General features: G+C 34.9%; 1 non-coding gene and 1 pseudogene across 1 annotated transcript; both read right to left on the reverse strand.

Annotated features, from left to right (window-relative positions):
* Window positions 1-12,737: 12,737 nt before the first annotated feature.
* On the reverse strand, window positions 12,738-37,374 carry LOC123793153 (large ribosomal subunit protein eL18 pseudogene; annotated as a pseudogene).
* A 12,753-nt stretch (window positions 37,375-50,127) lies between these two features.
* On the reverse strand, window positions 50,128-50,235 carry LOC123793411 (U6 spliceosomal RNA). Its single transcript, XR_006779947.1, has one exon. It is a non-coding gene; the product is annotated as a U6 spliceosomal RNA (small nuclear RNA).
* Between the last annotated feature and the right edge of the window lie 21,854 nt (window positions 50,236-72,089).

Here is a 72,089-nt window from a genome sequence, read left to right on the forward strand (position 1 = left end):
GAACTATGCGCAAAGGAACTTGTTTTTGCCAAGCACCACGGTTGAGCAATTTTCCATATCGTGCTCTGGTAAACACGTATTTTGCCTTTGCTTTCCCCACTATATTTAATAAGTGTTATGATGTCTCAGATTTTCTCTCTTAATTTTGAAAAGTTAATTAAAAGTGGAAGAATGGGATGGAGAGTTTCTAACAACAAGTCAAATCCATTTGAACAGTAAAAATAATTGCTGTGTGAAATTAAGGTGCAAGCACATGCCTGCTGTAATTGGTGCATACTTATTAGGAGCTCTTCGTTTGCAACCTCTCTCGGTGTTTGGGGCCCACGATAACGTGGATACTTAAGGGAAAAGTATGATTAGAGATGGTGTAGTTCATTCAGTAAACATTTCTTAGTATTTGATGTGACTGAACGGAGCGTCACATATGATTTTACACTTTTATCCTTTCAGACAACTGACAGGTCTCTAATCTCCATCTTAGAACCTTCACTCAGCTTGAACTTTGGCTCAGAAAGGTCATTTTTGAACCACTTGGGACAAAGAGCCGCGTCCATGAAATCCCACAGAGTCGATAGATACGATAATAGCTTTAGGCACATTTTCTTAAGACCCAAGGGGAAAGACAATTTCAATAAATGTAAAACTATGCCATCTACAATCCACACAGTATCTTAGAAAATCTCATAGGAATAAATCTTCTCTTTTCCTTCAGGCAAGAACCTCCTTAACAATAACAATGCAAGACACTATTAAGGGCATAGGTACTAACTATGGGGAAAAAAATCATACACACAATCTATTAGAGAGACTCAAACACAGAAAGAACATTCATCCATTTGATATACCTCCCTCGCCTCACAACTGTTTGTGAAGCATCTTCTGAATATTTAGACCTTAAATTGTCAAAGAGACTATGAATTCTATGAACCAAGTTAATAATGTGAAAATGACTTAGGTATATCATTCGATTATGGAATGCTTTGAATGTAGTTCCTCTTTTATTTTCTTTTTACCTTTTAGTCTCCGGCTCATAAAAAAAAAATCCTCACAGGTTAGATATGTCAGGATAATTAACAGAAGTTTCCTTAGCAGCAGATGTCTGAGATAAGTAGTAAAGGGCATTGTCTTCCCTTGACATGCCATCAAAGGAAAAAACAATGAATATTTAAATGAAAGAAGTGAAAACTATGTGGGTGCATGTCTTAATATCTGAATAATTAACAGATTTTTAAATCATGACTTGAGCTGTAGCAAAATTAAGAGATCTCATGACCATGTTAATATTAATTTTTTCTTGCCTGCCACAAATTATAGCATTGTCTTTGATTTTTTTTCCCTCCCTCCATATATTTCATGATGCAAAGGAATGCTTCTTGAAAGTAAAGAATCCCCTCCAGCGAAATATTTCACTCGATTTGCCTCAGAGAATTCCACTGGCAGGGAAAAAAAAAAAAGCTTCAGAAAAACTTAAAATTCAACAGCTTAAAAGTATTTTTTTACTGATCTTTCAAATAAAATTGTTCAATAAGTCAAAATAAGTGAATTCCGAAATTCAAATTTTTATTTTAATAATAAACTTTATCTTAGTATTCTATATTTTGTGCCTTTCTTCTCTTTTGCATTTATTTTAAATAGTAATATGAGTGCAATCAACCACAAATCCCATCCTCCGAAATAATCTCCATGGAGATTATATTAGGAAGGGTTTTCTTGTTTACTTTTAAAAGGTCTCCTGAATATAGCTGGTGCCAACAGAGCAATTCTTCTAAAGGTAGTATAGGGATTTTAATCTGCCCCTTACCAGGAAGTGATGGAGGCCAATGCAAATAGCACTCATCTGATGCTGTAAAACTCATAATAAGAAATAATGAAGCATCTGGTCGACAGCAAAAGGTCAAGGAAGAAACATTTTGAAATGGAAAGTGTATCAGTCCCTCTGGCAAAGACTTAGATGTTGGCAAAGACGGTTGTTGCTTCAGGAAGCTTCTGTCTCTCATATTCAGACTAAGAATGTATATTCCTCCGTGCGTTCGGTGTTGCTTCAGAGCAGAATTAGTTGTTACTACCAGTAACAGAGCATTTTCCCTACCTTTTTCCCTCAGTAGTTTAGGGCAGGGATTCTCAAACTTCGCTGCTTCTTAGAATCACCAGGAGAGCTATTAAAACTTGCCATGCTAATGAAATCAAAGACTCTGGGCACCAGTTGTGGCTAAGGTTCTGCGGGTGCAGGCAACGGGCAGCCACATTTGAGAACCAATGATTCAGAGCTTTTAGAAGGCACGAGTGGATGCAAATGTGTGTGGACCTGCCAATATAAGGCACCCATATTCCCATATTGGCTTTAAAATGGGCCTACGGAATGATGTAGAACCAGTAGCAAACCCTTGAGTAAGAACGGGGTGACAGGGAACTTATTCAGATAAACACTGGAATTAGATGTGCGAAAGGGTTTCTCATTCAGAGTATATGGCTTAATTCCTTATGAGAGGGATTTGGATATAAATGAGATTCATGTAATTGAAGTTTCCTGAATACTCACTTTTTGGGGAGATTATCTCCATTTTGGCAAGTGACAAGGTTTCTAGATCCTGGAAAGAGCAAACTTAAATGATATAGAATCTGATTTCGCAACATGCTGCCGCTGATTCGGTGGTTGTAACTTCAGGAAGAATACCACCTGAAAACTGACAAGAATATCACTGGTAAGTCCAGCATTTTAAAACCAGCCTGCCCAATCGTGTGTTCATGTATATCAGCTTTATTTTATCTTTTTTTTCTGGAAGTTTTCAACTACTAGTACTTTGGTCATGTAAACACTCTCACACCCTTATCAGACAGGAGCTTCACAGGAATGACTCATTGGCTGGCTTTTACAAGTAGTCTTAAAATCTACAGGAAACCAATTTTAGAGTTCATTAGTCATATCTAATTTATACAAAAGAATGGTAGGGTGATGGTGTTGATAATAGTTGGCATGCTGCCCTTCATGGCTGATATTACGATACATTCAATCCAAACTACTCACTTTATTGATTTTCTTAAAAAGCAGAAAATTTGGTATTAGCTTAGTCTGGATCTATATTCTGATGCTGTCTTATATATCGGAAATAAATTAATGTTATAGGTGTTTTTTTCCTCCTTAAAAATTATATTCTATCTTAAATCACATTAGAATATTCTAAGACATTTTCAAAATGTTCTGAAGTTATATCGTGGTAATAATTACACTCTATAAGTATACCAAAAATCATTGAGCTGTACACTGAAAACAAGTAAATTTCATTAAATGTCAATTACACCTCATTAAAACTGTTAATGAAAACAAAGAAGAAACAAAAACAATTTCTCTAGTATAGTGAGAATTCATTTAAATAATAAAATTCTTCCAGTTGTACCCTGTATCTAGCCATATCATTTGATAAACACGGACAGCACTTTTCCCTTGGGCCTTGATCCCATCATGAAAAATGTTTATCTGCCACCATTCCACCTTTTGAAATCCTGTCCATTCTTAAAGGACCACCTAATGTCTCACTGTTTAACAAAAATTTTTAATTTCCATAAAAGAAAAGAAGCTTGTTTTTTGATGATCAGTGATCCTCAAGGAACAGAGGATGAAGGAGTAGGAGACAATGAATACATGATATGTTTCTATGTGGAACATATTTTCTTGTTTAGCAAGTAACATACCAAATTTGATATAGAATTTGTATGTTGTCCAAAAAATAATGAATTAAAGCATTTATGAAACACTGCCCAATAATATGTGAATAAACATACATAAAATGAATAAACATATATCATAGTAGTATCTCATTTGATATCATTGGGAATGAATTTTCTAGATGCCTGAAATTGGTCTCTAACTGTAGTGTCATTATAAAAATGAGTATTAATGGAAAACACACAGAATTTGTTTAGTTTCCCTTAGAAACATTCAGTTTTGTTCTTTAGTGACTATGAAGTGAACAGCAGATACTGTCATATTAAAACAAAAGTGGATAAAAACAAATATAGGAACAAAAGAAATAGGAGTAATGATTGAGGGAAAAAAAAGAAAGAAGGGATGGACACAAGTTTGAATTTTCTGAATGTATCACTCCAAACATTGATTCCATTCCCAGTATTATTCAGGACTGGTGTGTTGTATGTATAATTTGTATAACAGTCTGAAAGTCCATAATAATCCAGGCCTATATCACGTCAAGGGAAAATATTCTTCACATATTAATACCATCTTAGAGCATTGTGAATCCCAGGATACTGCAATGAAAATACTAAAGAGAGCATTGAAAATTGCAAAGTGCCATGCAAATTATATGGGGCTGGGTGTGATTTTGATGATGAGAATATTTATCAGAGTTCATTTCATTTTGAAAAATATAGTTTATTAAAACCATAAAATATATACTATATTTTAGAAATATTTCCACTAAAAAGAATTACCATTTTAACTAAAAGTATCTGTGCTTGGATATGAATCTGTGATTTTGAACCACTTTTTTTCTTGGACAACTTTTCCCTAAGAAGTCACATAAATGAAGTTTGGTATAGACAAAGAATCAGCAGTCGTTCAGAAGCCATACACTAAGCTAGCGTTTTCTATTTTTCCCTTCTACTTAAAAAGTAGAGAAGGACCCACAGGACTATTAGAATGGGAAGGGATAGGACTAGCCATTAAATTCAACACAACTTCTCATGAAGTGACAAAAGCATCTCGTCAAATATTTTGGGGGCACAGTATGCCTGAACTAAATCTAGTAGGTAAATGGCAGTCTTCGTGTTTCCCATAAGTGAGAGAGAGTGGATCGTGACAATGGTAAGTAGACCGACATAATATTTTAGAAAAATTACCTGAAATTTTTAATGATCTATCCTCTCCTTTAGTGGCTAATTCATAGCTGGACATTTGGAGGAAACAAATGGAGTTAGATGTCAGATAAGTAACATTTTACTTTTATATATTTTTTAAAGACTTTTTAAAATTTATTTGAGAGGGAGAAAGAGAGGGAGAGAAAAAGAGAGAGGGAAAGCACAGAGGGAGAGTGAGAGGGAGAAGCAGACTCCCAGCTGAGCAGAGAGCCCAAGGTGGGGCTGGATCCCAGGACCCTGAGATCATGACCTGAGCCTTAGGCAGACGCTTAACAGACTGAGCCACCCAGGCGCCCCTTAGATCCGTATCTACCACAATTTAGTTTTATCATGGTTAAGTCACTTAATAAAAGATACTATTCATGCACCAAAAATATTTGTTTAATGTGGGACAATACATAAGGTAGAAGCTCCTGAAAATATAAATTTCTAAAATCAAGATTAAAAATGATAAGGAATATAAAGAGTATATAACCAAATAAATGCATTTTTTTCTCAAGATTTTGCTCCTTAAGTTATTTGAGGTTCATTAGAACTTAAATGATCTGAAATGGAAGAGGATGTTGAAAATTAGGCATAAGTGGAAGGTCAAAAAAACATTCATTTATTCAGACTAGGCAAGAGATTCAAGATGGTCATTCATTTTTTCATTCAGCCTTGATTATTGATTATTGACTATTGAATAGAAACTCTGCTCTAGGCACTGTATTAGGTCTTGGGATTAACTAGTGAGTCAAAATAGTTCTAATCCCTGTTCTTAGGTTGTGTACATTCTAGTGGGAGCCATGAACATTCATCAAACACACACAAATGTAAAATTGCAACAGGGAGAGTACTTTTAAAAATAGGGTGATATTATATCAGATGGGGATTTAATCTTATCAGAGAAGCCAAGAAAGCTTTTTCTTAAGAAAGGGACACTTGATTTGACATCTGAAGGTTAAATAGGACTTAGCTAGGTAAGAGGGGAGGAAATAGTATATCAGTCTGAGAGAATAGTACAGATAAAAACACTTGATGGACCCAACCATGGCACATATACACAGTAACAAGCAAAAGTCTAATATGACAGGAACAGGGAGAAGGATGGTAACGGTTCAAGATAAGACTGGAATAGAACAGCAATCCAGACCACATAAGTCCTTATAGATCATTCTCAGTTAGTCCTACCTATAAGCAATGGGAAATTTCTGGGGAATTTTAAGCAGGAAGATGATAGAAGTTGATTTGCTTCTAGAATAGATTGCTCTGGTTATTTGTGGAGAATGGGTGGGCAGGCTACCAAAACAGACGGAAATAGACAAATTAGTATAGATAAACAAATTAGTAGGATATAACAGGACAGGCAAGAGATGATGACAACTTGGCCTAAGAAGGTGGTAGGGGAACCAAGGACATGGAAAGATTCAAGAAATACTAAGTAGGTAAAATTGACAGAGTGTATCATTAATGGATTGTTTATGATGTTGATGCAGATCTCAGAAATGAGTCCTAGTTTTTTAGCTGGTATAACTAGATGGATCATGAGGTCATTCATGGATTAGAGGAAGGAAGCAATGGAAAGGTCATGAATCTAGTCTTGGTAATGTTGAATTTGTGGTGCCTTTGAGATAGTCAAGAAACATTAAATAGTTAGAAATATGAGTCAGAAGCTCAGAGGAGATGTCTGACCTGGAGTTAAATTTTATGGATCATCTCTATATAGCTGAATTAGACCATCTGGGGGAAAAGTGTAGAATGCGAGGTAGAGATGGATTAGATTTTAGGCTCAAGGAATTTAACATGCAATAGACAAGCAGAGGAGGATGGTTCCAGCAAGGAGAAGAATAGCCAGATAGGTAAAAAAAAAAAAAAAAACATGAATTATACAGGTATCCGCTTTTCAAAAGCTCACATTAGGCCGCTTTGCTTTTATGAAAGACTTACATTAGTACCATTTTTTTTTCTAACTGAAAGAAATCAAAAGAGGATTTTCACTTTTATCAAAAAAGGTGGAAAGCAAAAATAGCATTCAGCATTTGTGTTGCAGCAGGATATTACTGAGGCAGCACACACCCCAAGCAGCGAGGGTCTCCCCACCAAACTCCTTCCCTGGGAACTACACTCAGCATCATGCCACCATAGCTTTGAGCTGTGTCTGTGAGCATCTGGGCTTTATCGCAATTTATTTTGTGCATTCATTAGCAAGATGTGTCCTCAGGTAGCAGAAAAACCTAGGAGAGGTTGTTTACTGGGTGTGGGAGTGCTAAAAAATTTTCCACGTACACAGAACTGTTGAATCACTATGTTGTACACCTGAAACTAATATAACACTGTATGTTAACTGTACCGGAATTAAAATAAAAAACATAATTAAAAAATTTCCATATAAATTAATGGTAATTGCTTCTTCGCTTTACGCCATTTCCACTTACAAAAGGTTTCAGGGGAATGCTCTACGTTCAGATAGAAGGGGAAATCTGTATCTCAAAAGCCAAAGGAATAGCAGATTTTAAGGAGGACATGGTCAACCATGTGGAATACTGCTGCTGAAGTGTGATGAAGACTGAAAAGAATATACACGGCACTTTATATCTTTTATAAAATGGTTGGAAGCCAGAGTGAAGTAGGCTTAGAATGGAAATGTAGGTTAAAAACTAGAAATAGTGAGTAGAGCTAACTCTTTCTAGAAAGAGTAAAAGGGTTAAGACTATGAGAAAGAACATGTATGTGGACAAAAAGAAAAGAAAAACAATTTTTTTTAAATTTCTAGAAGGATTGATGTAAACATTCAGGTTCCTCCTGAGGGTTTCCTGGGAAATGTTTACAATCAGTGGGGAAGGAAAAGGAGTGAAGGTTTCAAAGGTGCATAATACCATTGGGAACTGTTCACAATTATTAAGATTATTTTAGTTTAAAAAGTAAACCCATCTTATATTTAGCATGACCAAGTTTACTGGATAACTGATGATTAACACCTTTAAGCTGAATCCTTCAAAAAGACAGGATTCATTTTCATAGAAATATATTTAAAACGTATACTCCTCTGAATTGTTAAATGTAATGTACTGCTTGTAATTTTCACTCTATTACATGACTTGAAATTACTACCACCTCTAATCATCCAATGTGTTTATAGAAGGATATTTTTCTTAGGGTTTATCACAAATTTCTGTCCTCTATGTTACGTCTCTCCATTTACTTTTTTATTTTAACCGTGTCGATCTTCCTTTAAAGTTTGCCTTTCTCCTATTGCTGTGAAGAATCACTTTTCACTATAATAAGCAGCAAGTGATTCTTTTAATTTCTTTTCTATTAGACATTAGGGCTTTCTGGAGGTTAAAATGATATGTAACATAGAGGTAAATAAGGTCAGAGAGAGAGAGAGACTGAGTCTTTTGTTAATGAGTAATATTCATGCGTGTTGGTTCTTGAGATAAATATTTTTACTTACTTCTACTTACTTTAGAGGCCTTTATTGCTTTCTGGTACCTCATGTGTTCTGCTTGAAAACATGGGCATGTGTTTTGCTTTATTTGTGACTTCCAGTGATGATTACGCTATATGACACGTTCAAGGTGTTACTTGTTATTGTTAATTTGTTGTTGTGTTTGTTTTGGTTAAGTAAGGTACTCATTGTGTTCCCGTATCTATATACCTAAGGAACAAACCTTATTTGTTTTCACTGTAAAACTGTGCCAGTCACATTTAAGTAGGTAACATCAGGAGATTTCTTGGCTCATACATCAGAGTGCACAGTTGCACAAGCTTCAGGAGAATGAGAGAATGTAAACTTCATGAGGGCAGGCAGTTTTGTTTTTGTGGGCTTTATTTATTTTTGTTGTTGCTGCCGTTGTTTTATAGTGTATTTTGACCAGTTGTCCTTTTTTTGCTACAGACTTGATGGGGAATGGAATGAGTATTGGAGAGGCGATAAGAATGCTCATTTACTTTCTTCTTAAGGTTGTTGTGAAGATGGAAGGTAATGATGCAAATGGAATGCCGAGTGCTTACCTTAGTGAACACTGCACGAATGTTGAGTTTCGTTTCTATTATCATCATCAAATCTATACTTGTATCATTTTCTAAATGTATTTGACAAAACCAAACATTGTGGATGAAAGGAGCAAATTTGGACCAGTTACATGATTCCAACTTTGTTATTTTATTTTTGTTTTATATGTACAAAGGAGTTTAGTCAAGGGAATTGAGGAAAGGGAGTCATCTTGAAGACCTTGGTATCACAAATGAAGAGAAAAAAGATAAAACACAAATGGTGGGTGTGTTAGTGGTACAGGAAGGAGAGTTTTGGATTTATGGAACTCTGATTTTTCTAAACAGATGTCCTCATCATGGAAGTTATTGTAGTCTCCACTTAACCAGATGGGATACCAAACTCCCTGTTGTGTTCAGAACTGGCAGGGCTCATTAAGTTGGCTTTAAATTGGGTATTAAGGGAGGATCTTTTGCTTAGCCCAAATAATCTCAACATGCACAATGAAGAGAATAGGGAGTTCTACAAGCTAAGATGAAATATAAGATAAGTGATAAGTAATATTAACATACTGGACTTAATTGTCTATAAGTAACTACAAAGTAAATGGGAAATTAAAAAGATTAACTGGAAATGTTTCTAAATGATGGAGAATATGACCTGTTGAGCATAATAAAAATGGAAATATAACATTTCCTTAATGGGAATATCAAAACTGGTAGGTGAAATATACTCTATAAAGAAGTCTGAGAGGAAATTGAACTTGAGGAAGAAACATTATATATGAGATCCAAAAAATAGAAGAAAGGGAAAAAAGGTGGCCTGTTATTTAATAATGGTAATATTGGGGAAAATCTTTTGATTTAAAGATACAAAAGAAGAAAATAAAAGATAGTAGTAGGTATATGCTAAAACATAGGTGGTGACAATTTCAACTCTTTAGTCATTAAAAATTCTGGACCAGGGACTATTTCGGACTCTTTAAAATAAAAAAATCACCATATATCGAGATAGCAAATGAGTAATATTTATTTATATTCATGTAATGTAATATTCAACAAACATGAGCTGACAGGCCTAGAGCAATGAAATGCTAATGGAGGTGGTATTGGTAATAATAAAAATAATTTTATGATTTGAAAATAATAGAACCCACAAAAATACTGAACTTATAGTACAAAATAAAATTTATTTTACTTTACTGAACTTATTTTACTAAACAAGTTTGCAAGGGTGTATATGGATAGTTAATAAATTTAGTGGAAAAAAAAAACAATGGGTGATTGGGTATTACCTACATGATAAATAAGCTAAATTGATTAGACAAGTTTAACCTTTAGAGACTGTGAGAGGCAGCAGATCCATTAATATTTATGATTGATACAGAATATCAAATATTAATAATAGTTGCTTTAATATATTAGTTTTGAGCAGAGGTCTTAAATCTCTTTATTTACAGTTATGTAACCTTGAGCAGATTATTAATTCCTCTATACCTCAATTTTCTATTCTATACAATGAGAATATTACATATCTGAATTTTTTGGTAGATAAGATAATGCTTTTATAACTTTTACTTAGTGTTCAGCACATAATGGGAACTAAATAAATGACAGCTAAAAAAATAAAGATTAATTTTCAATTACCAAAATTAACCAAGCCAAATTTTATTCCAGAAATGTGAAATCAGGAAAAAAAAATAAAACAATAATAATTTGGATCTTCACATACTATTAATCTTTGCCAATATTAACTTTGGCAAGTAAATTAATTAATTAATTAATAGTATTAAATAATAAAGCTAGTCTTTGGGAAAGCAGAGATCACTTCTACCAAAGAAAAAAGGGAAATAAAACTCAGGAAAGTTAAAGCACTTGCCCCAAATCACAGAATGAGTGAAAATTGTTCTGAAAAAATGTGTGGAAATTTCCAAAGTATTAGTTTTGTTCATTTCTATGCCACTCGTGGGTCTTGATAAGTAGTTTAAAAAAAATATATCTAATAGTTGAGTACAGAGGAATTATACCCTTAAAGGAGTGGGAAATATATTTTAAACATTTAAAAAGTATGTTTCTTAAACTCATAACTTTGGAATGAAGGATTTTAATTTACTTTAGCTTTAAGACAAGGTTCTTAATTTGTGATAGTTATGGTTATAATAGTTGTAATAGTTATGTATATACAAAGCATCTTCTTCATTTAATTGTGGGGGAGGGATGCCCTAGGAGTATGATCAGTAGAGATTCAGTTCACAGCCAAAGTAATAATATCCTAGCTTCAAGCTATGATCAAAGATAAGCCCCAACAATTTATTTCTAAACTCTTTTCTATATTCATGCTGTAATTTACTGAGTGCCTATTATTAACTAGGTACCATGCTAGCTTTTGGATTCATAATAAAGATCACGCCTTCCTGGTTTATAGATAACTCCCACTTCTGGACTGTTCTAAAATTACCCTCCCAAACATGGCCTTCTCACAATTCCTTCCTCCTTTCCTTTCTAAGAGTCTTTGTATCCCTACTCATGTCCCCTATATAGACACAAATAGAAGTGTCTTTGTAAAATCCTAGCCATGTAATAGTCCAATTTTATCATTTCTGCAAATGTTCTTAAATTATCCTAACTCCTTAGCTTGACACACCAGTTTTTTTTCTCATAAACTTGTCTATTCCCTCTATAAACTAATACTCTTCTCTTCCCTACATGCTTCCTGTGTTCTCATTACACTGAGTTTTCACAACGCTATTGATGTGATGTAAATGACCCATGCCTTTATGCTTTTACCCATATTTCCTCTGTCTGGAGAGATCATCCTCTTCTTTTTAAAATGACATTCTCATACTCATGATTAAATCATCTTTAACTCTTCACAATATGGCAAGTATTTTCCTACTGTCCGTGACACATTTCTAAAATATCTATAAAACACCACATTTGCAGAGTAGGCTTCAATTTGAGATTAAAGGTCAACTTCTCTGTCAATCTTAATAATTTCCAAATTTGCCTTAATTACAATAATTTTATGAGAATTACCATCTTATCACTAATGCCTTCCTGTCACTTTCATTTTTTTCTTTTTAAATATTTTTTTCTTTTTTAAACATTTTTGTAAGACAGTAAAAACAGTTTACAATTAAAGAGGCAAATAATTAATCAAACTGTTGAACAGAGAAAAATGATAACACTACACAAATGGAATTGTTGATTGGCTTGCTATGCCACAGATAGTCTTGGCAGGAGTGGTTCATTTGGATATTTAAAAGGCCATTTGGGGTTGTCAGAGTAAAATAAGCTAAGAGTTTATTGCAAAAATGAATGAAAATTGAGGACAGTCTTCATTGCTAAAAATAGCTTTCACGTATATCATGTAATAATTTTGCTAAGGCTTTGTACTGTCTACAGAGTCCATCCAACAATCCTGTGAGGTACTCAGTAAAGATCTACTTTACAGAGGAGTAAGGTGGTAGTGTCTTCAGACACACAGCTATTTCATGGTACAGCTAAAATACAAGTCCTGATCGTTTTGGTTCCAAGACCATTTATAATTATTCTCTTCCTAGGTGGTGATGATTATTCCCTCTTCTGTGCTTAGTCTGCCCACTATCTTCATTACCATCTTCTCTTCTGTTCTTCTTCTCTTCTCTTCTCTTCTCTTCTCTTCTCTTCTCTTCTCTTCTCTTCTCTTCTCTTCTCTTCTCTTCTCTTCCCTTCCCTTCCCTTCCCTCCTCTCCTCTCTTCTTCTTTTCTTTTCTTTTCTTTTCTTTCTTCTTTTCTTTTCTTTTCTTTTCTTTTCTTTTCTTTTCTTTTCTTTTCTTTCTTCTTTTCTTAATTTTCTTTCTTTCTTTCTTTCTTTCTTTCTTTCTTTCTTTCTTTCTTCATTCAAAATCTTGTTAATAACAAGACAGGATCTGGGGTTGGTTTTTACAGCCCCACTTAGCCCTGCAGCCCCTGGCACCCTCGAACTTTTGCTCCTTAGATCACGTGTAGGGTTAGATGTGGCTGTGAGCGGTTACTGGGGCCTTACCAAAATGCCTATACCTCTCGGCCCATGCGTGGACCAGAGAGCAAGATGGTGCCACAGCCCCGGGGAGTCCAGGGCCAACTTGTCAAAGGTGAGGATCTTGCCTCCAGCTTTGAGGATTCAGCTGCTCATGCACAGGACTCACACCTTTAGTTTGAGCACCTCCTGGACACTCACATCATTGGTTATACTTCCTACAACCACAGTTGTTTTGTTTTCCTGGCCAGGCAGCTTCATCTTCCAGATCATCCAGGAAAGGGACAGAGGCAGCAGGTTGGTGGGACTCAGGAACAACCTCTTCAACACAGCTTGGTTAAAGGTAGAATTGGTTTGTCTGGCCAGAAACCTGTGTGTACAGCTTGACTAACAGTCTCAGGTAGATGTCCTGGCTCTTGGGCTCCTTGCACGAAACCTCTTGGTCCTCGTGTGGACGTCATCTCCCGTGATGGCACCTTCTGCTCAGCCAGGTCTGGAAAGAGAGAATCCATATTGTTTCATTTTTCGTTGGCAGAAGACACATTGGACTGTAGACTTCTTCCAGAGTAGTCCTGAATCTAAAGGTATTTGATAAACCCAAAACCTTGCCAAATTTATATACCTGGAACTCCACAGCGATTGCTGAATAGATAATTGAACAGGCAAATGAATTAAAGAAATAGGAACATGTATGATAAGAATTATTGTGTATATAATCACAGGGTCATTTTTTTCATCAATTTATAGAGCTAATTTGGAATACCATTCTATTATCCCTCTGTAGGAAGTATAAACCCAGTTCTTCAGTTTAAATTGGGATTTAAATAAGGCAGCATATCCTATCTCGTTCCATCAAAAGCAGTAACTTACAGAAATTAATGGGACAATGAGGGGACATGCTTAGATCGTCACACTAAATATGCCTCTTATCTTGGTGTTTTCTCTCTTGCTGAAGGTCACAGGGAATATTTGGAGGAAAGCAAAGATTTAATCCTCCCAATTGTTGGTTTCAAAGGGCTTGAAATAGCATTTTCATACTCCACTGCCAAACTACTCTGCACATCTCACTATTGAATTTTTAAGGCCCTGTTAGAACCTGTCTATTTAGCATCTGTAATCTCATCATGAAATATCAAGTTCTGTGTATTTACCTCTCAATATGTAATGTAGTTGTATTAGTATCACGATAACTCCTTTCAAGGCTAAAGGATTTCCTCCTTTCCTGCCATTCAGGAATATATTACCCAACTTAGTTTTTTATTCTTTTTATACTCTCCATGGGTTTAAAACCATAAGTGAAATTTATAATTAAATGTATGGAAGTATCTTTAATTTTAATCATTTTAATTACCTTTTCTTACTCCCTCTGCCTTTCTTAGGAATTAGTAGCAAAAGATTCATGCATTATAATAGACCACTGGTTTTTAAAATGTTAACTATGTTCATTCTGAGGCATGAAGATATCTATCCATACTATGACTTTTTGGTTTTGCCCTATAAATCACAATAAATCTGTGGTATGAAAAATACAAACTAAGCGTATGTTTTTTGTTTTATTTTGTTTTTATAATGAAGTTTCAACCATGTATAGTACTTTTGATGTTTCTTATTGTAGCAACTTTGTATGGTGACAGACAGTAGCTAGGTTTATCGTGATGATCACTTAGTAATGTATATAAATGTCAAACTACTATGTTGTATGCCTGAAACTAATATAACATTGTATGTCAACTGTACTTCAATAAAAGACTGTAGAAGACCCACAGGAAACCTTTCTTACTTGTCTACTATTGGTAATATGGTAACTTGTCTCTCATGGTCACATTGCTGCCATAAAGTTGTGCTGGAAGAAGCAGGGCTTTGGATTCTCTTTCCTTCTTGTGTGGGTCAGTCATCTGAGTCTTCTAATCAGTTTTGGAAGCTTTGGTCAGGCACAATACAAGGATTGACATTATTATCAATTTTATTAACATTCTGTTTAAGTTCCAGCCAATGCTAAATACAATTCTATCTATCCCCTTCAAACAGTAGATAGTATTTTATGTAGTGCTCTTGTCACAGGTAAAAACACACAGATCAAAAGAATAAAAAGGAAGTCCAGAAATAGATATAAAAATACATACAATTTTAGAAGGAGATGAAGATAGCATCTCAAAATATTGAAAAGCTTTATTAACCATTCAATAAGTGATATTGAAACAACAGGCTCACTATTACTTAAAAACAAAGTTATAGCCATAATTCAAATAAAATGCCAAAGGTAATATTAACTGGATTAAGATTTAAATGCATAGAATGAAACCATAAAATATAGGAAGAAAATATACTTTCTCCATTACCTTGGAGGAAGTATCTCTATGTATGACATTAGCCATAAAGGAAAAACATTAATTAATTTGCTTAAATAAAATGTATCTGTTAATTTTAGAGACAGAGAAATACCATGAACTATGAATAATAACACATATAATAAAAAAGGGTTAATATTCTTAGTTCTTAGGGTGCTTTTACAAAATTAATGAATATTTTAGAAAAATAAGCAAAAAAATTCCAAAGAGGAATATCATAAAGAAAAAAATATATAAGCAGAAAATTTAAGAAGTTAAACTATATTAGTATTCAAAGAAATGCAAATAGAAGTATCACCAAGACATCATTTTTATGTATTAAATTAGGAATAGGATATTCATAAGAAAAAACCCTTAATCTCCAATTAAATTTTTGTATGTGTTAGGTAGAGATCAAGGTTTTCTTTTTTTTTTTCTTATGAATATCCTATTGCTTCAGTGTGACTTATTGAAAAAAAATCCTTTCTCTTTGAATGGTGTTGATGCCTTTGCCATAAATCAAGTGAATACATACAGGCTAGTCTACAGTTTGGTTCTTTGTTCTATTATCTTTGGTCTATTTATCTACCTTTATGCTAATATCACACTCCTGTAGTTACTATGGATCTATCAAAATTATTGAAATTTTATACTTTGTTTTAAAGATTGTCTTGTCTGTTCTAAGTCTTTAGTACTTCCAAATAGATTTTTAAATTAACTTACCTATTTTAACAAAAATTCCTGCTGTGATTCCATTTTATTGACCCTAAATCAATAAATCTACATCAGTTATGGAAAATCAGTACACTGATACTGGATCTGGGTATTCGATCCACTAACGATACTGGATATTCTAAATCTCCATTTATTTAAATTATCTTTAGTATCACCATTTTTTTTTTTTTTTGGTTTTTAGTATGAAGGCTTCCACATTCTTCTTTAGATTTATTTCTAGATACTTGGTGTTCTTTTTTAACTTTTGTTTACTTTTGTAATTGGCATTGCCTTTTAGATTTCAATTTCAAATTCTTTATTTTGTTTACAGAAATCTTATTGATTTTTTCTATATTGACCTGATAACTAGAGATCTTACTAAGAGCCATATATTACTTTAATATGTTTATAAATTTTTCAAATATTCTTGCTATCTATACATATAATTTTCATTGAAATTAATAACTTATGCCATTTAAAGATATCACTTAAAAAATGGACAGTCAAGCCACAAACTGGAAAAAGATACATAAAATATATAGAGAAAGAGAGAGTCAGATATGTATACTCCTGACAAAAGCATATTTGTGGTGTTAAATAACTTTTATAAGTCAATAAGAAAAAACAATCTAATTAAAGTGGGCAAAGATTGAATAAGTAATTTATAAAAAGATTACAAAATAGCTAAAAAACATATTTTAAAGTGTTTAATACCATTACTCATCAGAGAAATGTAAATTAAAACCACAGTGAGATAACATACCCATCAAAACAGCTAAAGTTAAAAAGGCTGATGATATCAATTGTCCACGATGATGTGGAACAGCTAAAATTCTCGAATCTTGCTAAAGAGAGTACAAATTGTTCTACGCATTTTGGAGGACTGCTACTATGTACCAAAGCCAAATTTAGGTCCACCCTCATAAAAAAGCCATGCCACTCGTAGATGAATTTTTTTTTTTTAATGAGGGCATAGGTCCACCAAATGAGATGTACATGACTGCTGACAACAGCTTTATTCATAATATCCCAAACTGGAAACAATCTGAATGTCCAAACCTTTGAAAATGTATGAACACATTGAGGTATGTTTATAGAGTGGAATAATATATTACAATAAAAAAGAAGCAACTGCTCTTACACAGCAGGATGAATCCCAAAAACACGTGTTGAGCAAAAGATGGCACATACACACACACACACACACACACACATGCACACTACATATTGTGTGATTCCATTTATTTTAAGTTCGAGAAGATGCCAACAAAACAAAATGACTTTTATAGTTTTAGAAGTCAAAATAGAACTCACCTCTATGTTGGGAAGGTTTTAACTGGAAAGAGGTAAGAGGAATCCTGGTGTGTTGGAGGTTTTCTGTGTATTATTTGGGGTCGTGGTTACACAGGTGTATCCATACGTAAAACCCACAAAGCTGTACAGTTAAGATCTTGCATTTTACATTGTATAGATTACACCTCAATTTAGAAAATTGACAATATGGAAATGGGAATCTTATATGATGCTGGTAGAAATGGAATAGTTACGATCTCTCTGAGAGCAATTTCGAAGATGATACAAAGTTTGATTTTTTTAATGCTTATGCTTTCTGACCCAGGAAGTCTTGCTTCTAATACCTATTTCTAGGGAAAGAATCTGACAAATGGCAAAAAAAAAAAAGCCTATATAAGGTGACTCAAAATCCCTAAACTGTAACTTCCCTTCATACTTAACACAAGGGGTTCATCTCCCTGCTTGTAAAATAAAATGCTGGGCCATCTACAGCATTTTCTATGATAGTGATGAAAGCAAGACAGGAAAACCCTAAATATCTAAAGTTTGGGGACTGGACTGGTTAATTAATGTTCTAGCCACAAAATGGACTACTATACAGGCATTTAAGATTACTGTAGAGATAAAATTAAAAAAAAAACTAATACTGTTTTTTTGAAGAGCTTAAATGTCTTGCAGTTGGACTATGTGTTGAGTATGGATTATTCCAACTGATGGGTAAGGATGATTAAAATCTTTTTTTTTTTTTCAGATGCAAAAATAGAGACTTAGTAACTTGCTCAGGGATACACAGCTCATGTCAGAGTTAACAATTGACCCCAGATTTGTCTGACTCCAGAGCTGCAGATTTGAATTGGTTTGCTACAGTTTGGCCATGGAATGATGCTCATTATCTATTGTTAAATGAAGAAGCGAGTAGCCAAACTGTATGAGTCATAGCGTGATTTCGTATGCACAAAAATGCAAACACATATACACCCACGTGTCTGCGTCAAATAAAACCCTGTGATAAAGCCCCTGTGACTGGCAGTTAGTTGGTCACCAGATCCTTTGCTCTCCTGTTCGGATATCTAGCTGTGCAGGCTCACCCTAGTCTTTTTGTTAATCTCGCAAGAAAATCTATCCATATTTTATATAATGCAAATTTTACACCCCATTTATATGACAGAGTTTTACTGTATACTCATCACATACAAAGAAACCTGTTTGGTGAAGCCGATGCCTAGCTGCTGACTCTGCTGCTTTCTTGGTGTTGAGATTATGGGTGATTTCAAAATAAATATATATTTTGTTGATTTGAATTTTCTATCTTGTCTACACTGGATGTACAAAATTGACGCAATTAGCTACAAGATGACAAAAAGCCTCACAGGAGAGGTGATGATTGTGTTTTAATAAAAAGAAAGGAATAGAGAAAGGGGTGTAATCAGAAGAGGGAATGAAGCATGAGAGACTATGGACTCTGAGAAACAAACTGAGGGCCTCAGAGGGGAGGGGGGTGGGGGAATGGGATAGACCGGTGATGGGTAGTAAGGAGGGCACATATTGCATGGTGCACTGGGTGTTATACGCAACTAATGAATCATCGAGCTTTACATCGGAAACCGGGGATGTACTGTATGGTGACTAACATAATATAATAAAAAGATATTATTATAAAAAAAAAAGAGTAGCCTATATTTCAACTGATGCCCTAACCTCACCTAACTGAATGACGTCTGGCTTTTCAGTTAACAGTAAACACTGAAGTTTATTGAGAGTGTAATTTGTGCCCAGTGCCTAATAAATGTCTCTTATGAATGTGTTAGCCCAGTTAAATCTGCACAACGGCCACCTGAAGTAAGTACTATTATTATCCCTAGTTTGTGTGTGAGAAGACTGAAGCACAGAGAGGTTAAATAAATTGCCCCAAACTACTCGGTGTGAGTCCAGCTCAAACTGTCTAGCTCCAGGGACTTTCCCCAAACCCCTGAACTGTACGTGCCCTCCCGGCTTAACACGAGGGGCTCATCTCCTCAACTGTAAAATACAGGCTCACTCATACATTTTATTATGCTGGGACCTTTAATGCAAGGTTTGCCAAAAAATCTACATTTTGTATAATCAGTCGATCAATACATTTATTCAGTGCCTACTATGTGCCGAACTCGGTAGTATCTTTTTTTTCTTTCTTTTTCTTGATTCTGATTTCATAAACCATTTAAACTGAATGACACGTTTGCCTTGGCCATGAGATTGAGGGCCTATTAATCTGTACATATGCTGGGATTGAACCCAAACAAAACATTTTGATCATTTAACAAATTCTACTTTGAAAAGAGGGGCTGACAGTTATTTTTGAACCTTCGCTAACACATATTCTAATTTTTAAGTCCGTGATTTACTATAATTTTCTTTAGTTGCTAGCTTGATTCAGAATAGGAGTCAAGCATAAAATCACACAAAGGTTTTGTTTTGCAAAGCTCTTTCACAAATCACCCTGGTTTCATGCCCTAATTAATCAGTGTTCATGGGGGAATGAGAGGTTATTTGCTTTTCAGCTTCTGGAGATAATAGCATAGCAGGAGAATTCTGAAATAACATGGGGTATTTTTCATATTTGAAGCAGTTTCCCATGGATTCTTATATAATTATCTAGAAAATGTGAACCATTGTTTCTATTGGAATTTTATTTCATGCTGACAGGAACTCCCAAGATTAGAAAAATCTACCCATTACTAGGTCTTTTGAGCATACTATTATTCCAATATGTTAAATTGAACATATCATTATATTTAGAAACCCCTACCAAAGTCTCTGACCCTTATAACCACAGAAAAATGTAAGCATTTGTTTTTCTCAATTAAATCATTTTTCAAAACATGTAATAAAGCATTTATCATTGACTGAAATAAAAATCGTGTACGATTTTCCAATTTAGTAGAATAAGTTAACAAGATATTGGCATCCAGGAAGGTTTAGCTAAAGATCAAGTCTAAAGAGAAACATTACTTGATTTCTTTATATGTTATCATTAGCCCCGTAAAATTGGTTTATAGAGCAGAATCTCAAATCCAAATTTCCCACCGTCCCTTCCAACCCATTGCATGCTAGGGCCTTTCACGCTTATAGGATATTTTCATACTTTCATTCATTATCCAGAACTTAAAAAAAAAAAAAAAAAAGAAGGAGAGGAAGGGATTGTAGGCTGTGGGGATTGTGACCATTTTTGGACTGAGGCTGTTGTTTTCTCTACTAGAAGGCAAATTTTGTTGCAACAGGTTCCCTGGGTCAAAATAACGGCCATGGTTATGAAATTGCCTTAGAACAGAAAATCTAGGCCAGACATGATAAAGTAAATATGACCCATAGATTTTCATATTTTAGGATTCTGGTTTTTGCTTCTAGTTTTTGAGAACAATTCTGTTTATAAATGTAAAATTATTTACATAATTACAGATCAAACCAGTTACTACCTTGTCAAGCGAAAGGTCATGTCTAGCATAAGCAAGTAGCTCAGATGCCGCGGCTGCTAATACCTGTTCGCTCTAGGGCTGCCGCCCTATTCCCAGGGCTGATTGCCCTCTGTCCTGTGGCTTCAAGTAATGTAAATTGTATCTTGTCCCTGGGTAATCGAGATCAGTGTTGTCTTGTCTGTCCACTCCCTGCCGATGCCCTCTCTGTGCTGCGATAATGGTTTTGGTGGGCAATCAAGGAGGAGGCCTTCTTGACTCATCTCTCATAATAGATTGTCCTCCTCAGGCAAAATTGAATAACCCCCGACATGGCCTGGAGGCAAGCAATGAGAATTCAATAAGTCTGCAGGGTCAATGTCCTGTCATTTTTGGCAAGCAAGTAATTATTCTGCACTAACATTCGGTAATAGGAGGAGGAAACTGCCGTGGACACCTTCATCCCGATGCCCAGAAAAGTCACCTTAACAGGATTTTTCCTCTTATCAGCAATAATTCCTTCTCCTCTTCTGATGTGATTTGGTCCACTTTTTCATGTGAGTTGCATGTGCGGATTTTCTAGACTTTCTTTTTTTTTTTTTTTTCCCCACCAAACCTGCAGTGTCTGTGGGAAAGTTTAACAACTTCACTGCCTGTTGTTTAATATTTTCCACTTTTATGGGTTGCAGTTGTGCTGTCTATTTGCTTTTACTGATTTGTGAAAGATTTATTATAAACCAAATACAGCTGTTCTCCTCTTTCATAAAGTCAAACTATTTTGGCAAACCTGTTTTCCACTATGAAAATACATTGAGAATTATTTCCCTTACCATCTTTCCTACCATAAGCATTCAGTTATGCTTAGTAGCTCAGGGTAGGTGCCAAGGCGGTTGTGGACCCACTTAAGGGAAAAAGAATGCATCTGCTTCGAAAATAAACAGGCAGAAGACGAGAAATGACTTTTTTTTCCCTTGGACCTTCTGGTGGGATTCAATGTTATTATGTACAGATCCCAAGAGAACAGAATTTTAATATCCCCAAAAAAGGGCATCTGTAAATTCAAGCCACTTGAGCGTTCTGCTTTTGCATTTACATTTACGAATCGTACACATTTTATTTAACTATGTAACCTTTACCCAAAACTAATATTATGATTAACCTTTTAATATTCTTAAGATATTGCTGCCATGTACCATCACTCCATTCCCCACATATACACATAGAGAAATATTCTTATGTATATATTTAAAGAGAACATATTCACTTCAATTAATCAGCTCCCACTGTGCAGATTTAGATCTCTGACTTATGACATTTATTTAAGGAAATGATGAATTACCGGTTTTGAAGAAGGCAAATTTTAGCACCCTTTTAGTGATTTCTATTGCCGCTTTTTTAAAAAGTTACCTTTTTAAATGGGGAAAAAAAGAATTAGAGAACAAAAGTGATTTCTAAACACCATCTAGGTTGCTTTTCTCTCCATTTCTTTCTGAGCAGAAACTATTGCTTTATTCATTGAAAGGGACCTTTATCTTCTCTCTCCTGAGATCAGTGCACAGCCAGTAATGAAGAGGCTTGTACAAGAGCAGAATAAGCACTTTCCATGACTGATTGACGATTGATTATTGCCAGGATGTTTCCCCACGGTCACTCATCACTATGCTTTTTTGACAACCAAGCTCTATTCCTGACATGAAAAAGGTGTTTTGATCTGCATCAATCTGGCTTGTTAACCGTGACAAAACTCAAACTGATACTGATCATGCTCAGTTGTCGATGCTGATTTGGATCCTGGATGTAGAAAAGGTTCATAACAACCTGTACTCTAGTCTCTACTTAAGGTTCCCTAATACTGGCATATTTAATGACTACTCTTCTTGAAATCCTTTTTATTATCCTCATGTGTTTAGTATTTTGCTCACTGTAATAAGCTTTTGACACTATTTTATCTTGTCGTTGCTCCTTTCGATGTATTTTTAATTCTGCTTGCGAATTTCTGGCCATCTTTTCTATAACCATAATCAAACTTTTCACCATTAACATTGGAAACTAGGGATACTTTTCATGCACCCTACGGAAAATAAGTTTTATTTAGAAATATTATTTTCACTGAGCCGAGTATGTATGTTATAGAAGTAATGCATAGCAAAGAGACTTAATTGTAGAGATTATATCAAGGAAAACAACGGGTCAATCCCCATTCTCTTCTCTCTCCGTGAAGTACTTTGGGTTAAAAGAATGAAATGCATGGTGCACTGGGTGTTATACGCAAGTAAGGAATCATGGAACTTTACATCAAAATTTAGGGATGTACTGTATGGTGACTAACATAATATAATAAAAATATTATTATTAAAAAAGAATGAAATATGTTCTTGGCAATTAATTACATTCAAGAAATTCTAAAGCCAAGATTTATTTAAAACTAACAGAAACATTGTCATAATACTTACTGTGAGATAATGATTGCCATTAGGAAGCTCCAAATGACGTGTATTTTTATATATTTAACTTTGTTGTTTTTGCTTTGTTTTCTACTGAGAAATTACAGCTAAGACTTAACGAAAATTTTATTTTCAAATCAAATTCTGTTTCAAACTCAAAATTGAAGTAATAATCCTTCTTTTTGTATCCCCTTCACCCCTTTCCTCCTATAATTTTTTTTTAAGATTTTATTTATTTATTTGACAGAGATAGAGACAGCCAGCGAGAGAGGGAACACAGGCAGGGGGAGTGGGAGAGGAAGAAGCAGGCTCCCAGTGGAGGAGCCTGATGTGGGGCTCGATCCCATCGCGCCGGGATCACGCCCTGAGCCGAAGGCAGACACTTAACCTCTGTGCCACCCAGGCGCCCCCCTCCTAGAATTTTTAAGACCTGTATTTACCCACACATCACAAAGAAAGTACAAAAATTCCAGTGAGCAGTTTTAATTGTGTTTCGTGATGCAGTCCTTGAAAATGGCCATGAGAATTTAGCGACTCTTTAATTCAAGTCAGAATGAAGTTGTCTAGTGAGAACCATGGCATATCATTGTGGGACATGCGTCCTTAACTCTCCTCGCCCCTTCCACATAACTGTTACATTCAGTTTCTTAAGTCAAATGATCACCCATTGTGTTGCATTTGCTAAATTATATTTAATTTATTTTTCTTTAGTTTGTTGGATTGGTGCTACTGCACGAATCACTATCTTAACCCAAATGATTACACAAAACTCTTTTCTGATGTCTTGACTGCTTTATCCTTGAGTTTATGAGGTACTAAAATTTATAAATTAAAACTAGTATCTAAATATCTCTCTATCATTCAAGAAAAAAAAAACTGGATGAAAGTAGATTTTTCTCTAGTGTCTGAGAAGTTGCCTAATTAAGAAGTCTCCTCACTCTTATCTTTTTACAAGTGCTGTGTGCCTGGGTCAGTGAAACCTGTGAGCTGAATGCTGTTCTGAATTCATCACTGGGGTGAGTATCAGGAAGTGACTACACACGACTGTTTCCAGGTTTTGAGATGATTTGTCCCGCTCGTGAGCTTCTGCCTGGCTTGTCTTTTTGCACTGTCCTGCTACACAGCGCCCACAGTGCCGTGGGATGTGCGTGCAGCGCTTTGGGATCCTGGCTGCCTGCGGGCGAAGGCCCTGGTAGCGGCTGCCTGCCTGGCTCCAGCCCCACCACTCACCTTTGGCTCCGAAGTCTCTGTGAACTGCAAGGAAAAGGAAAAAGACAGGAAGACTTGTTATGGGAAAAGAGGAATCAGAGACTATGAAGATGTAAAAAAAAAATGACTTACACTTTTGGTTTCCTCAATTTGCCTTGTCCTTCCTCAAAAATACTTTTCAATAAGAGCATGCTGACTGGACAGTGAGGTAGCTTACAGTCATGCTATGATGCTTCTGAGTCTTTTTTTCTCTTAAGCGTCTGTTTGTTTGTCTTGGGGTGTTTTGTCTGATTGTTTTTTACATCATTGCATCTCACTCTTCAAGCTGACTTTATAGAAAGTCTCAAAAGGAATGGCAGAGCTGTTCATGAGAAACAACGCTCCAGAGGCAAGAGAGGTCCAGAAACCTCAAAGGCCCATTAGGACATGGATGTCGTCACTGCACAGTGGAATAAAAGAAAGAGAGGTTGAGAACTCAGAATCTGGAGCCAGATTCCTTGGGATCAAATCCTGGCTCTGTCACTTATTTTCTATGTTTTCAATAGGTGCTTTCTATAACGTCTCTGTTCCTCAATGTACTCATCTGTAAAATGGGGATATATAGATGCCCCCATTAGATGGGGGACATGTCACCTTGTAAAGCTGTTGTGAGTATTAAATAAGTTAAAATAGTTGACACCGGTTAGGGTGGTGTCAGCTGCCTAAATTATAAAGTCTTACATATATTATTATTTATGAAGAAGTTGACATATTACGAAGTGTTTTTTCAAATATTATCATTTGAATCTTATAACAAGTCAATAATCCCATTTAAGATGAAGAAACTAAGAAAGTAAGTGATGACCGAAGGCACACAATAAGCAAATTCTGAAAGACTTGATCCAGGTCTTTCATTTCTAAGTCCAAGTGTTTTGTTTTTCCTTGAACTATCTTTGTCTATCTTTGAAGACTGATTACCATTATTTGCTATGATAGCGTGAAATGTGAAAGAAATGAAAAGCTATATTTAGAGTGGTGAATACTAAAGAAGGAGAAAGAGCATGTAAATGTAACTAACACTTAGGTGTTGATAAAAGAAAAATGTGAGCTCTACAGCTTCAGAATATACTTATTTATTCTTTCATTTATTGAGGAAACATTTATTAAGCACTTATTGTTGTTAGGCATTGTAGATACAACAAGAGATAATATGCTATAAATTAAATTCAAGGATTTCAGTGCAGGAGGGACACAAGTAAAATAATTATTGCAGCCTAGCAGAGTGGAAGTATACCTGAATATTGTAAAAGTACAAAATAGGGGCACTTGACTCAGACTGGAGGATGTGAGAAAATCAGGGAAGATCATCTGGAGGATTTGGAGCAAAGGAGCTAATAATCTAACGCATAGTTTAAAAAGATCATTATGATTGTTGTATTAAAACTGTATCACAGGGAGCAAGACTGGAAGCAGAGAGACCAAGTTGGAAGCTACTGTGATAGTTCAGGCAAGATATGTAATGATGGCTGGTAGAAAATTGAATTTTCTTTCCCAAGATGTGGAAGCTTGACTTTGTTTATGGCTGGAAGAGAAGATCTAGTAAAGAAAGAAGGATTGATTTAAAATGCAATTGAGACAATGAGATGAAGGAAAAGCCGATAATAAGGGAGCAAGCATCTTCTCAAGTTTGTACAAATTACAAATTTAGTCATGGAAACAAGTTCTCTGAAATGAGAGGGAAGGAAAAGGTGAGTGAAACCACTGAGAAAACTGAGAGAAAAATGATCTCATCGACCCATGTTTTGCTAACTCATAAAACCTAAACATGGGGGTCAAGTCTTGAACTCATGATGGTCAATCAGGATATTACATTTGCAAACATTAAGGTTCATGGATGACAACAACAGCTCTTCTATAATGTTTGGGTAGTGGTAACAGGCAACTTTGGCAAACAGTGACTCACAGCAACTAAAACCATTTGGATGACTAACACTGACATGGGGCAGCCTAAAATGGAAAAGTCATAGAGCAACAGGCTACCAGATACTTGAGGGGACAAAAACAAACAAACAGAAACAACATTTGAAATCTGAATTAGACAACTACATGGGTTATTTCTTTATATTTTAAAGTCTAATGATATCCATTACATGTACATATAATATATGTGAAAGACACACAAGCAGCTAGTCCAGATATGGTCCTAACTGGGGAGAAGGCCGGAAAATATATGAGTTTACCATGGCTACTCTATCATTAAAGCAGTATCTTTGGGAAAAAGAAATAATTATTTAATAATATAATTTTCTGATTGGTTGAGATGTTTCTCTTATTTTCAGGAAAAAAAAATTAAAAATGTTTCTGCTCAAGGTTCTAATTTTTTTTTTATGATTAACACTGACTTAAAATCTGGATTTTTATTGGTCTGGCTTTCATTAATGCTCTATCTATCTATCATCTATCTATCTATCTATCTATCTATCTATCTATCTATCTATCTATCATCATTATCTCTTTCCTTAAATAGAAAAAAATCTATATGTTTTGATGAATATAAAATTGGAGACATATTTAATTTGGAAAAAGAAGTCAGAACTTTAGGAGTTACAGGGAAGTCATTCATGGGCGTAATTTGAGAGAGTTTTGGGTAGAATTATCAGCACTGAGAGATAAAAATCTGATTATTTATAGATTTCCAATATATGACTGACTAGAATTCTTCACCATAAAATTTACTCAGGGGATGGTGGTTATTCTCTTGTTTTCTTCTCGCTAAGCTTTGGAAGTTAGGGCCATCACTGCATCCATGTTTTTGGCTAACAGGCATTGACCGACTTTTGTTAATGTTGCTTTGAACGTAAAGCATGTAGCATTTCTTCGTTTGGTGCTCAGAGTTAGCTTTATATAGAAGGTAGTGGCATCAGACCCTTCATCCTTTCTCTGTGTAGTAAACCTTGTTTGCTGCGTGGTGTAAGAGTAAGAGCCAGAAAGAGCCAGAGACTAAGGTAGGCTATATTTTCTATCACATCATTTCTGGCTCTCTGTGTGAAATAATAGAGCTACTTATACTCTATAAAGGGACATGTATGACTAATTTTTTGAATGCCAGAGAACAGTATAAGGTGGCCATATCATTTTCTTGTTTACTTGGTATAAGTTTCAATAACAGATTCCTGGATAGATAACTAACAGAAAGAATGTTTTCCCATCCCACGCTCAAAAAGGACAGTCTAACTCTGAGAAAATTTGTGAAGATGGTGTACAGTTTATCATGGAAGCATACAATCAAGATTGTTGAAAAAATATACATTTATTTTTGCATCTCTGGCAAAGGTGATAAGTTAAATGTACATATGGTTAATTAAGATTCTTCATTCCATGGTAGAATGAATACCTCTGAACATACTAGATTTCAAGCAACAGAAACAAAGCTATTTTAATGATATCAGCTTTCTTTATGAAGACAACATATTGTTATATTTCAAGAAATGTGCCGGATCTATAGTGTCTTGCCTCTAACACTTCTCACTTTTATTTTCTACAAAGACAGGTAGGAAGCTGGCTTCTTCAAATGAACTGTAGAAGAAAGTAAGGAAGAAAGAATTGTGGAGGCAACAATACATTCCAGTGTCTAGGGCTGTATTCCCCCTTGTACATGCATTGTAATTATATACTGACCTTTGAGATCAGTGGCTGGTTACTTATGGGATAATATGATTAAAGTATATGTAACAAGTATGTTAAACTATTTTTAATGCAATTCTAGTGGAGGAGATCTGTGTAATTGTTAATTCCATTTCGTTCTAGAGGCATCTGAGATAATGTCCCTTGGGTCCAAGCTTATAAACTAGACTAAGGCTCTATCTACACTGAGGCCACTTTGAATTTTGTTGGTTTTGCTTTCCCGATGACTGGTTTGCATGAAGAAAGAAACTTGTGGCTAGTTAGAAAATGCAAAAGAAACACATGCATTGTTGTACAAGGGATAATTTGTGGCTTACATATAATTCTTAAATAAAATGTTATTTATTGTCATGTTGGAGTAAACCTTGCTCTTCCACTTGTCTCCCCAAAACACAAATATTAGAGCATATGAATCACTTTTTTAGGTAGTGTGACTTACCTTGTTATTTTTGTTTTGAAAGTGGATGGGGGCAATTCTAAATGCCTTAGAAGTATTTCTAGGAGGCCAAATTTTTGTGGCTGATGATCGTTTGAAGGAGCATAGATCTTTATCTGCTGATAGAGATAGAGTACACTGAGTTGAGGGGAGGCTGTTGATGATGGTAGCTTGAATTTCAGGGGCATACCTCCGAAGGGATTGGAAGACTGATGGGGTGGAGAGAAAAAAAAAATGTTTACCTCAGAGGTGGTGGTATAAATGCAAGAAAAATAATGCTGGAGATACAGACAGTGGGGATTGAAGCAGTAGCTGCTGTCTTGTGGGGGTTCGGTACAATGGCAGGGAGAGATAATCAGCAGAAGGTATGCTTATGATACTACACAAGTCTTAATGAGTCCCTCAAACCAAGATATATTCTTACTTCCCAATGTTATAAGAATGTGTAAACTTTGATACAGTAAGGTGAAATTGACTTCTGTATACCTGAAGTATACTATTAATAATAAATGATGATGATGAGTATATTTATTATTGACAGACTTATGTTTCATCCACCACTCAGTTATTTTCACAGATTGCCATTATAAGTTGAAAATGCAATGTATTTTCATTTCCCTTCGGGTCTAGTGTTGACTTAAAATTGTTGTCAAGTATCTATACAATTTTTTGGTCTTTAGTTTTCTTCAATCATTTGATCACCATGATGTTCTGGAAGCTTGTTCCCCTTGTTTTCAGTTCTAACTTTCTTCTGTAATTGTTTGGGCAGGTGTCAGTAATCTACTAAAGGCCTCCTTGGTAAAGAAATTGGCCTTTTATCCAAAATTTCACACATTTTCTTAAAGAAAGAAGCCAGAGAGCTCTACATGGAGACTCTGATGCTCTTAGATGAGACAAAATAAATAATTTGCTTTCACATCCATTCTCAAATACATTAGGAGCAATGTAGAATGCTGTTTAAAGTGAGTACTCTGTTGGCTGACTAGTTTGGTTCCCGGCTCTGACATATACAAGCTATGCAATCTTTGCAATAGCTTTCCTTATCAAAGCTCAGTTTCCTCATCTCTAACATGGGAGTAATGTCAGGACCTACCCCAAAGAGTTGAAGGATTCCATCAGATACTTGACATAAAGCACTCTGTTTAGCATCTACTCTTGCTGTCAAAGATCACATCTAATATATTCTGTGAAAGCAGACTTTTTTGTTTAGCTCTTCATTGGATCTTCATTGGATCTTCAGCACCTAGAACAGTGATCAGCAGATGGTAGGCAGCTGGTATTCACTTGCCAAGTAAATAGATAAATTTGAAAAGGCAATGCTCCGCATTTGCTGATTTTAGAGTATTGAAGCTGGAAAAGACTGTACGTATTATTAGGCTCCAGTCTCTCACAGGAGCTTAAGATTAATCCCTTGATCCCCAGCGACGAGAAAGATTGTTAATTTGGGCAAATTCAAGAAAATGACTCAGCCAAGAACGAGGAATGGGAATATTTAGTGGGACAATAAAATGGGCAAAAGTTTTTGTTTCTGTGTTGAGTGTTCTAGTGCTATTTTCTCTTCTGATTATCTTCCTTTCGAGAATTTCTTTTTCTAGAGCATTTGTGGAAGCCTTGCTTAGTATTGCTTCTCTCTTTTTAAAATTATCTTCCATGTAGCAAGGGCAGGAAAAGGGATCATGGATTTGTACTAAAGGAAGTATCTAGTTATCCCTCTTGCTCACTCACAGTATCTATTAGAATATGTACCCCCCCACCTCATTATGAAAGAATATTTACTTCAAGAAATAAACACAGGTCATTTAAGCACCCAGGGCTATCAATGTAATAATAGACTTTGATATGTAATACAGCTTTTTCTAGGTACTATAAGCTGTCTTCACACTGACTAACACTTACCTTATTGAATCTCCTATGTATAAACCAAGAAGCTAACGCTATAGTGGAAACTTCAAGAAACTTGAAATCTCTGGCCTCAAGAAGCTTACAGTTTGTGGCAATTCATCTTTAAGATCTGATGGGAAATTGATTTGCTTTACCTAGAAACTCCCACAGCTAAAGTAACGAACCACCTCAGATTCGTCCTTAACAGAAGTCTCTGTTGCAGGTGATGTCCATGACGGTCATGCAGGTTGGTCGATATGATATTTCATAAGCTGAGAGGAATCCCTAAGTCTTCTCAACTGAAGGTGCGTAATGGTCACAGCTCTTCACAGAAACCACCACAAAGGTGATGCTATTTTTTGAATAAGTTATTGTGCTCATATAAATTGTTACAGCATTTTCATGTGAATTGATTATGTTGTTTGGTGTTGTTTCTATCCTCAGTAGAGTAAACATATTCAAAACATAATGTGCACTCAATAATTGTCATTCATTTCTTCAACCAATACGTAATTATTGAGTACCTACCTATTAGTTGCCAGGCACTGCATCAAAGCACGGTATATTGCTAAGAAAGACATCAGAGACTCTGCCCTCACGGAATTACAAGGCAGAAAAAGTAGACGTTAACTTAAAATTCCATCATTAATATACTCAAATGCTGATAAGCATTATTAAAGAGTTATAGGATTCTATAAGATTAATTTGATTAAATCATACTTTAAACTTTTTCTTTGAATCCAATTTGTGGATGTACACTTGAGTTATGATTAATATGAAAATGAAATGATTTCTACACTGGCCAAGTAAAAAAATTGTTATATTCTGCTAAATACAGTGACTTCCTTGCTTTTACTACATACGATATTGCTAACATAATTGGTGATGGATCTCAGCTGAAAGGACAGTGATCCCAAACTGCTAGTTGAAACAGACCTTTAAAAAATAAGGTTTGGGAAAAGAGCCCAACGGATTTGGCTATGTAAACACATGTAAGGGTTGAAAGAGCCACATCAAATAGACTCAGGCCGCCAAGCCACTGAAGACTTCCCCAAGTCAGTGGTGGGTCAAATGGAAGGATTTGCATTGTCATTACTCCTGTGTTGGGTCTGTTGCCACATTTATATCTGCAGTCCCTCTCTTGCTCTGTCTTTCCTACCTCACTCCTTCCCTCTCTCTTGCTGTAAAAATTTTTTAAAAGGAAGAAAAAAAGAATAGTTATTGACAGTTCTAAAAAAACACACTTCTAATGGCTGACATAAAACACATGCTAACTTTTCATCTGAACTCTCAATTGTGGAAGTCCTGTTACCCTAAAGGAAAGGAGGGGCGAGGGTCTTCTCTGCGTTGCCTTCAGTCCATGAGTCTGAACTGTTCACGAATGCAGTCACTGACTCAGGGCCTGGCCAGACCCTGTAGAGAGTAGTGGGGAGAAACCTGATTGCATTTGACAGACTCAAAACAAGCGAACTCTCCTTCGTGTTTTTTCCTGAGTCATGCTTCCTTTGGATAAGACACTTTGGGAGAGAGATGATAGGGAAATGATACATAGAGACATAGATACACAAAGAGGAGAGGATCAAAAGGGAAATCCTTGCTTCTGAATTCTGTTAAAGGCGCAGAGGTTATGCTGAGTCACGTCTTGCTCTGTGTCCTGAGCTCTGTGTCACGGCTACCTTGCTGAAGGAGGTAGAAGTTGCAAATTTGTAATGAGAACTTTGACTCTGTCATTCCAAATAAAGAAGGTAAATTTTAGAGTCAAGTGGGCATGCATTTAAACCCGTAAAAGTTTCAGCTTTTTCATCTGTAAAATAGGGATCATACTATTTGCTCCGATATCAGCTCTTCATTCTAAGATGTTTACTGAATAACTGCCATATGTCAAGCAGAAGTCAAAGTGATGGGAAGATAGTGAACAAGACAAAGTTCGAAGCTTACCTTTGACCTATTAGTAGTGGAACAAAAAAATGTGTCCTTTTCTATAAAAGATTTGCAACGGATACTTTTCTCTACCCTCAGCTCCAGTTTTATATCACGATAATAAAACTATGTGTACAATATAGAACTAGGAACTTTATCACTAGATAGCCCATAAAGAATATTTTTAAGGAAGCCTTTAAAAAATACAGATTTAAAGTTTTATTCTTATCAGATGGCCTTGATACTCTTTCTCTTAATTAAAAAGCTTTTATTCCTTTGTCTATATCCTATTGTTTAAGTACTTAGGACTAGATGTTCCAAGATTCATCTATATGTTAGCATTATCTCTTATTATTCCAGAATGTGAATCTTTGATCTAACTCACTGTCTTTTCTCAGTTCATTCCAAACTGTGCATATATCCACACTGTTTCTTCAACAGGAATATCTTTCTCATACCCATAGCCTACTCAAAAGCTACCCATGCATCAAGGTCTTATACAAGTCCTGCATCCATCATGACATTTTCCTCAACTGGTCTAGTGTGTTTTGAATTTCTTCTTCTTTCATTGCTTATAGCTACAGTGACCGTATCTCCTGAACCATACCCATGTTATATGTGACTCTGTTCTCTAATTATAGACTGCTGTGAATTGTTATATATTTTTTCCAGAGTGCTTCTTCTGTCTACTTAGTTAGATTGTATGAGTTCCAGATACATACTTACTACTGAATGGGTAGATGATTCAATCAAGCAATCAAACTGCATTTTGACTATTCCCCTGTGCAGATGGTTCATATGTCATTAACTTATTTTGGCAATGAATGTTGGTAATGATGAAAGAGCGATGGGTATGGGACAGTAACTTCTGGTTCTCCTCAAAGCCCAGCACATACTAATGTATATATGACTTGATCCAGGAATTGGGTTTTATGGGGATGTGTATAGAAAAGCAACCATCTGGATGTATCAGGGGGAATTAAAAAAATGTTTCTGTAAGGATTTCTTCCACGTTCTCTTTTTGGTGAGTAATGGAGAAATGAAAACTCACGGTATACAGAAATAAATAAAACTACTAAACGTAGTCCTCAAATGGGATTCTGGAAACCATTCAGAATTATTATGCTTTCTTAAAGGCCAAAATCACTTATTATATCCATTCTAAAAGAATAAATGGTTTTTAATGAGTAATGTAATCATTACAAGCAATATAAATGAAATCCTCCCAATATATTTTGATGAATGATAATAAAAAAAGGGGAATGGCAATTACTCAGTGAAAGATTGAATAGCAAACTTTTTGCCCTCTTTCCTGCTTTCTCTTTTCAGTTACATCCTTATGCCTCGTCTAGATCCAGCACTAACCTATTTTCTGAATGAAATCAATGTAACTAGTAAAGTGTAAAATGCTGGGCCATTATAGTGATGATCTTTGTTCTGCCATCGTTGACATCCAAATTTACCGATATTGATATAATAAGCCATTTTGTGTTTTCATTTGTATAAACCAAATGTGTGGCTTAGCTTATTGATTTTGTAATCAAGATATAGTTTACTGAAGTGTTTATAAAATGAACTTGTAAACACATATTCTTTACTCATTCATTAATCCAACAGGCATCCCTTATGTAGCCTGCCCTTTGCTGAGGTCTACAGAAAATGTAATCTGGAGGGAGTGGTACATGTGAACATGTACCAGAACATGGCATAAGGGTGGAGACTGGCTATTGAAGCAATTTACTCAAGAAATTAGAAGGAGACTACATGAATGAAGAGAAAAAGGAAAATAAACCAAATATATGGTGATAGCTTTTTTTTTTTTTTTAGTAAGGGGGGAATAAATAATGGAAAACAGATTAAGAAGATACTGGAGAAAAGATACACAAATTTAAGGATTAGGAAACAAAATAAGAACTCTTCACATGCTTTCACATTCAATACCTAACTTAACTCTCAAATAATTGTATTATAAATTAGTACTATCCTCATCTTACAAATTAGAGTATTCAAATTCAGTTAAGGTTAAAGTACTTCCCCAAGTCATATGCTTAATTATTCACTAGAAGCTGGACTACCTCTCAGTTTTGTTTGTTTGTTATTTATTCCAAGTCCTCAGGGATGATGTTGAGGTAAAGAGAGTAGTTGTTTTTTTGGGTTTTTTCTTTGTTTTAAGATTTATTTATTTGAGAGTTTGAGAGAAAAAGAGAAAGAGTGCATGAGTGGAAGGGGCAGAGAGAATCCCCAGCAGACTCCCCACTGAGCGCAGAGCCCAACTTGGTGCTTGATTTCACAGATCCTGAGATGATGACCTGAGCAGAAATCAAGAGTCACATGTTGTGATGAGCACTGGGTGTTATACATAACTAATGAATCATTGAACAGTAAAATATATCATATATATATAGCATATATATAGCATATATATAAATACATATATATAGCATATACATATATGCTATATATATCATTAATACCACCTGGGAAAAGAAAAAAGAAATCAAGAGTCAGATGCTTAACCAACTGTGCCACCCAGGCGCCCCAAGAGTAGTTTTTAATAGGAGAAGCCATCTTTTTTTCTAAGAGAGGATGGGAAGACATTTTCTGTGTGACAAAATGCAGGGAGTTAAGCATGTGTAGATACAGGAGTGGGCCAGGAATGCTCCAGAGTATTATGGGGAGCTAGAAGATCTGGAATGTCTCCTGCAGACAATGAGTTCCAAAAAGAGAGTAGAAAACTTGAGCAATTGGAGACAGGTTGTGCCTGAAAACTATAACTGCGTAGTGGGTAGGTGAAGTTTGTTAACGTTGCGCCTCTATTTAGGAACGCTCTGTACTATTCTACCATGCACACATTCATGCCTACCCACTGCGGCTAAACCCACCCTCCCAACTGCATAGTCCAGTTTAAATTCTTTAGCTTCTCTGATTTTATTTTCCCTCATAAAATCAAACTTAAACTTGTAGATCCGTTCTTGGCATCCCCTTTTATAGTGAAGAAAACTGAAGTTTTAAGATATTGAGTAATTATAATCACATCTCCCTCAGTCTTGTTGTCCTGGAAGATGCATTTTTATCTCTTACACAAGAATAGTTCCTCCAACCACATAACAGACCCTATGATGTCTGGTCTTCTCTAAGATTTTATTCCTTCAGTTTTTTCCCCGCAGCTTTTCCTCTGACCCTGGTCCTTTCTATCAGTATAGAAACACGATTGGTCTTATGTCTTATATATTAAAGAAAAATTCCTTTCTTCCATCTGTTGTTTCTATTTCAAGTTCTAAGTCTCTCCGTCTGTTAACGGGTATCTGAAGAGTGGTTAGGAATATCTGACTTATTATCTGTGGGATCTCAGTCACCTTACTGAATCTTTAAAGGCCTCAGTTTTATCACTTTAAAGTGAGGATTACAATGCTTTTTTTAATAGATTTTAATGATTAATGGCTTAGTCACTATGGAGCAGTTGGCACAGAGCCTGACACATGGCAAGCACTCAAAAGACTAAATAATTATAATAATAATTATTATTATACTAATTCACAGATAAGCTTCTTGGAAGTACAATCTATACATGGCCTCTCCAATTCTTTATCTCCTATTTACTCTTTAATTCAATGAACTTTACCTAAAGGCTACACAAAATTCTTCTTGCTAAGGTTGCCAATGTCTTTTAAATTAAAATAATTCACTGGACATTTTCATATTCTCCATCTTGATCTTTCTACAGCACTGAGGCCCACGAATGCTTCTTCTTTTGAAAAACTCTTCCAGGGGCGCCTGGGTGGCTCAGTCGTTAAGCGTCTGCCTTCAGCTCAGGGCGTGGTCCCGGCGTTCTGGGATCGAGCCCCACATCAGGCTCCTCCGCTGGGAGCCTGCTTCTTCCTCTCCCACTCCCCCTGCTTGTGTTACCTCTCTCGCTGGCTGGCTCTCTCTCTCTCATATATAATGTATATTATATATATGAGGTCATCTTATTTTTGTTAAAAACAGGAGAAAAGCCTAAGTGTAAGGAAGGAAAGACACTAAAATTAATGCTGTTTTCCTCTGGGGCCTGGAAATAAATAAAATCTTAAAAAAAAAAAAAACCACCCCTACTATTTCTTTTTTTTTTTAAGATTTTATTTATTTATTTATTTGATAGAGATAGAGACAGCCTGCGAGAGAGGGAACACAAGCAGGGGGAGTGGGAGAGGAAGAAGCAGGCCCATAGCATAGGAGCCTGATGTGGGGCTCGATCCCATAATGCTGGGATCACGCCCTGAGCTGAAGGCAGACGCTTAACCGCTGTGCCACCCAGGCGCCCCACCCCTACTATTTCTGAAAAGAAAAGAAAAGAAAAGAAAAGAAAAGAAAAGAAAAGAAAAGAAAAGAAAAAAGAAAGAAAAGAAAAGGAAAAAGAAAAACTCTTCTACCATGGTTTTTGTAATCCTGTTTTGTTTTGTTTTTAAATCTTCCTATTTCTCCAGTCACTCAATAGCCCTGTTTTTGAGTCCTCTTTCCTCCTCTCTCTACCTAAGAGTTTAAATGCCCTGCAAATCTCTTCTTGAAGCTTTGCTTTCATAGCCTTGTATGTTCTCGTTATCTAACGTGGAACTTCAACTCTTCCTGTGCACTGATGACTTCTGAATTTTTGCTGCATAAATTCTGTACCCCATTATCTCTGAAACATTTCCACTTGGTTGCCCTATTGTCGTCCAAAATGTAACAGGTCCATAAGTAATAAAAATACTCCTTTTCCTCACTTTGAAACATTCTCTTGTAATTGTATCTCCTTACCTTTTCAGAAATCTGGACATAACTGCAGACAGCGTTCTCATACCTCATTAGCCGCACAGTTCTGCAGACTATCCCCTCCACATATCCCCCTCTTCATCCGCTCCTTCCTTTCCATCCTACCCAATACAGGGCTCTGGCCTCTTCCCTTAACCTTTCAGTTTCTCTCAGCTTCCAGGCTCACTCTCTTTCGGTTTACCCTCCACCCTGCTTGCAGAGTGATCTTTTGACTAGAACCGTAAATTATTTTCGTGGCATAGAGAAAACAAAACAAAACAAAACGCAAAGTACTAAGCCTCACCCAGAGGCCTTTGACTCTCTGTAGCCCACCTGCCACTCTGTCCCTATCGACTTGTCCAGACTCTTCCCCGCCGCAGTGTCGCCTGCCGGAGCGCTGCCAGCCGCTTTCCTTTCCGCCTAGCTGTCTCCTGCTATGTTTCATGCTTAGCTCAAGACTTTCCTTCTCTTTAACTCTAAAGAAATGGAACTGAAGAGGTTGTAAGTGAAAAGAACATATCGTAAACGCACACACACACACAGTATGTATATTATATATATGATGTCATCTTATTTTTGTAAAAACAGAAGAAAAGCCTAAGTGTCAGGATGGAAAGACACTAAAATTAATGCTGTTCTCCTCTGGGGCCTGGAAATAAACTGATGTGGGAGTGGGGTGGTTTTAAAATAATTACCTTGAATAATTTGTATAATTTCACCTTTTGGTGTTCTTTGGGTATTTTTTTTTTCTGTAATAAAAGCATTTAAAAAAAGGGTTTCCTTCTCTAGAGGGCCTCTACTATCCTACCAAGATTGCAATACAATTTAGATGTCTCTCCTTCTTACTCAAATCACACCTTGTGCATACAGCCATTGCAAAATTCAAGTATTTTCCAATTGAAATATCTATTTCCATTCTCACATTAGACTATATAATTCTTGAGCAAAAATATCATCTTAAGCACCCTGGCAACTAGCTGACAACCTGGCATACGGCAGCCGTGCAATATGCGTTTGGAAGGATGATGATTCACAAAAAGGTTGTTGCTTTTCCTATTGCATCATATTGTTCCCCCCATCTCTCTCTCTCTCCCTGTCTGTCTCTCCCCCTTTCTTTCTCTCTCTCTCTCTATTATACATACATACATACATAATATGTATGTGTATATATATATATATATATGAAATATATATAGAGAGAGGAAATGTTTTAGTGTTATGTGCACACTAAATAGTTCTGAAGGGTGTTCACACGTTGACTGGAGAATCCGGCCCTATATTACTATTAAACTACTATGTTACCCTATTTAAATTAATCGGGCCTCATTTTCCACATCTGTCAAATAAGATTAGATCAGCTACTTTTCAGTTACTTAGGAAACTATAAACTTTTAAATTTCTTACAGCTCTTTATTGTTTGATTACAACTTTTTGGGTAATTCTAAATAATATAAAGATACATGAAATGATAGGAGGATGTGTGTTCTTTAGGGTTGATTGTCATATTTTCGCATTTATTTTCTTTACCTTTCCTTTTCCATTTACTGACACGTTAATGTCATTTTCCAATAAGAGTATAGCACTTTATTTATATATAAAGCAACATCATAAATTGCTTGATCTATTGAAAACATAAACTAAACATGTTACAGAAGAAACTGGTGCCTTTCATTGGTATTATCTCCTTCAAGATGACAGGTGATCTCAGGAGGCCAGAGAATTCTTAGTTGTATGAGTTTGTGACTAATAGGTGGTTTGATGTGACAAGAGCTGGCTGTCTTGGGAAATGAACTATCTTTATGCTCGATACCCTTTGTGTCTCATTCTTTGTAGGTTATTGTTGGAGGCCTGTGGGGACCTCTTTTACAGTTTGCATTCACGGACAATATGAGATCAGCAAGAACTCTGTAGTTTTACTGTCATTATTGATTTGCCGCCGTTCCATTCAGTAGCTAATTTGCTTGTTAGCAGTTATTTTAAAAGCTATTTCTGTTTTTTTAGCCTGACGTATGTTATCTACCAAATTTTATTTTATTTTTTTGCTGAATTAAAGAAAAATAGTGAAACTTAGCACCGAAAGACTGTACTTTGTGCTAAATATTTCTGATTTGTGGTTTGTGGATAATTATTTCAAAACCACACGTATATTATTGTGGATTTGATATCTTGGATAAGCAAGATATAAGTTCAAAGAAAAGAAAGGAGAATAGTATATTCATAAGAATATATCATTTGTAAAATATCCTTTAGCATATAAAATTTATATACAAATAGTAAGAAGGGTGATGTATTAGGAATTCATGAACACTGCTGCTAAAGTTGGGATTTATTTGAAGTCGAACACTCAATAAACGTGTGCGTTGATTGATTCTCTGTTCCAAAGGTGACCATAATACACCCTTCTTTTTCATACCAATTGTTGAAGGAAAAAAAAAAGCCTCTTTCTGCTTCTCTGGAAGAAGATCTGCTTGCACTTTCTGAAGCTAATTTCCGACACGTATTTATCTGAAATGACTTCCTCATAAGCTGAGCGTGCCTATGTGCGTGTCCCCCACCAACACAATACTTCAATAGGGAGAATCCATAGCTCTGGGAAAAACTAATAGAACACAAGGGAAAAACTAACAAGCCAGCAGGGTAGCATAATATGGCATTTCCCCCAACTTAAATATGCCAAACTATTAAAATATACTTGGGTTGTTTAATTGTGTAGCTGATTTTTAGGTATATATGCCATGTGCATGTGTGTACGTATCTACATCATGTTGTTGCTAACAATGAAGAAACTGAAAGGCCAAACAGAAAGCACTGGAGCTGATGTTAATGCTGCCCTCTGCTGGTGGGGCAGGGATAGGAAGGTTATCTCGTTTAGAAATATAAAGGCTTGGATTTTTATCCCGAGGCAATGAAAGTTGCTGCGCGTGTGGTCATCACAGCATTACAAACGACCGAAACCCCTGCATAAAATGTGGAGCACCAAGTAGTCACAAAGACACCGAAAGGGAGGGATAGTGGAAAAAGAATCTGACTACCGTAGAGTAAATCATAACAGATTTACAGTGGCAAGAAAAAGTTCTGCCATGAGAAGTCACCGGGTGCATATCCACATATTCTAAACTAGGAAATGAATAGCAACAGTAACGACAAACATGGTCTTCGGACAGAGCCTCTTAGCAGAAGCTAATGAGATATTGTTATGGGGAGGACTTGCACCATTTAGGGTATAAGGGATTATCTGAAGAAAATGGAGACACTGTGACAACAAAATTTGGTTGGGGAGGAGAAGGAAACAGAGCTTCTAGAAATAAAAAAGTTATTCAATGAAATAGAAATACCACTGGGAGTGTTTAAAAAGAGATCAGTATCATCTGGAGAAGGAATTATGAAAGTGAATGGGTGATTTGAAGAAATTGCTGACATTGTAGCATGGAGAAAGAGATCGAAAATATGAACGAGGGTAATAGCAGAAAGGCTTTATAGGAGGAGATAAAAAAGGATACTGCTCGAACAGCTACTATTAGAGAAGAAAGTAACAGGGAAAGGGAAGAGACAATATTTGAAAATTTCCCAAATTTATGACAGACATCAGATTCATCAGCATGGTCAGATTTAAGGAAGAGGGTGAGACTATAGTTGGATAAATATAAATAAATCCACATCTAGATTTATCATACACTTGAAGAACATAAAAAACAATGAGGAGTAGAGGAAAAAGAGATAACCTACAAAGAGAATGGGGCATTAAAAGCATTTGTGAATAAAGATACTAGGGATTAATATAAATGGATATTGATTATCCAAAAAATGAGACTAATGACTATATATATTAATAAAATACTATAAATCATTAATTCGTAAAATGGGTGGGTTATTGGGGATATAGCGTACTGAGATCCTTGTGTTCATCCAAAGATTTACAGCACTGATCCAAGTTAGGCTTTGCTAAGCCAAGCATTCATATTAAAAGTATAGGGGACATTTCTAAAAATAAAAATACTAGTAGGGTAAATAAAAAGGTATCAGGATAATTGATTAATTGTATAGAAGAGAAGCATGGGACATTAAAAAGATTTGTGGATGAAAATGCTTATTAGGTAGACAGCCCACAATCTTATGGTGGGATTTATTCCAAATTTATTGATAATTATAATAATTGTGAAAAGAATAAATATCTTAAAAATGAATCTCAATGGGAGGACAAAAGTTACATGCAGTCATATGATATAAAGTGCAGGTGATAAGGGGAAGGAAAAATATAGCAGGCAAATATTAACCAACAAGAAAGCTGATACAGTGAGATTAATATCATTCTACTGTAAGGAATTTATTTGTTTATAAGCAACAAAACCTCTAAAGTTCCTAGAAATAAAATCTTACATATATATATACATACTTACATATACATATATGTGTGTGTTTGTAAAATATTTACTTGGAAAATTATGAAGCTTTGTCTTCTTATTCCATAAACAAGACTCAACTTTCAACTCCAAGAAAATTAGAGATTTAATATAAAAAGGAAAATTTGGAAACTCTTAGCAAAAACTATAGACAATGTCTTTACCAATTTGTTAAAAAACTACAGTAATTAAGATAAAATGATATTGGCATAGATATAGACAAAAACTTAATGGAACAGAGCCTCGAAACTAATTCATGTATATGTCAACATGGTGTGGTAGAAGGAACATTAAAAATAAGTGGAGAATGGACTCAAAAAATTACACTTCAATCATTTAATCACATGGTTAAAGATAAAATTAGATACCTACATCATGTCATTCAAAACGTTAATTTCAAATGCATAAAGTACCAAAAGCAAAAGCAAAATTTAGAAGGATTTAGAAGAATCAAACAAACATAATAAAGACTTCAGAGTAGGGAAGAACTTCTTTCAAAAAGACACAAATGTACAAACTATGAAAGAGAAGAGTAATGTAATTTGCCACCTTAAGTACCCAGGTGTCCATTGAGAGATGAACGGAGACAGAGAGGTGCTGTATACATACAATGGAATATTTCTCAGCCATCAGAAAGAATGAAATCTTACCATTTGCAATGATATGGATGGAACTATGGGTATTATGCTAAGCGAAATAAGTCAGGGAAAGACAAATACCATATGACTTCACTCATACGTGGAATTAACGAAACAAAGCAGATGAAAATAGGGTAAGAGAAGGAAAGATAAAATAAGATGAAAATAGAGAGAGAGGCAAACCATGAGAGATGCTGAACTATAGAGAATAAACTGAGGGTTGCTGGAGGGGAGGGGGGTGGGGGGATGGGTAACTGGGTGATGGGCATTAAGGAGGGCATTCGATGTAATGAGCACTGGGTGTTATATGCAACTGATGAATCACTACATTCTACCCGGAAACCAATAATACAGTATATGTTAATTAAATTGAATTTAAATAAAGAATTTTTAAAAAGACACAAAGTGTGAACTATGAAAGCAAAGATTAAGGTAATTTGCCACCTTAAAAGTAAAACTTTTCATAAAAGAACAGGTAACACAAAGTGAAACCTGTAGATTGGAAAGTGATATTTGCAACCCATAAGAATCATAAAGAATTTACCTTCTGCATAGTCACAGAAATTCTACAAATTATTATAGAAGAGTTGAACAACTGATAGAAAATGTGAGGATATGAGCAGGAAACTCAGGCAGGAGGAAATCAAGTGGACAATAGGATAAAAGAGTATATTCATTCTTAGTTGTAACCAAATATGAAAACAATAACATAAAGTTTCATGCCTCTCAGATCAGAAAAACTGTGCTAATGCTAAGTGTTGCTAAGCTGAGGAAATGTGGACTCAGAACTTAAATTATTGCATCAACTTTAGAGAGCAATTAAGAAACATCTTTACACTCAAGAAAATAAATCTGTGTGTGTGTGTGTGTGTGTGTGTGTGTGTAGCAAAAAAAGTCTTTTCAGGTACACATTTTGGGATATGTTAAATAATGTATACAAACTTAACCGCATGCTCCGTAACTGATCATTTTAAAAGGTAGCATATTCCTCTTAAAGAAATTTTTTAGATAAATAACCACAATTGCTGGAAAGAAACATTTGCGTAATGGGGTTCTCATTTTAGAACAGAGTCTATCTGTTATAGCTATGTTAAATCAGTCCCAATTACAAAGCTTAGTAAATTTCCATGACTGTAAGAATAGTTTCTAGAAAGTTCTTTTAAAAAATCTTTTTTTCCCCTCCCTCAGGGCTTTCAAATATGTCTAGATCACTGTTTGGAAAAATGAAAAGAAACATAAATTTCACTTACACCTATTATTTCTTGAAAACATTCTATTTCTATCATTTATTTCTCTTTTAAACTAGGGAGGATCTATTTAAAAAACAACCAGGGGGGCGCCTGGGTGGCACAGTCCTTAAGCGTCTGCCTTCAGCTCAGGGTGTGATCCCAGCGTTCTGGGATCGAGCCCCACATCAGGCTCCTCTGCTGGGAGCCTGCTTCTTCCTCTCCCACTCCCCCTGCTTGTGTCCCCTCTCTCGCTGGCTGTCTCTCTCTGTCAAATAAATAAGTAAAATCTTTTTTAAAAATAAATAAATAAAATAAAATAAAATAAAAAACAACCAGGAAGGGGTGTCTGGCTGACCTCAGTCATAGAGCATGTGATTCTTGATCTCAGGGTCATGAGTTCAAAACCCACATTGGGCATGAAGCCTACTCAAAAAACAAATGAACGACTAGGGTTTTTAGTAAAATATAAGATAAAATTGAGCAAACATTGTAAAAAATGCTAAGTCATATCAAATATTTAGAATCCAGATTAATTTTTAGATTTCCCTAGGTAGGACTTAAAATACCTCAATATGTTGACAGTGGGTCCATTTCTAAGAAAAAAAAAAAAAGAGGTCAGGTTAAAAGACCAGAGACCTTATTGGAAATTGTGTTTGAGAGTCTGCCAGGGCTCAGAAACTCTGCAGCATTTAAACCAGGTTACTCATATTCTTGGAAGTTCAGAAAGACTTTTAGGGGCTAGAAGGGCACAGATAGTATTGAGGGAGTCAACTTTTATTATTTATTTATTTATTTATTTATTTATTTATTTAAGACTTTATTTATTTGACAGAGAGAGAGACAGCCAGTGAGAGAGGGAACACAAGCAGGGGGAGTGGGAGAGGACGAAGCAGACTCCCAGCAGAGCAGGGAGCCGGATGCGGGGCTCCATCCCAGGACTCTGGGATCACACCCTGAGCTGAAGGCAGATGCTTAAGGACTGAGCCACCCAGGCACCCCGGGAGTCAACTTTTAAAAAGCTTCCCCTTCCATATTCATTTTTTTTCCTCTAAAACTATTCTGTTGCAGAACAAGCCTGAAATTGAAGCATCTTAAAAGTTCTCCTTTCTTACATTATCTTTAGTTACTCCTTTCACACTCTACAAAGAAAGACATACCTCCCATCCATCCTGAATTGTAAGAAGATACCATTGGCAAGATACGTAGAAGAAACCGATCGGTATTTAGGTACCCGGCAGAGCCTTCTTTATTCAAGGCATGGACAAAGCACAGTAAAACTTAAATTGTCTTTCTGTATCGTATGCACATGTCTGTTAAGGCTAAGTTGTGGCATTAGAAATAGGGTGTCTGGGTTCCCCTTAGGAAACGCTGAACTAGATGTTTTGTGCAGATATTTTGTATCGCAGTAATGGTCTCACCCCTTTATCTCTCAATGTGGTAAAAGAACGCAGATTTCCTGAGAGAATATCCTGAGCGTAAAAGAGAGCTTCAGTAAGAAATATTACCCGTCCTATTTATCCATCTGTATCTATCTGTTTTTGTCTACCTATGCTCTATCTGCCTAGCTACCCTCTTTCTCTCTCCCCCTCTTTTATCTATCAACTTATCATCATCTATCTAGTTTCACTTTTTTAGATGCAAGCACTGGGAAATTTAGCGCACATAAATAAGTAAATACAGTAATTGCAATTAAAAGTGTCTTTAATAAAATGATGAATAGCCGTGATGTTAGCTTGCATCTTTGACTTATTTCAATCTCAGGGGAAATTTTGATAAAGAAGTGATAAAGAATTTGAAATTGATAAAGAATAAAGAGAAGAACCAAGGTTAAGAACAATAAAGACAAAATTCCTACAAAATAATATACTTTAAAAAGCTTCATACATATATCGGATAATTTAAATGAAATGGCCAAATTCTTCAAAAAATACAAATTATTAAATAACTTTAGAAAAGCAGGAAATATAAATATTTATGTCTCTACTAGTAAAAGTAATTAAAGACTTCTATTCCTAGTTTAGTAAAAAATTTCAAGTCATGAATTAATGTTGAATTTTATCAATGCTTCCTCTGCTTTTTCCAATCATATAATTATGTTTATTTTTCTCTTTCTCTTAATGTGGTTGTCAGAACTGGGATGAGTCTGAGATTTTACCCTACTTGCAAGCTAACGAGTTAGGCAGCCATGGCTTTATGGATGCTGGTAGAAAAGATGTATGTATGTGTGTATACACAAATATGTATATTTATCTCTTTCTTTCTCACTATACAGATATGCGTATATATGTATATGAGTATACATCTTTTATTTATATATATCTTATATTTGTGTATATATCTTATATGCATATATATCTTATATATACATATATATGTATATATATCTTTCTCAGGAATATATATGTATATATTTTTAGTTTAATTCTTTTTAAAGATTCTATTTATTTGTCAGAGAGAGAGCACAAGCAGGGAAAGTGGCAGGCAGAGGGAGAAGCAGGCTCCCTGCTGATCAAGGAGCCCGATGTGGGACTTGATCCCAGGACTCTGGGATCATGACCTGAGCTGAAGGCAGACACCTAACTGACTAGGCCACCCAGGCATCCCTCTTTAGTTTAATTTTTAACACAAAATAAAAGTCTAAAATTTAAAACCATTGCTACTTTCTTCCGAAAAATATAAGAACTTCAGAAAGTTTAAATTCTAATTATCTTCTGTGCTACTGTTGACCATTATTTGACTTTCATCTGGTTTTTTATGCTACCCAAATTTAGAATTTTTGTTATATATTTATATTTAACCACTTGGCTACTAATTTCATTTTTTGCCTTGTTTCTTGCATCACAGTTCTTCTTTTTGGATTCAATCATGCCTTCCTAAAATAGTTCTTTTTGTTAAGTGTAACTCAGTTTTCTTTCTCAGAGAATGTCTTTATTTCTCTCTTTTTCAAAAGGGTGATTTCATTAGATATGAAAAGTCTAAGTTGACAAGTATTTTTCCTCAGCATTTTGAAGGTAAAAATGTTCTGCCAGGCTCATCATAGTTTTTTGTATTCTTTTTTTCTCAGGAAGCTTATAAGATCTTCTCTTTGCAAAGGCGTGGAGCGGTGTTCTGCCATTTTACTCTGATGTGCCATTTATTAAAAGCTATCTTTTTCAGCATGAGCATTCATCTGAATATTGATCAACTGACCTATTACAACGTTCAATCTTTCCTCTCTCACATTTTCTGTTTTTCTTTCTGGTATTCCTATTAGATGAATTTTGGGCTTACCATTCTTTCTTTTTAGCATTTGATTACTCCTTAAGATTTTCTAACTATTCATGTCTTTGTGCTACATTCTGGGTATATTCTTCAGATCTCTTCTGTTTTACTAATCATAAGTTCAACTATGTCCAATATGCAGCTTAACCAAGGGATTTAGGTGTTAATTTTAAAAATAAACTCAATTTAATTTTTTGAAACTTTATTGGTTTCTTTTACAATTTGCCTATACTTTTCAAAACTATGTCATATAATTTTGATCATTTTATTGCTTTTTTCTTTTTTTTAAATTTTGAAATTTAAATTCATTTAGCCAACATATAGTACATCATAAGTTTCAGATGTAGAGATGATTTTTTTAAAGATTTTATTTATTCTTTTGTCAGAGAGAGCACAAGCAGAGGGAGTGGCAGGCAGAGGGAGAAGCAGGCTCCTTGCTGAGCAAGGAACCTGACGTGGGACTTGATCCCAGGACTCTGGGATCATGACCTGAGCCGAAGGCAGATGCTTAACGTACTGAGACTTCCGGGTGTCCTTCAGATGTGGAGATCATTGTAAATACACTTATTGTAAATTTATTTATTAGAAGACTTAGTCCTACTTGATCTACACCTTTGTTGTGGGATAACAGTGTATATTTTAAAATATTTTATCTGTATAATAATTCCTTATTGTTGTGTATTTAAATTATATAGTCATATACAGATTGACTTTCTAATCCTATTATGCTCAACTTTAGAAGGGGGTTTTGAGTGTAAATTCATTCTCAATACCTTTATGGAAATAGAGAGGGAAAGAGAGAGAGATTAATTATTGAATTAATTTTTTTTCCATGTAACAATGTATCTTGGGGAACTATTCATACCTGCATTTGGAACTCTATTCCATACCTTTAAACTACTGTATATGTCTTTATTTATTTGACTATGCTATTGGTATGTATTTAATTGTTCTCTATTCACAGTATACATGATCGAGTACAAAATTTGTCACATAAATGATTTGTACCTAATTTTTGTGTGTGTTCACATACGCGTGCTTCTATTAGGTACATTTCTGCAAGAGAAATTACTGAGCTTAAGGCTATGTACATTTTACATTTGATAACATGAAATTGTCCTGAATTTTGAATACAGAAAAGAATAAGGGACTCTGGATGACTGCCTTGAAGAATTAGAGCTAATACAACAATTGAAAACAGAGAGCCGCCTAGGTGACCGGGGCTCTTGCACTTAGACACGACATGCTTGATCCTGTTCTTATGCAGACACTAGTGGTAGCTTCGCCGGTGTACAAAGCAGAGGAGCATAATTCAAATTATCGTGAAGAGTTTTGGTGTTGTATGACAAGATAAAGTGGTATCAAGTTGTTTATTGCAGCATGTCCTCTCCAGGATTTTAGCCAAAGTCTTCACACTTCAGGTAGCTTCTTCAGCTTGCTACGAGAGGAGGAGTTTCTTTCCAGCTGGGTGCTGATTTTTATGGTTGCTACTGACAGCTGAAAACCGTGTTTTGTCTTAGAACTTCCCTACTAAATAGCACATCCTCAAGTTTTTCCGTTTTTTTCCTCTCTTCTCTTGGTATTAAATAGAATTAGATATCTTTTAAATACATTTCTTCTTTTATAAAATGCATCTTTGATTACATAGCATTATGATATTCTTGCTGAAAATGCTACATTTTAGGGAACGTCTGGGTGGCTCTGTTGCTGAAGCGTGTGCCCTCGGCTCAGGTCATGATCCCAGGGTCCTGGAATTGAGTCCCACATTGGGCTCCTTGCTCAGAGGGGAGACTACTTCTCCCTCTGCCTGCCTCTCCCTGTGCTTGTGCTCCTGCTCTCTCTCTCTGACAAAAAAATAAATAAAATCTTTTTAAAAATGCATACATTTTAATATTTAACTCAATTTCTTTTGCTTTCATATCTCTTAATTTTTTTAAAGATTTTATTTATTTATTTGACACAGAGAGAGACAGCCAGCGGGAGAGGGAACACAAGCAGGAGGAGTGGGAGAGGAAGAAGCAGGCTTCCAGCGGAGCAGGGAGCCCGATGCAGGGCTCGATCCCAGGACCCCGGGATCATGCCCCGGGGCCGAAGGCAGATGCTTAACAACTGAGCCACTCAGGCACCCCCATATCTCTTAATTCTATATTTTGTTTCCCCTGGGTCTTTTTTCTTTTCTTAAATGCCCTATCTAACTGATCAAGGGCATCTTTAGTCAATAACAGAGGAAAAAAGGGCAGAATAGAGTTTTTAATCTGTTACTTGGTGACTTACAGACTCAGTTTCATGGAGCTGATATTTCCTCTCTCTCAAGTCTTAGAGAATCAGGCAGTCTAATTAAACTAAGCAAGAGGTAGAGATACCTTTTTCTTCAGACCAACTCTGAAAAGCAACAGTTAAATATAATGGTGCTCTTAATGTCAAACTTACTGAAGGTATTGGTTGCCTCCCACATTCCCTACCTGGGAAAAGGCTACCAGTACCCATGAGAGACAAACAGGACTGGACTAGACTCACTGGATGAGGGATGCTATTATACCCATATTAAATGATATCCTTGGGGAGAAGACAGTTGGGACACTCATAACATTCCACATCATACGATGCAAGGCAAGAAGCTGTCAGAGGGAAAACACTTATTTTATCTCACTCCTTTGCCTATCATGATGGTTCACTGCCTCTCTATTATAAAATTTCAACATTCCCATGCTCACTTTTAAGAATGCCTTTTGGCATTTATGCATTAACTTATGTTAAAAATAATTTATTTTTCAGAGTAGACAGCTTTGTAGCTCTTACAGGAGATACATTGGGATGGTTCAGAATAAGGATAAGCAAACACTTGATTCTAACTTTTATTATATTTATTGTACTATTGATTGATTTACCAAAAATATTCATATTTCACGTCCAGCATTGGACTGGGCACTTTGGGTTTTAATTTGTATTTCTCTAATGACTAATGATATTGAATATCTTATCATGTAGTTACTCGTCATTTATACGTCACCTTTGGTGATGAGTCTGTTCAAACCTTTTGCCTACTTTTTTTTTATTGGGTTGTCTGTTTTCTTAGTATTGAGCTTTGAAAATCATTATATCCTGGAGACAAGTCTTTATTAGATTTTGTAAATATTTTCTCCCAGTCCGTAGCTTGTCTTTTCATTTGTTTAATGGTATCTTTCAAAAAGCAGACATTCTTCATTTTGAAGTCAAATTTGTCACTTTGTTCTTTTATGGATCATATTCTTAGTGTAGTACTCAAGAAATTTTGCCAACCCAATGTAATGAAGACCTAATTCTATCTTTTCTTCTAGAAATTTTATACAATTAAGTTTTACTTTTAGATCTATGATATATTTGGATACAATAAGAATAAAATTCTTGATAGTTTCCTAAGTTGCTATCATTTCCCATGATTTGATTTTGTGTGTGTGTAAATACAGGTGTCCATCTGGTATCACTGTCTTTCTTTTTTACAAAGCATTAAGTCTGCTGGTGATAAACGTACCATCATTTGTATGTTTGAATAAATCTTTATTTTGCTTTTGCTTTTGAAAGAATTTTTTACTGTATAAAGAGTTCTAGGTTGATAGTTTTGTTTTGTTTTTCTTTCATAACTTTAAAGATATTGCTCCATGACTTTTATTTATTTTTATTTATTTATTTTTCAAATGTGGAACACTTCATGAATTTGCACATCATCCTTGTGCAGGGGTCGTGTTAATCTTCTCTGTATTGTTCTGATTTTAGTTGTATGTGCTGCTTAAACGAGCACACTGCATGACTTTTAGTTTACACTGTTACTAACGAGAAATGCGTGCTCATCGTTATCTTTGTTCCCCTGTACATAGCGCATCTTTTTTCTTTGATCATACAAGGTGCTTTCATCTTGTTTTATGTTTTCATATATATTTAAATAAATAATGTAACACAGATTTGTTTTTTGTTCTTTCAAAAAGGTCTTCGTATTGTCCAAGGCTGGGCAGCCTTGAATATCTATATCTATATCTATATCTATCTATATCTATATATCTATATCTATATATATATCTATATATATAGATATAGATAGATATAGTTTCCTCATGGAAAGGGAATCAGGTCAAATTCATAGACTGTTGCTTGGTGCATTTTATTTTATTATTTTATTTAAGATTTTACTTATTTATTTGAGAGAGAGAGAGAGATAGTGAGAGACCATAGCAGGGAGGAGAGGGAGAAGCAGGAAGCCCCATGTGAGGCTTGATCCCAGGACCCTGAGATCATGACCTGACCCAAAGGCAGACGCTTAACTGACTGAGCCACCCAGGAGTCCCAGCCCACTACATTTTAGAAGGACCTACAAATAAACTAAGGTGCATAAATTCAGTGAGGTGGAAAAAAAATGCATGGTATGTAAATTACCTTTAAAATGTTTTTCTTTAAAAAAAAAAACATTAAAAAATAAAATGTTTTTCTTTGATTAGGAATCATGTTTGCTTGCTTTTATATTTCCATAAAAAATAATAGAATGAACTTTGTTAATTTACCTAAGTGTCTCCAGGTGAAAGAAATGGTGATTAAAAGTCTTTTAGATTTTTGCTTGGAATGGAAGAGTGAAAAGAGTCTGAACAAATTTCCCCTTGTCAAGCTTCCCAAGTTGTGCTCAAAGAGATTCATCTGCAAATGCAAACAATCCATCTTCTTGCTTTGTTAGCAGGTCAAGCCCCAAAATTTATTAGTGAGCTGAAGAATCCCACCTTCAGGTAGATCTATCATTTAGGACTAGGCCCATCTGCATGTCATAGGGACAATGGCTTAAACAAGGTGAAAACTTATTTCTCTCTCACTTAAAAAACTTCCAGACTTAACAGTACAAGGGTGTTATTGGACTCTGTTCCACACAGTTTCTTAAAACCCAGGTTCATTTCAATTCATTGTTCTGCCATAGTAGAATATGATGTTGCCATCCTTGTCCAAGACAATGGCTAGAGTTTTAGCCATCCTTATCAGGAAGCCAAGTATAGAAGGTGATGAAGAAAAAGAGCAAAGGGCGTACACTGAATGACATCTGAAAAGGGATTTCAGAAGCTGACATCAATATTTAGCTACTATTTCACTGACCAAAATTCAATCACAACGCTGCACTTAACTGGAAGGGAAATTGGAAATTATAGACTTTTTTATGGACATTATGTAGACTTTCATATATCCAGCTATGGTAAAAGAGAGGAATGGGGACTAGGAAATTAATAATCTCTGTTTAGATGAGTACTAATAAGCACTGTTATATCATCCTCTCTAATATGAGATCTGCCTTATGTTTTCTCCACTTACTTCCCGTCCACACTTACTTCCACATAATTCTTATTTTATAATAATTTGTTTCATTGTTATTTTTGCTGACCAGAATGTGCACATTATGAGGGCAGGGATTTTTGTTCGCCTTTATAAAAGGGATAGGAACAGAACCTGGCATGTGATTGATGCTTAATCAATATTTGAATGAAGAATAAAATAAAGTAAACATGGAGCCCTGTAACAAGTCTCTGTCACTGTAATTAGAGTAAAAAACACTAGTCTTCTCAGAAAAGTCAAACACCTTTAATTTGACAAGACATAAGACATAAGTAGATATGTAATAAAAGAGATCAATGCAGACAGGACAAATTAAGAGAGATCTGAATGCAGTGGGAGTTAAAACGAGGATTGAAGGAATTTAAATTGTGAGGAAGAGAAAAGACTTTCCTGACAGAATAGTAGCAAGGAAAGCATACTGATGCTAGATTTCTTTTCTCCAGGCAGATGCTATTGTAAGCAAAGTTGGTTAGATGGGTCTACCTTAGGAGTCAGGAAGGAGACAAACTTGTCAATATTTCCTCACATTTGAAGGCTTTTCCCTTGGTAAAGCCCTTTAGTATTGTTTGATCATTTTATTTTCATAATAAGTTGATTTAGAAGGTGTTGTTATCACCAATTAACAGAGGAAGGTTAAAAACCTAAATTTGATAAATTACTTATTTATGGTCACATAGTTTATTCATTAATTACTTCTTATTAATCCACTGCAGTCCAGAAAAAGACCCAAACACTAATCTATTGTCTTTAACTTAAGCTCTTTTGTTCAGATACCACTGCTAAGGTAAAAGTCAAAATATACACAAAGAACCATAAGTTGAATTGGGATATATCATAATCATTAAGAAAACTATTTTTTATAATCTTTTTTGTTATATTAGTCACCATACAGTACATCCCCAGTTTTTGATGCAATGTTCCATGATTCAGTGCACCGTGCAATATGTGCCCTCCTTAATACTGATCACTGGCCTATCCCAATCTGCCACCCCCTCCCCTTTGAGGCCCTCAGTTTGTTTCCCAGAGTCCACAGTCTCTCATGGTTCATTCCCCCTTCTGTTTACCCCCCCTTCATTCTTCCCTTCATTCTCCTACCAATCTTCCTATTTCTTATGTTCCATGAGTGAAACCATATGATAATTGTCTTTCTCTGCTTGACTTATTTCACTCAGCATAATCTCCTCCAGTCCCGTCCATGTTGCTGCAAATGTTGGGCAATCGTTCTTTCTGATGGCTGAGTAATATTCCATTGTATATATGGACCACATTTTCTTAATCCAGTCATCTGTTGAAGAGCATCTCTGCTCCTTCCACAATTTAGCTATTGTGGACAATGCTGCTATGAACTTTGGGGTGCATATGGCCCTTCTCTTCACTACATCTGTATCTTTGGGGTAAATACCCAGTAGTGCAATTGCTGGGTCATAGGGTAACTCTATTTTTAACACCTTGAGGAACCTCCATACTGTTTTCCAAAGTGGCTGTACCAACTTGCATTCCCACCAACAGTGTAAGAGGGATCCCCTTTCTCCACATCCTCTCCAACAGTTGTTGTTTCCTGCCTTGCCCATTTTTGCTATTCTAACTGGTGTAAGGTGGTATCTCAGTGTGGTTTTGATTTGAATTTCCCTGATGGCTAATGATTTTGAACATTTTTTCATGTGTCTGTTAGCCATTTGTATGTCTTCATTGGAAAAGTGTCTGTTCATATCTTCTGCCCATTTTATGATTTGTTTATTCGTTTCTCATGTATTGAGTTTGAGAAGTTCTTTGTAGATCTTGAATACTAGTCTTTGATCTGTAGTATCATTTGCAAATATATTCTTCCATTCCGTGGGCTGCCTTTTAGTTTTATTGACTGTTTCCTTGGCTGTGCAGAAGCTTTTTATCTTGATGAAGTCCCACAAGTTCATTTTTCTTTTGTTTCTCTTGCCTTTGGAGATGTGTCATGAAAAAAGTTGCTGTGGCCGATGTGAAAGAGGTTGCAGCCTATGTTCTCCTCTAGGATTTTGATGGATTCTTGTCTCACATCGAGGTCTTTCATCCATTTGGAGTTTATCTTTGTGTATGGTGTGAGAGAGTGGTCAAGTTTTATTCTATTGCATATAGCTGTCCAATTTTCCCAGCACCATTTATTCAAGAGACTGTCTTTTTTCCACTGGATGTTTTTTCCTGCTTTGTCAAAGATTAGTTGCCCAAGGAGCCGAGGGTCCATTTCTGGGTTCTCTATTCTGTTGCATTGGTCCATGTGTCTGTTTTTGTGCCAGTACCGTGCTGTCTTTGTGATCACAGCTTTGTAGTATAGATTGAAATCTGGCAACATGATGCCCGCAGCTTTGTTTTTCCTTTTCAACAATTTCTTGGCGATTCGGAGCCTTTTCTTGTTCCACACAAATTTAAGGGCTGTTTGTTCCAGTTCTTTGAAAAACTATTTATTTTATATCAATTTCTGTACCTGGACAGTGAGAGCAACATGTTTTATTCCTAATACTGAGGTGTATATAAGAACAAATAAGATTCAACCTCACACTTTTTATTTTTTATTTTTATGGTGAAGAAAATAAACCAATTACTTACATTTAACTTATGGACCTGAAGTCACATATGCAAGTTATAATAACATTTACAATTGTACACTTTATAGGGTTTCAAATGTCTTCTTGTAAAGAAAACGACATTAAATGAAGATAATGCTTGTTCTTCATCTGTCCTCAATTTTTACTTTTCCTTTGGGATAGTGTTTCTGCTAACTTTTTACCTTTTACTGAATGGCCAGTAAAGGGAAAGAAAAAAGAAACTAAGGCTCTTAGTCATTAAGTGTCAAGAAATCAATATGAAGATTTCTTTGGACAGATTAATGTGAAATGAATGAAAACCGAAGCCTTCATGATGTGAATGTGTCCATGTACATATTCTGCACAATTCAGAGTAGACACAACTCAAATATGAATAGCATTTCTTGTTACTTCTATTTGAGTCATTGATGGATTGAAGTGGTGAAGAATATTAAAATCACCAGCAAAACTTAGCTGAACAAATGTTTCACGTGTTTAGTAAAAGATATATTATTAATCTCATCACACAGGAGCTATCACTGTTACAACTAACCCTGGAGCTGTAAAATGAGCTGTAAAATAGATTTGATTTTAGAATATTACAAGTTCTGTCATTATGGCTAAGATTAACTATATAACCTGATAAAGGTCTATTGCTTTTAGTGATACAGCAATGTCGCAGACAGGAAACTGCTTGGTAATTATAGCTGACTTACCAGAAATAAAATGGCAGAAAAAGGGCACCTTTGAGTAATTATCAGTAATAGAAAGACAAGTGATTTGAGCAAGGTAACTGAGAATAACGGTTTCATAGTGATAGATGATAGAAAGGGTTAAGTCCTAAGTAAGTTAGAGGCTTTAATGGTGGAATAGTTATAATTTATTTTGGTCCAATTGAGTGCTCATCTAGAGCCTTATCTGAGCCGAGGGATTTTTCTCTGGTGCTCTCTACAGATAAAATATTCTGCCTTGATGATATAATTTGCAAACTTGAAGTTTGCATTGCATTGTAGCTCTTTGAGATTTAGGTCTTGCTTGTTGGTTATTTCATTTACTGAAGGGTGAATATATGTATTCGGCTCTGACAGTAATCAAACCTGTATTTCTCTTCTGGTAGTATTTTCCTCTGTTCAAGCTCTGTTTATAATATTTAAGTGTTGGATGATGTATTAACCTCTCCAGGCTATTGTATACCATATAAAGTATCATAGGTTGACTTTATTAAATTGTGCTTTCAGAACTGAACCAGAAATACCATCTCTACTCTTGGCCTTCAGCATGCTTCTTAGATTCTCTATCTATAAAATAATGTCCTTAAGTCCAATGATTTTCTTGGCAAAACTCCAGGTGTGGCATACTTTATTTGGTCTCTTTGGCATGGGCAATCTGGGAAATGATTTTTTTTTTAGATTTTATTTAAATTCAAGTTAGTTAACATATAGTGTATTATTAGTTTCAGGGTTAGAATTTAGTGATTCATCACTTGCATGTAACACCCAGTACTAATTACATCAAGTGCCGCCCTTAATGCCCATTACCCAGTTATCCCATCCCCCTATCCTCTTCACCTCCAGCAACCCTCAGTTTGTTCCATACGGTTCAGAGTATCTTATGGTTTGCCTCCCTCTCAGTTTTTATCATGTTTTATTTTTCCTTCCCTTACCCTACATTCATTTGTTTTGTTTCCTAAATTCCACATATGAATGAAGTCATATGGTATTTATCTTTCTCTGACTGGCTTATTTCACTTAGCATAATACGCTCTAGTTCTGTTCACATCATTGCAAATGGCAAGATTTCATTCTTTTTGATGGATGAGTAATATTCCATTGTATGTACATACCACATCTTCTTCATCCGTTCATCAGTTGATGAACATCTGGGCTCTTTCCATATTTTGGCAATTGTGGACGTTTCTGCTATAAACATTGGGGCACATGTGCCTTTTGAAATCACTATTTTTGTATCCTTTGGATAAATACCTAGTAGTGCAATTGCTGGGTCGTAAGGTAGTTCTATTTTTAGCTTTTTGAGGCATCTCCATACTGTTTTCCAGAGTGGCTGCACCATTTTGCTTTGGGAGATGGCTTATGTTTCAACATAAAAATTCTCGTAGTAACTCAAAGTCATAGTCTTGGCAACCCATGTTCTTCCCTCAAATAGAGAAAATGTGGGGGATGGGCTAAATGGGTGATGTGTGTTAAGGAGAGCACTTCCTGTGATAAGCCCTGGGTGTGATGAATCACTAAATTCTACACCTGAAACCAATTGTACCATATGTGCTAAGTAACTTGCATTTAAATAAAAATTTGAAATTAAAAACAAACAAACAAAAAGCAAAAATGAAACAAAATAAAACAAAAACAACAACAATGAAAAAAGAAAATGCTTTTCTTGGGGACGCAAAGAATTAGGGAGGCTCTGCGTTATAATCTAAAACTTGTTGAAGATCCACTGATCCAAATAATAAAAATAGATCACATGTAGTCTCATCAAGGTGTCCATATGCTATTTATACTCTTAGCACATGGAAATGAGAAATTATAGTGTACTAAATATTTTGAAATATGTAATTTCAAAACATGAGATACAGCTAAAATGGTGCTTGGGGGAAAATTACAGCTTCCAATGAATATATAGTACAAGAAGAAAGGTTGAAAGTCATCAATCTAAGCTATAATCTGAAGAAGCAAGAAAAAAATATAAATTCAATTCCAATAATGTAGTAAGAGAAGATAAAGATATGAGCAGAATCAATGTAATAGAAAACAAATGTATAATAGAGAGATGTTTTAAAAGCCAAGAATTAATTCTTTTAAAATACTAGTAAATCTGATGAACTATCAGCAAGGCTAATCAAGAAAAACAAAGAAAATAAAAATTGCCTGTATCAGAAATGAAATTCTATAAGACAAAATAAGAGATCAAAATGAAAAACTTTATGCTAATACATTTGACAATTTAAATGAAAATTGTCAGACTCCTTGAAAAACACAAGTGGTCAAAACCAACACGCATAGAAGTAGAAAATTTCTTATCTGTTAAAAAGAAATAAATAAGTCCTTTTTTAAGAATCTTCCCCAAAGAGAATCCAGAACATTCTCTGGTATTTTCTCCCAATTTTTAAAAGAAGATATAATGCCAATTTTATTTAATCTCTGTCAAAGACTATAGGAAAAAAGGACATTTCTCAACTTATGAAACTAGCATGGCCTTGATACCAAATCTGACAAAAGCATTACAAAAAAGAAAACTATAAGCTAATATCTCATTATAGATGCAAAAATCCTATCTCAGTAATAGCATATGGAATATAGCTATGTAGAAAAGATAACTGGGGAGCATTCCAGGTATGTAAATTCATCTAACATTAAAAAGTGTAAATCAAACCTATTTATTTTTATAAAATGTATAAAGCACAATATAAATCACAAACAAAATACTAGAAAATAAATCTATATTCTCAATAAAGGTGAAAAAGGCATAAATTCAACACTTATTTATCACAAAAACTCTCCATAATCTAAGAATAGAAGGGGTCTTTTTGAACTGATGAAAGATATTAACAAAATATCATCATACTTAAAAGTGAATGGCAATATTCACTTAATGATGAAATCTTGAGTATTTCCCCCCTGAGTTGATGCACAGAAGAACGTCCCCTATTACCATTCTATTCAACACTGTATTAGACATGCTAGCCAGTTCCATAAGGAAGATAAAAGAAATAAAACTCTAAGAAGATTGAATATTTAAAACAAAGGAAATTATTATTATTTTTATATGGCTTGATTATATAAGTGGGCAATTTTAAAATAACTTGATAGTATCTATTAGATTTAAGAAATGATTCAAGCAAGATCACTGTGAATAAAGTCAATTTAAAATATCAGTAGTATTTCCATTTAATAGTATAAAACAATTGAAAAATAAATTGTAAAACTGTCACAACAGCATAAAATTATTACAAATTGCTGATGAGTGTTTAAATAGTGCTATTTCAGAACACTAGTAGTATGTACTAAAGTTAAACATAATCTTGTCTCATGACCCAGTAATTCCACACCTACATATAAACCCAAAAGAAATTAGTGCATATGTCCACCCAAATAAGAACATTATGTTCATATCAGCTTTATTCATAATAGCTCAAAAATGGAAATAGTCTTAAAGTCCATCAACTATTCAATAGTCATTGGATTACTAAACAGGAAATTCTAAGAAACAAACAAAATTACTGCCATGTTCAGCAACATAGATTAATCTCAAAAATATAAAGATAATCAAAATAAGTCAGGTCAATAGAGTACATACCCTTTAATTTAATTCATCGAAATTTAGGAACCAGCAAAACTAATCAATGGTGAATACAAATGGATTCTTAGATTTATTATAAGATATAAAATTTGTTATAAGATTATCTCTGGGGATACAGACCTGGAAGAGACTCAAGGGAGACTTCTATGTGTTAGAACTGTTTTATACCTTGGTATGGAAGCTGGTTGTGTAATATACTTGTAAAAATTCATTTACTAATGCACATTTCTAATTTATACAACTTTCTGTATCTTTGGAATCCTGAAATAAATCCATTTTAAAAAGTGACCCACAATAAATATAACAACAATAAATATGCATGTGTTGAATGACCCACCAAGATCAACATCGAATTCTATATGCACAAATTTTTAGAAATACCACAGTGAGTTGGTAGATTCACATTTTTATAACAGAGACTAACATTCCCCTATATATCACTGTAAAGTATGGGATAATGACCCATACATTGTGTTGAAATTATATCAAGAGGACAAATAAAAGTGTAAGTTTTATCTACTAAAAATATAGGAAACATCAAATACTCACCAACGTAATATAGCCAGAACCAGAAAGATTGTTTTTCACAATTGTAAGTTAACAAGGTACACTTAGAGAATACAACTGAACCAATTTAAAAGTCCTAAGAAAAATTTGGTAAGGTAATAAAATATAAGAAACTATTTTTATAAGAAAGCAACTATATATTTATATAAGCACTTTAAGAATGTTTTCTATTTATTAGTTTAAACGTAATATGAAAAAACATAAGATTAATTTGAAATAACCCCCAAATCATGAGAATAATCTAAAAAAAAGGAATATATAAGATTATAAGAACATTATGATCTTTTTCCTGAAAGATATAAAAATATGAGTTGATTTGATTGAAAGATTTATTATTTTCTGGAATAGAAAGAATTAAGATATTCCCTAATTTTTTTTAGATTTTGCTTCTTTCTGATTCTGACTACATAGAAAAATTTTAAAGCTAATAAAAATAACAACTTCACAATATTTAGATCATAAAGTCTTATGAAATATAACTATATTCTGGTTCTTTCATATAAAATTATAAGCAATCTTTAATATCAATAAATGTTCAGAGAACAGTTTTAGTGACCAAAAATTACATTTAGTGGATCATTAATAATTCCCTTAATCGTTTTACTAATTTGTACATTATATTAGGAAAGATCTTTATAAATGGAAGAATGGGAATAAAGGAAAATATATCTATTCTTTTCATAATTGATTCTTAGATTTAATATAATCCCAACTAAAATCCCTGTAAGACAAAAGGTGCTAAATAATATTTATAGGTTCATGTAAAAAAGGAAAAAAAATAGAAAATATTGAGAAATGAAAGAATAATAGAAAAGGATTTGCCTTATTGTGTCAAGAACTACTGAAAAAAATGTGTTTTTAACTGAAAGAAGAAATGCATAAATTCTATATACATATGATTAGCTAGAAAGATATTTCTGTCAAAAAAAGAAAGAAAGAAACAGGGCACCTGGGTGACTCAATGGGTTAAGCGTCTGCCTTCAGCTCAGGTCATGATCCCCAAGTCCTGGCATCGAGCCCCATGATGGGCTCCCAGCTCAGCAGGGAGTCTGCTTCTCCCTTTCCCTCTGCCTCTCCCCCTGCTTGTGCTCTGTCTCTCAAATGAATAAATAAAATCTTAAAAAAAAAAGAAACAAAAATTTTAGCAAACCTGTAAGTTTCTTTAAGTAGGGAAAATATTTACAATGTAAGAACATATGTTTGTAGATGTACACATAGTTGTATCGATATAAATATTTATGCAAAAACCTCTAACAAGCACATTAACAACAACAAAAAAGAACTCTTGAAAATGACAGGATATGAAAAGTCACTCTATAAGAACAGATCAAGATGGTTACTAAAGACATTAAAAAATCATCAAGGAACAAACTCAAATGGCCTTCTGGAAAACATACAAAATTTCTAGAAATAAGGGAAAGATAATTTATTTATTTTTTTAAAGATTTATTTATTTATTTTAGAAAGAGAGGGAGCAAGAGAGAGCAGGAGGAAGGGGCAGAGGGCGAGGGAGAGAGAATACCAAGCAGACTCCCCACCACACTCGGAGCCCTGTGAGGGGCTGGATCTCACAAGCCTGAGATTAGGGCCTTGAGATCACGACCCTGAGCTCATGACTTGAGCCAAAACCAAGAGTCAGTTGCTTAACCAACTGTGTCACACAGGCACTCCAATGAGGGAAAGATAATTGAAGGACAAGATCGTACTTTACAGTCATCAGTTTGAAAAAATATATGTAACCACGCCGGTGGAAATGCAGGGATAAGGTTACTCTTGCAGAAGCCTGATGGCTAAGTTAATTTTTACACTAGCATTTTTTTTAGAAGAAAAACGTTAAGAGTGAATGCCCGGGAATAATGGAGTGGTAGAATAAACAGTAGTGCATTCACACTATAGGCTACCATGGAAACATTCAGGTGTCTTTAAAATCCACACCAGTTCATCAGTTCACCTGAACAGTGGAACAGATTACTACAAAAATATCCATTCAACTATTTAAAAAATTTATTTATTTTTATTTTACTATTATTATTTTTTAATTTAAATTCAATTAGCCAACATATAGTACATCATTAGTTTTTGGCATGGTGTTCAATGATTCATGAGTTGTGTATCTAAAATCAGCAACTGCAATGCTCACTTGTCCTGCCTTGAAATTGTAAATATGTTTAAATTTTTCAAAGTGCTCCAAGCTGTAGGTGAATTCTTCACTTCTTTGCTGTTCATGGGGAATTTCTTTCTTATCTATAAGCAATGGAGAATAACACTTACCAACAGATAGCAAGACAAATATCCTTTAAAATTTCTAAAGAGAATATACTTGAAATGTGTTTCAGTGTGATTTTATGGAGTTAATGAACCTAACTTTCTTTGTATCTCTTGTCTGATATCTGTCTATCAATCTACCAGCAAAAGATGAAGCAAGGATAAGAACTCAGAGATTATCTTCACTTTAATAGGACACATATATGACATCATCAGCTTCTATTTATCTGTGGCCTAATAAAGTGCAGATAATCTTTGAGTTCTCAACCTTGGTTCATTTTTTATTGCTCATACAACTTTTAAGCAAAAGCCTCCACTTAGCAGAGTAAGGACCTGAGGACATTGCACATGTTGAATTAAGAGGACAGGGTGGGGGTGGGGAGTAGAGCATCAGGGAGAATTCACACCAAAGTTTATTAATAGTTTTCTCTGAGTGGTGATATCACAAATGATTTTAACTTCGTCTTTATTGGTCAAGGATCATTCATCAATGTCCCTTATCACACAACAAAAATAAGGGATATTTTCAATAATAATACCAGCAACAAGAAAGCCATGTCCTAAAGATCTAAGCATTTTGGAAATGGGGGAATCAATTAAAATTAAGAAAATAAATAGAGGGCTCTAAGTGTTCTAGCTGTTAATATGGAAAAAGCAATCTGGTCAACAGGCCTAACTCTACTCTTTCCTCTTTCTCTTTCATCACTGAGACATGCTGACAAGAGAAATCATATTGTCCACTTAAGTAATTTTTGCTTACGTACATTTGTTCCTTGGTGCTCTGGATAGAACAGAGCGGTTTAGCAATATACAACTTGAAGCCTAATAAAGCGTGGGAGATCCCAAAAGAAAATGATTCTCTGAGTCGTTTAATTCTAGACATATCGGTTTAATCCTATATTCCTCTTTGTTTTCAATAGAGAAGTGACGTTCATGATTTAAATGTGTGTTTGGTTATGTTCACGGTTCAGAACCTGTCATGTGGCTAGCAATACAATTTCAGACATGAGTTCTGAGTCTCACTTTTGAGTTGGAGTTCCAGAGATCATTTTCGTTTTTGTTAATATGGCCGATTTTGCAATGAGTATGCATAAGATTTTTCATTATGGCACTCTTTTTTTCACAGTTTTGTATCACTTTTACGTCTTTGTCTTGGCATCGTATGCACAGCCTCACTGTAGAGATGCAGAGAAAACTCTGAGGCACACGGCTTTGGTAGTAATTAAATGGCAGCACATTTCAAAGCTATGGATATTTAATGTCACCGAAGTATCGGTTTCACATTTGGTTCAATACTGTGTGCGGGAATTAAATGCAGAACAGTGTGTGTGTTATCACCGCTTAATCATGTAAATGGTATTCACATGTTAGGCCTCTGTTCTTAATTGAATTTTTGCTTCTTTATTTAGAAACAAAGATTTCTTGATAAGGTTAAATTGGTTTTAAGCAGAAGCATATTCTTAAGAAATTAATTTTCATATTTTCTCCCCGGTACTCAGTTGTAAGTGAAAGTCAGTGTGTGGTATGACAACACTGTACGTTTTCTCTTCCTTCCGGAAGGGCTGCACGAAGCTGAGGAGCAATGCTCAAGATGGAAAAATATCTGTGGCAACAATGTGCTTTCATTCTGATTTTTTTATCATAAAATGGCCTATGAACACCTAGAATTAATACAAGTGGACATTTAAAAAAGCTCCTTAAGCATGAACTTCAGATGTACCTCAGATATCTAAGTTACACAGATATTTAGATACTTTGGTTGTTTAGGCAGCAATAGATTTCCTTAGCTCATTTGCATCTAAGAGAAATTTCTTCTAACTTGCTTAAATTTTCTATTGCAGAACTCACTTTAAGGCAAGTGGTGAGAAACTTTCTGTTCTTGAAATTACTGGTTTTGCTTTTTAATCAATCACATCAATGAATTGTGAAGGCTTTCTCAATTGGACTTCTGAAACTCTTTTAAGGCATGTGGAATTTTTAAGAAGGAGCTAGTCCACTGCTGAATTATTATTATTTTTTTAAATTTAAATCTAGTCAGTCAACAGATAGTACATCATTAGTTTTTTGGTATAGTTAGTCCATTGCTAAATTAAACATGGTTGCTCACATATTAATAACATGCATATAAAACAGTTGTTTTGAATTTCAGCTGAGTTTATTTGTAACAAAAAATAAAAAATTTAAATCATTGGCATAGTTTTACTTCCCAAATTGAGGTATTCTTTTTATTAAGATTATTACTGTTCATTGATTTATCGTAGCAGTAAACCTTTGCTGATAATAAAGTATTCATTTAGACTTAGGAAAGTTGCAATTAAATTTAGGAAGTTGTTTGTCACTATTTCATCTCATTGAATGAGTAAACAGCATGAATTTATCATCTACCAAATCCAATTTGCATTGTAATAATATAGTCATTATCCTACACCAAGAGATGTTGGAGAAAAATATTGAGAATGACTGGCTGAATATTTAACAGGAGTCCAGGATTTTAAGGATTTCTGAATTCAAATCCCAAGTCTTATAACTGATCATGCAGTTATTATCTAAACATTACTTATTCTCTGCAAAAGTGAAAGCTGAAAAATACTAAGTATAGAATTAAATGGATAGTATCAAACCCATTTTGAGATAAATCTACTTGATAGGTGTCTGAGAAACTATAGCCCATTCAGGACCCACTTCTTTTAACATATTCATTTGGATGAATACACGTATCATCCACGATTTCTGATCCAGAAGCCATTCTCATCCACCGCACCTTTGACCTATATTAATTTCTTGCTTATAGATCTGCTTTCTCTGCTGGACTGAGAGCTTTTCGTAAGCAGCCTTTCTTAAATATTTTTGCACTATAAGCCTTATTTTATAGTACTTCATAATAATAAGTGCTCAATAACTGCTCCTTGGCTCTAATACAAAATGGCTTGACCATTCTTCAATGACTTTAAACCCCTAGGCACAGGAATTTTTAAGTTCCTTTACAGCTTCAGGACCTTTCCAAGAAACAACCACAGGAGCAATAACAACCAAACCAAACCAAATGAAACCAGACCATCTGTATTCTATTACCCTTTATTCTTAGAAAAGTGGCCTGCTGCCTCCTATGTCCATAATAGAAAAGGAGGGGTCTTGGCTGGTTCTTCAGAGAATTATGAAGTTCTACTTCTAGGTGACCTGAAGGAGATGTCGGTAGAAAGATTAGATGTGGGTGTTTTTTCTCTTTATAAGCCCCATTAAATTTAAAGGAATTTGGAGATATTTAGGAGGAGGCATCGAGTTAAAAAAGTCTAGTACAGGAGAGACAACTGGGATGGACATTTAGATTTGGTTATTCTGTGAGCTTTAAGCATGCTTTATTTATACTCGTAAAATTTAATGTGTTTTAGTAAATGAATCTTGCTTAGAATATGCAATTACTATAACTATTGTATTTATATGCTTCATTCCAGGATAGAAATATTGATAATACAGCTATTTCCTCAGGGATGAACATATTATTTAAGGAATACATACCCAAATTTAGTCATCTGAGCTAGTCATTTCTCATGAATTCCTATTACTTATTATACTGAATATAATACATTTTTCTTAGATGAAACCTCATACAAAGTTTAAGTCCCCAAAAGTATAAGTGCATAATTCTTCACCAAAGAAGGAAAACATTATTAGACCAAATCTATGTATCCTTTAGTTTTAGAGATACAGAAGTTATTGTTTTATGTGCAGGATAGGCGACGAAGTAGGAAAAGCACCTCCCGAAAAGCCCAGCAGAATCCCTGCCAACACAGGTGAAAAAGCAGATACTTACCACACCTTGGTACTCCTATTACTTGAATTTAAAAGCCTGCCACCTGCATGTTCCTCTTTTTTTTTTAATTAAGTTTTTAATTCTAACTCCTGTATAGTTAACATACAGTGTTATATAGTTTCAGGTGTACAATATAGTGATTCAACAATTCTATACATCACCCAGTGCTCATCACGATAAATGTACTCATAAACCCCATCCCCTATTTCACCCATCCCCCACCCACCTCCCCTCTGGTAACCATCAGGTTGTTCTCTACAGTTAAGGGTCTGTTTCTTGGTTTCTCTCTCTCTTTCTCTTTCACCATTTTTCCTTTGCTCATTTGTTTTGTTTCTTAAATTCTGCATGTGAGTGAAATCATGTATTTGTCTTTCTCTGATTGACTTACTTCACTTAGCATTATACTCTCAGCTTCATCCATGTTGTTGCAAATGGCAAGATTTCATTCCTTTTTATGGCTGAATAATATTCCATTCTATATATACACACCCCATCTTCTTATACGTTCATCTATTGATGGATACTTGGGCTGCTTCCATAATTTGGCTAGTGTACATAGTGCTGCAATAAACACAAGGGTGCATGTATCCCTTTTGAATTAGCGTTTTTGTATTTTTGGCATAGATACTCAGAAGTGCAAATACCCTGGATCATAGTTCTATTTTTAACTTTTTGAGAAACCTCCATATTGTTTTCCAGAGTGGCTGCACCAGTTTGCATTCCCACCAATAGTACCCAAGGGTTCCTTTTTCCCCACATCCTTGTTGTTTCCTGTGTTGTTGATTTTAGCCATTCTGACAGGTATGAGGTGATATCTCATTGTAGTTTTGATTTGCATTTCCCTGATGATGAGTGGTGTTGATCATTCTTTTCATGTGCTTTTTTGGCCATCTGGATGTCTTCCTTAGAGAAATGTCTGTTCATGTCTTCTGTCCATTTTTAATTAGATTATTTTGGGGGGACATTGAGTTTTAAAAGTACTTTATATATTCTGGATACTAACCCTTTATCATATATGTCATTCGTAAATATCTTTTCCCATTCAGTAGGTTGTATTTTCATTTGGTTGGTGGTTTTCTTTGTTGCCACACATTCCTCTTAAGGCCTAGATTTATCATGTTAGGCACCTCCACATCCAAACATGAGAGAGCGCTGTCAAAGTGCTAAGGCCTTCCCTTCCAATAGTCAGTATGGTAGAGCTATTACTTTAAAACATATTGATGCAGTAAAGCAGATGTGCATTTACATACACAATGTGTCAAAAGTCACCTGACTCTCAAAGAATTTTTCTGTGGAGGAAATGATGAGCTTTAATATTGAACAAACCATTACCTCTGTTGTAGGCATTAGGTCAAGACGAATGGAGTTATAAGAGGCCCCTCTGAAGTATGTAAGGATTCATTTGTTAAGTTGTTAACAATGCTGTTAAACATGAGTTAACAGTATAACCTGGCTTGTCACTTAATAATTGCAAATATTTTTAATGACTGACTGAGTGATTTAAGATTCCTTCATTCCAGAAATAAGCTGAGACACTGGACTTGTCATGTATAAACTCTACATGGCAACATGTTGATCTGTCTCTTTAAAATATTAGAATATTTTTATTTTAAGGGATAATAATACCTTGAAGGTTTATTATGAAAATTAAATAAAAGAATAAGTGTAAAATACTCAGCCTAGAGTCTGGGATATAATCTGCTAAAACTGGTAGCTCTTACACACTGATGATAAAGACAATGATTACATTCAGGAACGAATTATCCTGCTTTCATAAAAATCAAATTTTTGCTCAGTGCTTACACATATATATAACCATTAAGATAATCTTTACACAAACTAAAGAAAGTCAGTATCTCATTTGAATGCAATTGCATAATTATGCAATTGTATTCGATGAGTCAAGAACTTTTACAAGAAACTATGGTGCTGGAAAAGATTTTATAATCCTTGGGTTAGAAATTAATGATTAATAAAATCAATGTGAACATTTTATCATAGGGGGAATTTCTTTAGCCTACTATAAAGGGAAGAAAAAACAAATAAAACTTTAGGTACACAGATTCATATGACATTTACAGAAGAAGGGGGACAGGCCCTGGCCACAAAGCCAGAAATAGACAGTATGTTAGATCTGCTGGAACTGAACAAATATTCTTTTTCCATTGCTCTCAAAACAAGAAAAAGGTTCCTGTCAGGAAACTAGCACTCTATTACTGACCAGGTGGACCTTGTCCTTATAAACAAAACTTATTATAGAATCTTGCAGTCCGTGAGAGCTTATATCTAAAGAGATCTCCGACCTACCGAGGAGAATAAACAGCATAAAAAACATCATTCAGATGAAAGAATTTCAAAATGTTCATATCACAAAGAATGCCAAACCTTCTAAATGGCTTCATTTAATTATGTCAAAAGGATATGATGGCTATTTTAGAATCAAAGACTTATTTCAACCTTTACCAAAAGCCTTCTCTGTTCAGTGGGAATAGACAGAGCCTCTGTCATCTGGAATCTCATAGATTTATTCCAGGGAGCTGATGGAGAATTAGGCAGAAAACTGATGGAGAATTCTGACCTCTCACTCCCAAACAAGAAACATGAATACCAGGGAGGGCATCCCACAGTTAATTACTGGGAGACCCAGGTCTAATTCTCCAATATATGAATTCCATGAACACCAAGAATGTCCCCAAAATATTTTCAGTACTATCTATTAATGTTCATTTGAGTCAAAAGTACTCTTGGGCTCTTGCTGGCTCTGTTTTAGGTTTAAAAAGATGTCAATTATAATTTTTTTTAAAAAGTTAAATTAAAAATAAAAACAAACAAATCCCCGGGAAATTAAGGAATGAAGTCTTGAGCAGCAATTTTCTCCCAGATCCCACAGAATTTGATGATGTTCACAAGCAAATAATTTCAGCCCAGAGTGGAGATTCCTGAGTTCATCCTCATATGCTGGTAATCTGGAACTCTCTCTTTCTCTTCAGTAGATCTGGAGAAATGCACATATTTGCTATTATAATTATCATTGTTTTGAAATTTGCAAGTATTTAGTATGTATTAATTATGACAATGGACCCTATTCTTCAATTTTGAAGAAAATAAAGAATATTATTGACACAGGTAAAAAACTTAAATTCTGACAGACATTACATCCCCTTTCTTCTGCTGTGTTTTTTTTTTTAAGATTTTATTTATTTATTCGACAGAGACAGAGACAGCCAGTGAGAGAGGGAACACAAGCAGGGGGAGTGGGAGAGGAAGAAGCAGGCTCCCAGCGGAGGAGCCTGATGTGGGGCTCGATCCCATAACGCCAGGATCACGCCCTGAGCTGAAGGCAGATGCTTAAACGCTGTGCCACCCAGGTGCCCCTCTTCTGCTGTTTTAATGGTAAACCAAGACTACGCAAATCATTCTTAGAAATGATTCACCCATTTCCCTAGGTACCCACTTCTCCAGGGTGACTTGGCAAATAATGAGCATACCAATTTCATATATTTTATTATTTCATTTATTATGAGCATGTACCAGAAGAGAAAGCTGTTAAAATATTGCTCTGATAAAGTGTTAAGTTTCCTCATAAATGCTGTTGTTAACCACTTAGCAGCAATTTCATAATAATGTATCCTTATGCATCCACAGTGACTGAACTTGTTTATCAGGTCAATAAATATGGCCTTCTAAAAATGTTTACTTTTGTTTTTTGCTGTCTATGTGTATCAATTTTTATATATTAGCCTACTGTGGATGAATGAATAATATGAAGTTTTTCTAAGTATGTAAAGGAATTTATGCCAATGCTAGCAATGATCTCTGCAGAACAAAACAGTGGGCAAGTATGGAAAAATTGTGACCAGATTTTTATTGCTCTAAAATACAACAAGGAGCATACACTTGTTCTAGCACCCATGTTTTAATGGTTTTGGACCTTTGAAATCTGTTACACTTAGCGTATGTAAAAATCAGTTTTTAATCATGGCTATGTCTGTGCAGAAGAAAGAGAGAGAGGGAGAGATGGTTAGAAAAATGGTAAAATCAGGTTATCAGTGGAAAGATTTTACATACTCGTCCCCAAAATGAGAAAGGTAAGGTAATTTGTGACATAAACTGAATATGGGCAATGCCCCAAGTGTCCATCACTGGGGTTGAATAGAAAAAAAAATATATGTTTATATAAAGAACGTGTGTGGGGGGGTGTGTGTGCGCACGCGCGTGCGGATAGATAGGTAGATAGATAGATCGGTATTATTCAACCATGAGAAAAAAAGGAAATCACGCATTTACAACATGGATGTACCTTGAGAGCATTACACCAAGTGAAATAAGTTAGAAAAAGGTAAATATTTTGTATTACTTATATGTGGAATCTAAAAAATCGGAACTCACAGAAACAAGAGACTAGAATGGTGGTTACCGATGGCTAAGATATTTTCCTGGGGAAACAGGGAGATGTTGGTCAAAGAGTGTGAACTTCCAATTTCTTCACACTATGGTGATGTGCTTGGCCTGTGCTCTGGTTGGTCATTTGTTAAATATTTATAGTAGCATGCCTAACTATAGAGATCTTTTTTCATGTGTGCTTTGGTTAAATCACATTTATTTCTGCATCATTATGCTTGAATCTTGTGTAAACTTATTAATTATTATGTACACTTGTTAATTAAACAATATGAGTATCATTGGCTAAGTATAACACAATTATTGCTGAGCCAAATACCTCTTAATCATACAACTTATGATTATTATTTCAAATATCTAAGCAATAAATTTCATTCTCTTTTTTCAGTGCTTTTGATATGTTATTTTAAGCACTGTGTGTGTATATATATATGCGTGTGTGTATATATATATATACATATATATGTGTGTGTATATATATATATATATATATATATATATATATATATAAAACTTTACTTGCAAGCAACCCTATGAAAAAGGTGGGATTATTATTCTCATTTCACAGATAAGAATAAAAGAGACACAAAGATGTGAGGCACCACCTTGGAGTTCACACAACTATAATTAGTCATGGAGCCAGAATTTGAACCCAGCTACTTTCACTCTTATTCTTACACTATATAGTCATTGTGTAAAATTACCCCCCATTTGGCTATAATTGCATTTTATGGTTTTATAGCTAGAATTTGGCAAATCAAACTAATTACCTTGGGAATATTCCATTTCTTCCTCACTAAAATCATCAAAAAGAGCAAATGATTGGTTCTTCTTTTCCCATCCTCATTTATGTAGGACCTTTAAATTATTTCCACTTCCATGTTTCCAAATAAAATATTTGGGCAAACAGAGTAATGTGTCCCTGTGTAGGCCTATTTGAAATTGATCTCAAACCTTAATAAATTACAAGATGCATATAAAAATGTGTCTAGAGAAAAGAGTTAAGATTTAACATGGTGTCACCCAAGTAGCCGAGAACAGAACTCAGGTAGACAATTTCATGGCTTTTTCAAGAGTATAAAATGCCTTACTCTATATATGATCATACATTTAGTAGGGACTCAGCAAACTGAACGAATGTGGCCCTTCAACTCTTTCAAGTAACTCACTAATCCTATATTTGTAAACATCATCTTCTCTCCTACAACTTTTCTTTCTTCAGTATTCCTTAACTAAGAGAACGGCCTTATGTCAAAAATATAGCGGCATTGTTGACATCCTTCTCCTTTACTACATACCACAGAAAATTAAGAATAAGTTATTGGCCCTGGGCTCATCCTAACAGAATGCTCACACTTGGTCAGCCTGTTTAAATTGCAGTAAAGAAAAAATATTTCTCATACGTGGAGATCTTCTTGGGTTCTATCCAACAAGAAGAAAGTGGTTATGATTATCCATGGTGATATAAGTCATATTGAGAATGAAATGTTTTAATTTATAAAATGGTTGGTTACTTGCTTTGATTTCTATAGTTATACATCACTATTTTTGCATGTATGTGTATGTGTTTATGTATGTAAATACCTCCCTAATCAAAACTGGAAAAAAATGGCTGCAAATCATTTAAAAGTTACTAGAGAGGCATTGAGGGAAATAATGGAGTTACAATCAACATGTTTGATCTAAATGAGCAGGTGTCTTTTATGAGAGGAATCTTTCAAAATTCAAACACATTACAATGTCACAAAATATAGTCTTACAAAATTTGTTCACATAACAATATTTTTGTATAAAATTTTAAAAGTCTCAGTGATTCTAGTATAAATTTATTCGAATTTTCTGATGCTGTTAGTCAGCCTTGGAAGAAAAATATATTACCAATGTAATAGATATCTCCATTTGTTCACAGACTATTAAAAACATTTGAATTTATCTCAAAGTTGCCTGTAACAAAAGTTAATAATGCCAGTGTTCATAAAAAGAAACAAAAAAGCTTAAACGGAAGTTTTAAATAAATGCTCAAATGTATCTGAATATATCATCTGTTTCATGGCTTAGATCTAGAAATTGTATAAGATTCTATTTAAGTCATTCTATTTTTTTAAATATACTTTCTGTAGGTTCCTTTTTCTCTTCTCTCTTTTCTTTCTTCTTCTATGCTCTGCCCCCCCCCTTTTTTTCTTCTCTCCTTTTCTTTTTTCCAGAAAATTGGTGCTGGAGTGGTTATGATACAGGAGATCTCCTGGGCCTATCACCTTTAGCATTAGAAGGGGCAAAAAGGAAAAGGAAAAATTTGAATCTCCAAACAACAGTGTATCCTGAACACATTTTTGGTATGAACTCTCAGGCTGGGAAAACAGAATTTTGTGTTACACA

The sequence above is a fragment of the Ursus americanus genome, chromosome 13, assembly GCF_024610735.1.
Source record: "Ursus americanus isolate L20-20 chromosome 13, mUrsAme1.1.p, whole genome shotgun sequence".
Classification (NCBI taxonomy): domain Eukaryota; kingdom Metazoa; phylum Chordata; class Mammalia; order Carnivora; family Ursidae; genus Ursus; species Ursus americanus.